Raw genomic sequence first — 72089 nt, forward strand, 5'->3', positions numbered from 1 at the left:
TATCATGGAGCCTCATTTGGAAACGAACGGTGCTTATTTGAGCGTTCCAATCTGAATGAGCAATATAATGCACAGATAATAATAATAATAAGTTTATTTGTATAGCACTTTTCAAGCATAGAGCACAGGGAATAAAATACAGAACCACAAAGGTAAAAACAGACATATAAAATGCAAAACACAATGATAACAGAAAACTGGACACAGCACTAAAAGAGCACCACTATCAATCATTAGGGAAAGCAATTTTGTAAAAATGGGTTTTGAGGCGAGATTTAAAGGTCCCATAAAGTGCAAAACCGTATTTCCCTTGTCTCTTTGATTATAAAGGAGTTGGATGTGCTATCTAAACATCATGGAAGTATCAAAACACATGGTCCCCAGTTAAATCCACACCATCCATGTAAGGAAAATATGCCCTTAAACGAGCCGTTTTGGACTTCCGTAAATTTGTGACGTCACAAATGTACACTCATTTCATATGCCCGCCTACAGCACTGTCCGCCATTGCCCGGCAACTGAATGCGGAAGACCAAACCCTGTTGTCTGTAGCGTAGCACGGAAAAATGTCCAGAAAACAATCAACTGCACCTGAGAGATGGATCTATCCTAACTGGACGTGACCCAACAGCAAACGTGCAATCGGTAAGTGTCGCCACTTTGTGATTATATTTATAGTTTATTCCAAGTACAGTCAGCTGGGCTTGAGAACATGTTGAGGTTTGCTAACGTGTGTAAAGTTATGTTCCATTTGCTTGTTTGCGACATTGTGTTCTTGTTTATTTTACACTCTATGATGCTTTGTTGTTAAATCAGTTGCCTTGTGTGGAGAGATGTGTCCGCTAACGTAACTTGAGAATGAGAAATGGATACGGTAGTTTATGATATTTCAGTCCGATTAGCATCGGGTAGTGATTTAGCTCCAGTCCCGATGAGAGACAGAGTTTGATGCGGGCCTGTGAATACGAGGAAGCCTGTTGGCCACAACGACAACAGTTAGCAATAGGGGCAAAAACATGCGCAGCCAGAGTCGGTTGTAGGCTACCTCAGCCGGCCAAAACGAGCACCTCGTCTCGTTAACCCGGTGCCGTTAGGACACACTTCAGGGGCTAGTGCCACTTGCAGCAAGCTAATCTAGCGTTAGCGTTAGCGCGTTAGTGCTAGCTAAGGTTAGCTCCTGTGGCTCATTTTGCGGACACATCTCCTTACACGAGACAACCGCAACTGTAACGTGGCAAAAACTACTTTGTCGATCAGGGACTCTTGTCACAATGAATATTTCACTTCTAACACCAAATGAATGGAAGGGAGTTACTGGCTGATGATATGTAACATTTCACATTTTGTCTTTGCACCTAGTCTGGTAAGTCTAGTCTTGTTATCAGCTGGGGTTGTGGCCAGGGGTTAAAGTGGCCACAACAATAAAGCACCATGTGATGTGTAAATCCGTGCGAACGGATTTGTAAACTGTGCGAACGGATTTCAAAACCGTGCCCTCGGATTCACAATCCGTGCGAACGGATTTGTAAACCGTTTCCGTTCACACAGTTTACAAATCCGTTCGCACGGATTTACACATCGAGTTTTTTTTCCTACCATGTGACACCAGAGGGGCTCCGTACTGTCGCCCTCTAGTGGTCAGAAAAAATCCCTTAGTGTAGCTTTAAGGTAGGCTACAATTGTAGACAGGACAAAAGCAAGCAACAAACACAGAACAGTGTAGTACTGTTTATATTTTGAAGTTTTGTTAACTTTGACACTGATATCGAGTAGTGTAGACTTATAACACATTCGATTCAGTTTCAATGTAGACTTACAAATTAAATTCCGACTGTATAAGAATCACTAGGCTTGGGCCGGAGTGAGAATTTCAAAATCGGTCCAGTATCCATCAAATTTGCCAAAACCGGTAATATCGACTGTTAACCACAAGAGGGCGTACTACAATATGTTAATGCAATATGTGCAGAGCAGGTTAAACGCATGCAACATAGTCATTACATCATGGCGCTCGGTCATATGGTCTCAGACGCCAGACATAAGCCCCTTCCACACAAATGAAAAAAGCCATGAAGCCAGCTTACTGTTGGCTGTGAATTTTGAGTGAAAGGGTGTAGCGATTACTCACTCCTGACCATATCACGTCAGCACAGACCAGAGTTCATTCATGTTTTCACAAGCCACACCTTCAATGATTGATCATCCAATCACCATGGCCTTGTTACCCACGTTGCTTGACCCCAGCCCTCCCCCTCCCGCTCCCCTACACATGACAGTGGATTCCCTACAGGAGGGACTTGAGGAAAAGCCTCAAAGGAATTTGGAAGAGGTATTTGGAGATTCTATTTTCCTAGACGTCTTACCCCAGGACCTCAATTCCCACACAGTGGAGCAGGAATGTAAACAGCCCCCCACCGCTTATGGAAAACAAACTAAGTATTCCTTGTTGGATATGGACTTGTGTGTGGAGACTGAATTATGTGAGCCACTCATTCCTTCAAACATTCCACCACAGGGTGGTGCTATTGTTCTTAATGGCCATGTTGGGAAGTCACAAGGGCAAGTTACATTTATGGAGGATCCTGTGTATTCAACTGAGGAGGACAAGTTACAAGCACTTGCTGAGGCACAGATAATGCACACGGAGGAACTCAAAAGTACAATAGCAGTTTCATTAAAGGAGGTCACCAAACATTATGAACAACAATTCCAACAGTTGAAGCAAACACTGGAAAACCAGGTCACTTACTTGAGAAATCAGTTCACAGCAAATCTAAACTGGCGATTATCTCATCATCATACTGAAATATTAACAACACAATGACTCAGGAAATGGTGACAATAAAACAACAAACACTGAACATGACAGCCCTGCCTCGTGTTCCTATCCAAGCAGTTCCAGACAGGGACCAAACGGTGGAGACCCAGAGACAGCGCCTTCAATCAACCATGAAGGCCGGTATGGTGGACAGAGTTCTCGTGTCGCCTGTGAGTTCTCCTGTCACAATGGACATCAGGGGACGGACCATGGGTAAATGTCCTGTTAAGTTACAGTTTCCACCATTTGGAAGGTTAGAGGATGACCCAGATCTACTACAATATCTTGAGAAATGCAATGATTTTATGGCTTAAATCCCTTAACTTAGAGTTAATGGCCTTGTTACCCACGTTGCTCGAACCCTATTTTTCCTTTTGCCTGAATTGAACTGAGAGGAATTGCTGGAATGATTCCAGCAGGCGGAGCCCCGCCTCCAGTAACCTACACTGACCGAGTCAATGTGTTCCAGCTGGTTAATGCTTCCATCACTTCGCCAGTGGCCAACAGCGCTCAACTCCAGCCACTCCCTGCTCTACCTGCTCCTGTTGAGAACCATCGGTAAGTACAAGTTCAAGTTTGTTTATTTCTATAGCCCTTCATCACGTGCATGTCTCAAAGGACTTTACAGAGAATGAGCCTAACTAGATCTAACTGATCACCAATCAACCATAGAACAGAATGATATAGGACAAACATCAGGAATAGCACTAGACACACAAAAGCAGATTTTAGCAAGAAATAACAGCCTACCTATTCAACATAACCTAACCTACCAAGCACCACCAGCCTTAGACCCTTAATGCATACAAGGCAGTATAGTGTTGTGTAGCTGTCTACTAAGATATAATACATATATAATAGCTAGCTTTGGTTTTTTTGACAGTAAATTCTGCTGTCGACTTTAAAGGATAAGGCCGGTGTTTTTTAATGCATTGCTTACCGTCAACAAATCCTATGAAAATAACAAAATCAACAATGCGTTTGCTCTACTCCCGTTACTTTCTGCCTACCCACGTATCGTTTTTAGCCGTCAACCCGGAAGTCATTGCTCCAATTGTAAGCTAAAAACCTTGAAATACGGCTCACAAAGACATAGTTTCAATTTTAAAAATCGCTAACTGTTACCATGAAAAGTCAGGCTGTTGTAGTTATTACCAAATCAAATTCAAATGAGAACAAATTCTTCATTACGCCGGGGACTATTTTCGGTGCTATGGAACTACTTTCCTGAGATCGCAAAGTGTTTACAGCCGGCTAATTAAGTTGTTTGAGGAAAAAGTCGGCTGGCCCGGTGCATCGTGATGATGAAAAATTCTGTACTGCACTTTGAGTTCATGTGGCCAAATTTTGCCAGTCTGAGAAGCTTTTTGACGTCCTTGAATGCTTTTCTGTTACACAAGTAAAACATATTGTTTGAAAGTATTTGCAATAAAGTATAAAAATAAAATAAAAAAAATAAAAATGTGTGGCTTATCCTAGTTGTTTTCATATGGATGTTGATCTTAAAAATGGCTGCCACTCTTCTTCTACGCCTCTTCCCTGTGCGGCGAGCCCCCAACGGAGCTAACATTTTACAGCTCACAGGGAAGTAGAAGAGTGGCAGCCATTTTTAAGACATCCATATGAGAACAACTAGGAAAAGCCACACAAAGGTGAGATTTTATACTTTATTGCAAATACTTTCAAACAATATGTTTTACTTGTGTAACAGAAAAGCGTTCAAGGACATCAGAACGTTTGTCAGATTGGCAAAATTCGGTCTGGAAACCTTGCCCTCATGAAGTCAAAGTGCAGTACAGAATGTTTTCAGAACAGTTTTGAATGGAACGACTCGGGACTGGCACCACGCGGCGTACTGCCAGTCCCAACGGGGCCAAGCTGATACTAAGTGACTGTTTCAACGAGTTTGCGCTGGTCCGCAGTCACTTGAACAAATGATTTTCCTCAGTAACATCTCAGGATATTGTAGACTAGACTCTTAAATGAAATGTAAGCAACTTTCACATCGTTGATTCATTGTAGATGTTTTTTTGGGTCTTCCCTTTACACGCACGTGACCAGCAGACGTCGCCAGTGAGCGGTGTTTGGAGCGTTTCCACACAGTGAATCATTTTCTGAAGCAATTGGTTCAAAGCTTCAGAAAGCCTTGTTTCTCCCATCACTAGTCTACAGTGGCGTACAGTGCTTAAGATGCCACACCTTAGACGTATGTATAGTCTGTTTCACACAAAATGAACTCTTCTCCATTTCAAATTCAGTTGAAGAAATACAAAGACAGAATGAAACAGTTAGCGACTGATGGAGGAGAAGAAAGACTGGAACCAACAGAAGACTCCAATCAGGCAGGAGAAGACGGCATGGCTGAAAGTCGGAAGGACAGGATTCAGCATCAGGAGGAGAGAGGAAGAGAGGAGAGGATGAGGCAGGAGAAAGAAAGAGAGGAAAAAGAGGAGGAAGAGGGAGGAGAGAGAAAGAGAGGAGAAAGAAAGAGAGGAGAGAAAGGAAGGAGAGAGAAAGAGAGGAGAGGATGAGGGAGGAGAAAGAAAGAGAGGAAACAGAAAGGGAGGCAAGGGAGGAGAGAGAACGAGAGGAGAGAGAAAAAGAGGAGAGGAAAAGGGAGAAGAGAGAAAGAAAGGAGAGAGAAAGGGAGGCAAGAGAAAGGGAGGCAAGGGAGGAGAGAACGAGAGAGAGAAAATGAGAGGAAGAAGAGAGAAAGAGAGGAAAAAGAAAGGGAGGCAAGGGAGGAGAGAGAACGAGAGGAGAGAGAACGAGAGGAGAGGAAGAGGAAGAAGAGAGAAAGAAAGGAGAGAGAAAGGGAGGCAAGAGAAAGGGAGGCAAGGGAGGAGAGAGAATGAGAGAGCAAAAGAGGAGAGGAAGAGGGAGGCCAGGGAGGAGAGAGAAAAAGAGAGGGAGGAGGAGCAGAGAGAACAAGAGGAGAGACGCAACACAGGACCAATGGAAAGCTGCAAGAGAGAGGAGGAGGAGGAGGAGGAGGAGGAGGAGGAGAAGAAGATCAGCAGCAGCCAGTCAGAGCCGGAGTACCGGGGAGATGTTCAGGAAGCCGGTCAACAGCAGGAGACTGAGGAAGAGGAGAAGGCCCTGAACCCCGAGCCCGAGAGGAAGGTGTTGATGCTGCAACAGGAAAAAAGAATAAAAGGCAGGTTAGAGAGGCAGAGGAAGATGGGGATAGAGCCTCCTCCTCATATTAAGAAGGCGGTGGAGGAGAGGATGAAGGAGCAGCAACGGAAGGAAGAAGAGGAGAGGCTGGAGCGTGAGAGGAAGCTGAAGGAAGAGGAGACGCAAAGAGACCTGGAGCAGCGGCGACAGATGCAGGAGCGGCGAAACAGAATGTTCGCCGAGGAAGAGGCACAGGCGAGAAAGGCCTTGCTGGCGGCGAGGGAGGCGGAGAGGAAGGAGACGGAGGCGAGAGAAAGAGAGGAGGAGAGGGAGAGGAAGGAGATGGAGAGACAGGAGAGGGAAAAAGAGGAGAGGGAGAGGCGGGAGAGAGAGAGACAGGAGAGGGAAAAAGAGGAGAGGGAGAGGAAGGAGAGAGAGACAGGAGAGGGAAAAAGAGGAGAGAGAGAGACAGGAGAAGCAGGAGAGAGAGAGACAGGAGAGAGAGAGGGAAGCGGAGGAGCGGGAACACATTGCAAAAACTTGAAAGGAAAGGTTTCATGAACAAAATCAAGATGTGGAACTTCAGAAGGAAGAAAAAGTCTATTGCAGACGATATTGCAAAGAGTTTTAAAAAGGAGTACACCTCGTGTCAATGTGAAGGTAAGGAAGTCAGTTTACTTACTTTTATAATTTCATAGAAGTACACTATGTCAGAACTGTCTGCTGTAGATACATGCTTTCTTTTTTTGACTTGTACTTAAAGCCTCATAGGTATGTTTTATTAGTTACTACAAGGGTAGTGGAGGTGTGCCCATCCAACCTACATGGGGGCCAGATGCTGGATAAAATAGTCATGAAAAAGGGTTCAACAAAGGTTTAACCGCACACTGGATTAGAGCTCCATTCTTGATGCTTTATTTAACGCAGCAATGCAACGTTTCAACGCTAAGGTCTTCCCAAGATCCAAATGAAGCATTATGAATGGAGCTCTACAACATGTATTCTATAACTAGCCTACAACATACATAACTTTCACTTGGGGACAAACATGTGACTTAACTCTTGTACTGCTTTTGTCTTTTTTTTAGACCCACGTTGCGAAGATCACAAGAAGAAAATCAGCGAGGTGCGGGACAAGAGGATGGAACTGCTGTTAAAAGAAGAGAAAAGGAGTAAGAAGGAGAATGAGTGGAGAGCAAAACAGAGGAAGAAGGCGCTGATTGAATATGAGGCGCAAACGGACGAAGAATCTGACTAATTCACCCCACCCTTTTATTCAGAACCCCTGTGTTTGGAACCGGATACGAATACTGCATACAACACTGAGGATTCAGTGTACAAGTACCAGCAACTGTGCCATTATGGAATGGCACAGTAGATTGTAGCGTCCTGGGCAGAGCAGTGACATTTGACATGGAGAGAAGATTACATGCTACTCAACATGTTAAGCAACAGTATAGTACAGATCTATGGCATCTGACATACAGTTGATGTATTATTAATTAGGGCTGCCCCCTAATAGTCAACCAAACGTTAGTCGATGAGAAGAGTCTTGGTCGACCAAGTTTTCATTGGTCAGTCGCAGAAAAAAAACCAAAAAAAAATAAAACCCTCAAACTCCATTTGGGAGCTGCGCCTTGTCGTTAAAAAGTTATTAGACCAGGGTTGCACTTGGCGGGTGTATTGCTGGGGACCCAAGGACGTGCAGTGTCGGATTTGGTGCAATTTGGACACATGACACGTTCAATATTAATAAACTTTGAATAAACAAGCGGACAGCGCTCTGTGCAGCAGCGGGGCTCAAAGCAAGCGACTAAAAGCCTACGCCTATTGTGTTTTTTTTGGGTGAACCACAGTGTATTTCACCGGTGTTTCTGACCGCGAGTAGCCGCGACTTGGGTGTGTTTTTTCAAAAAAAAAAAAACGACTACTAGTCGACTAGGAAAATCTTTGGTCGGGGGCAGCCCTATTATTAATACTACTGGGATGAGGAGCGTCAGTGTCCTGTGAACAGAGACTCATACTCTTCCCCAAGTTGGACGAACATGTTCATGATGCTTAGGCTATTCAAAAGCCTGAGATGAGGAGTGTCGGTGTCCTGTGAACAGAGACTCATGCTCTTCCCCAAGTTGGATAAATGTAAGCATTTGTTCTTCTGTCCCTGCACAGTAAACACTGCAAGATCTACAGTTCTGGCCATTCTTGCCACTGTAGTATACATACTAGTAGTACACAAAACATAGTATACATAGTATGCAGTGGAAACACACTATATACTAATTTAACATCACACTTAGTATATTAAGTATGCGGTTTCAAACACAAGGCAGGTTCCTGCCACAGCGCCAACCCTCAGATATTTGGAACCCTCGACCATTCTGCTCTGCCACAGTCCTCCATCCATTCCTGAGATGCCAGTCACCTGACAATATCATCTGAAACCTGTGGATGACAAACCATCTTCCCTGCTATGTCTTCAACACCAATCAACGGCGACATTCCTCTTCAGCCACATCAGGACTGGATTTCCTCAGCCAAATATCCAGTATAATCCATTCTGTTGCTATGATTGATTCATTAATAAAGACATTAAGTGGAGAATGTGGGTCTAATATTTCCATGTTTCTGTCCATTTGCACTACTCTGTAGGACGACAGTTTGCACAATTCTTATCTGTGTTCTTGCACATGAATATGCTGCTTATTATTAGTGTGAGGATGATCCAATAGCTTTGTGTAATCAAGTGTTTGAGAACTGTGAGCCTTTTTCACAGACGTTTCCATCAAAATGAATGATTGGAAAACCGAGTTCAAGGGTTTTGGAGCTCAATCAGACTGAAAGTGGAAGTGACCAAACATGAATCAGGAACAGCAGAGTTCAGTCAGTGCAGAAGGATAGTTATCGGTTTACTGGGCCTTTATACAGGACACTGACTCATGCTGAAGGTATTGAATTACAACAATCAGTATGTTTTGTATAGTGAGACACCAGTTACAGAGTGTGACAGGGGTGAGAGGGACTACAAGTGTATCTACTGATGTTCTTCCAATAGGATAACTTATGTTGTGACAGGTGTTGCTTCCTTCCTATACCTGACTGTATGTGTACAACTTGTGCATCTGTGAGGCATTTAGAATCGCTGCCACAGTATAATTCAACGCTGACTAAGGTCTGTGACTGTGAGAAAGCCTACAAATTTTGGTGGGAGCTATAGATAGCAATAGTAACAGCAAGAGTTGCAGTCAAGAAAAAGCGCCAGTCACACCCCTCACTCAAAACGCAACACGTCTTGTAGCTGCATTGCATTCTGGTCTATTGAGGCTACTGTCGGTGGAGAAATTGGTCTCTCTGCCTCTTCTACGATGGATTTCTCCCTGTATGATGAACATCGGTGCAAAATGATGAGTCTAGCAAGAAGCCCTTGCTGCTTGATTCAGAGGGACTGACACCAAAACCTGATGTTTACCAATGATGTTTTAGATTGTTAAAAATGTTCTCCTATCAAACCACCTTGTAACTGCGCTGGAAGTATCTCAATGTGACGTCACGTCGTCTGTGTTTGGCCACCTATCCATGGTAATAAGAAAAATACACCACCAAGCATAAAATGTGCTTTAGAGTGTATTTTTCCTTTAAAGCTGCAATATACAACTTTTTCACATTAAATAGCAATAAATAACATATACAGTATTATACAATATCAATCTGCATCTGTCTGTGACCCAGTGTTTAAATCCCTGTCTTTTCAATGATGTTGGGAACGTTTTGTGGTGTAAACCATCAGCCTTTCACTCTTTCCACCATCTGCCATTGCCAGAAATTGGGAGAACAGCACCCTCTTCCTGTTTTGTGCTGTACAACAATCTCCCTTTGTGCCACAAAGCAATGCAGCAGATTTCCCGCCACATCCAACCCAGTTGCACACAATGTAAAATGCAGTGTAGAGGCTGCCAGTCTTCTTGGCAATGGTCTCATTTTACTAATGTTTCAAATTGAATGTGGTAATGATTTATTGAGGTTAAAATGCTACATCTAGCACCTTTAAGTGAAGCACATTGAATTTGCCTTGTGTATGAAATGTGCTATATAAATAAAGTTTGCCTTGCCTTGCCTTTAATGACGATACTTGTTAAGTAAAAAGCCAGGAATTCTGTGCTTTACAGTGAATTCAGAACAGCTTAGAGGCATCATTGGCAAGGTTTGGTAATGCGGAAGTAAATACAATGAGCAGATCGACTCGAATTTCATGAAATAATGGGTCAATTTTTTTTTTTTTTCACTCATTCCACATGGTTAGGTATTTACGTAGCAGAAGCTCTTATCCAGAGTAACTTATTATAAGTGCACACAGTGGAAGACTGACCCAATTAGAACTATTTATTCTACTACCCAGAAACCCCTCAAAGATCTCTGGAGTTTTCTGGCCCACATGAAGATCCACCAGCTAGTCCTGACCCTGTTGCTGCCCAGCCAGAACCTACTGGCCTATTGTTTGTGTACGGCCGCGCCAACTGGCCGGACGTTTACCTCCATTACCTCGCTTTGTTTACCTCCACGACCGGCCCAGAATAACCTGTCACTCAGCAGCCGCTATTCACCCATTTCCTCCAATAGCGTGACTCCGCAGGACCGGGGGGGGCGGGCCCTCGATTAAAACAGGATAGAATGAGGAAAACAAGATGTGACAGAAAGGAGGGTTTCACAAAGGACAGGAAACGCAGAGACACGTCAAACAGAACAGGAGGGAGAGATGGAGGGAGAGATAGAGGGAGGTGGGTGGAGAGAGGGAGAGGAAGAAGTAAAGTGAGATGGGAAAAGGGGGTGAAGAGAGAAACGACCCACAGACAAAGGGAGAGAAAGGGCAGAGAGAGAGCGACAGTGAGAAACAGTGAGTGAGCAAGAAGGAAGTTGGAAGGAGAGAGAGATTGAGAAAGAAAGAAAGAAAGAAAGCTCAAGTAAACGAAAGGATTCTTACTTCAATTCTGTGAGCTTTGAAAGCAAAAGTCCACTTTTGGACAAAATGTGGTTTGTTATGATTATGATAATGATATGATTGGATAAAGAGTGGCGGCTTGCTGTGCGTGCACTAGCAGAGAAAGTGATGAAAATTCCCTAATAACAACAGTGACTCAAAGCTTTTGGTTTTTAGCAACGTTAGTCAGCCGACTGACAGACACAACTTTGAAGCTGCAACTTCAGCTCTCGCCACCCAGAGTTGAGGACGAACAGATTACATATAATGAGATTACAGTAGTCTGATTATCATAAAAATACGATTGTCATTGAGTACACTGGCTTCATTAAAGCACTGTCCATATTCCCTGAAAGGTTTCCGAGAACTGAACTATTTAATGACCCAATCAAGAGGAAAAAATATGGTTTTGAGTTCTAAAGCAACCTAGCAATGAAGTAACCAAGAGGTTGATTTAGTGGCCCAGCATTAATGTGACCCTGAATATGTAAATGTGTCAAGTTACCTGATAGTCCAACAATGTATTGTTAGCATTTCCACCTGTCATGGAAGAATTTGGACATGCCACATAAGAGAGATAAAAGTGAAAAGGAAAAATCATTCCAGCAGCAAAATCACAGCCAAGGATCAGAGAAATCGTGACAAGGACATATAGAGACAGCAAAAAACAGAGGATTGGCTGTAGATAGCAAGTACAATAAATAAAGGTATAGTATGAAGAATAAAGATAAAGGCGGATAAGCAGCTTCCTCGGATTGCTACCAAGAATTTTTCAGATGCAAGGGTGTTTGCAGGCATAGAGTCCAGGTCAAGGGCATATGTGCAGCCTGTGCAAATGCAAATGTGCACCGTTACCTATCCACATTTCAGACTCACAGATGGAGGCAGCATATGAGCAGAATGTGACCATTAAAAAGGAACTTGGAACTAAAGGAATACCATGAGTTTAGCTCCGATTTCCATTCATTCGGGGTCGTGCTTAAGTTATGCTTGGTTTTAATTCTCTAGATGCTTGAAAAGCCTCAATATCGTGCATATTAAAGTATATCAACCACTTCCTATGTCTTGTGTTTCTTTTATTATTTGAAGCATACAGTACTTAGCCAGCATGTTTAGTAACATAACAGTGGCAGAGGGTGAGAGTGGTAGAAAAAGTCTCGATGGGTATCGAACAAGTTGGCCAAGACACACAGACGTTTTAAAGCAATCAGTGGAGTTTTTGCCCCCAGCTCTCAGATTTGTACCAATGCCTGTGCGTGTGCTGGTAGAGACAGAGATGAAAGTGGCCTATCAACATCAACAACAGACTGTCAGTGAGTTTGGGGTTTGGTTTTTTAGCAGCATTAGGCAACCAGCTGACAGACAGAGCTTTGAAGCTGTGGTTTCAGCACTCAACACTTTAGTCAGGAAAGGAAATTTTATTTGGACAGAGATTTGGGAAAACCTCTGTGGCTTAGTCTGTAGTACTACATTACTTAGTCATGAAATATTTATTTTGTTACAGTTACAACCCGCAATTTATTTGGCTAGAAGTTTTACCTGGAAACTAAAGCTAACAATCTATCATAACTCAAAATTCAGGTCTTTTTTCTTTAATGTGTTGAAACATAAGTAACGGAACCAAACCTCATACAGCCTCAATATGTTTTTTTGGTCCAGACATCTCTCAGAAAAGATTATATAAGCCACCTGTTGAAAAATGTAAAGCTGACTTCCAGAGGATCGTGCATGAGGCAATAGGTACAACATCTGGTGTAAACCAAGTACTGGGGAGGGAGGCATTTTCTCTGAGTCTGAGTCCCGGTCATACTTGAGGTCAGGTGGTGAACAACATAATGGAAACATGTCAAGAAAAAGGACTTCATAAATAAATTTGGAAACGTGGTTTTCATGTCAAAAGTTTTCCATCCACACTAGCGCTTTCGGAAAGTCTCGTCCACACAAAAACGCATCATTTCGTCCATGGGCATGCTCAGGCCACATGGGCTGGTCGCCTTACGCCATTTCCGCCAGGCGCCAGCTTTCCGCCAGCGGCATTTTTAAAAGGTTGTTCTTTACAGAGCGATTGTTATGAACGAGGTCAGTTAGCAAGTTAAGTTTCTGAAAAAATGCTGAAATCAAAAAGTGAAAAAGTGGTCACGGTAGAGTTGTTCTTCTCTATTTCGAGTTACTACTCATGTGTAATCAATCAATAGGCTATTATGGCTCACACAATATGTAATGCTGCGTAATGGCTGTGTGTAATGATGCAGTGGCTGCTTTGGTTGTTGTCAATGCACTTTCTCTCGTAACTGTTAGTCTATGCGCATATCTTGCTCTCTCGCTCTCTCTCTCTCTCTATCTCTCTATCTCTCTCTCTCTCTCTCACACACACACACACACACGTCCTGTTCAGTAAGGATATGATCAAATGAACAGTGTGGAGTGTGTTGGTGGCGGAGTTATGCTCCATGAAGCTGAATGGCTGCATGGCTTGGAAACACACTATGCTACGACGTGTGTGTGTGTGTGTGTGTGTGTGTGTGTGTGTGGTGTTTGAATGTGCATGTTCATGTTTGTAGCAATGTTCTATGCATGCTGGTGATGGTGGTAATGCAGGTTATAGAGAGGGACAGAGAAGTACAAACAGAGAATAGGTAAGAAAGAAAGAAAGAAAGAAAGAAAGACTGGAAATAAAGAGACAGAGGAGGAGGAAAGTGGGAGAAGAGGAAGAGTGATACAGAAACAAGAGAAACAGAGAAAGGAGAGAGAAAGAGTGAGGACAGTGAAGGAAAAGAGAGATCATGAAATAGAGAAAAAAGAGAGAAAGGGAGCGAGAGAATGTTAATGCAGGAAGAGAGAGAGAAAGAAAACCCAAGAATAAGCACACCTGTGACCATGTAGCAGTTAAATTTTAATATTAATATCATATTGATATTACTGCACTAACCATGAATCACCATTCAAATCAGTACTTTGTTTAGCTACTCTACTCTTCATGAACTATATTGCTTGGCAGAAAAATTACATTTACTTGTTAGCGATTACTAAATGAGATGCCAAATCGAACTACCTCAGATCTGTTTTCAGTAAAATGGAGAAAAGACATTCAGCACTTTAGGTCATTAAGGCGATCTTTAAGAGCAGTCGTTATGTCAGCCTCACTTTGATTTCTAAATATGGATACAACTGAATATCTGCAACATAACAATGAAAAGATTCATGACTAAGAATGTAACTTCAGTGAGAGTAAATATAGACCAAATGTGGCATTAGAATAGCTGATTGAGGCACTCCAACTTCACTAATAAAGGCTTATAAAGACCCAGAATCAAAAGTGGACGTTCTTCTTTTGCCTCTTTTTCATCTTTTTGATGTGAAATCCATATGACCCTGTGGATGTTCCAACAGCCAAAAACTTGAGCTTGCAGGTCCAATTACTTATATTAGGCTATTGTAAAAACATTTCAGTCTTTTAACCTTCATCAGACAAATGACAGCTAGATCCATTATTCATGATTGAGCATTTGAGCGCCGGCATCAAAGAGACTGTAAAGACTGTCGGTGTTGCAATGAAACCACTGAAGTCCAGAGGCTCTGACTGACCATGTTGCTCTCTGTAGAGTGCTAGCACGCTAGTTAGCCTCTGAGGAGAAAGCGGTGTTTCCTTTGGAGCGGTGAGGCAGCTTTGAAAAAGCCACTGAAATAGAGATCCATTAATTTTTTTTAAATATCGTGGGATTTAGAGAAATGTATGGGCTGGCAAAGCAAATATCATGGAATGGTGATAAAATCTCAGCTGAATTTATGGGATACTACGGAATTTCACAAACGGGAAATTACAAAAATATACACGCGTGTAACAGAGTTGAAGACATGAGATAAACCCACTTTTTAAGGCAAAAGCTATATCGTTCATCATTTTATCAAATAGATGTTTGTGTGTGTGTGTGTGTGTGTGTGTGTGTGTTCGTTTGTCTATACTTATGAGGACACCAAAGTGAGGACATTTTGCCAGTCTCCAGTTTTTTCAGGTGCTATTTAAGAGTTAGGGCTTGTGTTTAGGGTTAAGGTTAGAATAAGAACTAGGTTTAGGTTAGGGTAAGGGTTAAGGTTAAGCATGTAATGGAGAGAGTTAGGTTAGGGTTGAAGGTTAGGGAATGAATGTAGTCAATGAAAGTCCTCAGAAGTATAGTAATGCAAACATAATGGGGGCAGGGGGGCAGCATGGGCAATATTTTTTTGTTTTGGATTAATCAATTAACTATTGAATCGAAAAAGTGCATTTTGCTTAAACCTTTTCTGATGTTAATGCTCTTTAAAGATAAATCGCCTGGGTTTACGACATTTGGTCTCATATATAGATGCATATGCACTGCTGGACTTTTCACTGAAAGGGGAATGTTGGTTCTAACAGTGGTGGTTTTTAATCTGTGTTGCATTTTGTTCATCATTGATCAATAAAATTATTTTCTGATGATACATTGTAAATCACATTATTTTATTAAGTGATAAATTCACCTGAGATCTATTGGAGTTGGCTGTTAATTTCAAATCTTATGACAAAGATCTTCTTAGAAGTACATGGTATGTCACCATATTGAGCCATGAAGCACCCATACTTTTAAACTATTTTGTCTACACATTATGACTGAACAAATCCGCCTTTGACCCTTGAACTCCTGATGTCATGTCCAGTCTCCTTCTTCTTCTGAAGATTGATTGGGGCAGAAGATGCTGATTGGCCCATAAACGGCCAACTGGCTGTTGATTGGTTGATTTCTACTACCCAGTTAATGACTTCCTGATGGCTTGAGAGGGCAGGGTTCAAAGAGCAACTGCCTCTCTTTTTCCCTCCCCTCTTTCCTAGACTAAAGGGACAGGCAGCATGAGCAGGGGAGAAGAGAGGATGAAGGGAAGAAGAGAGAGAGAGGGTGAAGAGGAGGAGGAGGCAAGGAGGAGAGGGAGAAGAGGATGAAGGGAGAGGAAACAAACACACACACACACACACACACTTCAACCCCAATGACCTCAGGAAGATTGTTTTGGACCTACTGTATCAGCTAATGGGGATCCTAATAAAACTAAACCAAACTAAATCCCTCCAGGTCCAGAAATGACTCCCAAGAAGCATTAGTTTCCCCCTGGTGATGTCATTTCCTCCTGTGTCACCGTAGACCGCCATCCAGCCTCGCGCCGTGTCGCCGGGCGGAATACAAGTCATCTGTCATTGGCCACCGATGCTAACGCAGCCCAGATGTGGCCCTCCTCTAGTTTCACGCTGTCCCGCCCCCTTTGGCTTTGTTGTCACGGCGATACAGTACCCAGAATCCTGCTGTTTGTTTTGGTTGTCCTGGTGATGGGGTACTGTAGCCGGGATGAAAGGGATGCTGAGACGAAGACAGACAGACACACACACACACACACACACACACAGATACACAGTCATAACTACCACTTTGTTACACATTCATTACACTTGAACTCAAGCTCCATACCAACTCCATGCACACATGAATTGATTCAGTCCTTATTTAAACTTTCATGAGATGTCATTTTTTTCAAGTGGCATGCTTTGTTGCCATGGAAGCCTGATTCACTGTATAATTGTTAAAGACGAGATGAAATGAAAAATGTCTTTTTAACCCTTTTAGATCACATCCCCGGTCATACTGTGCACCTATTTAACAATATATGCCAAAAAAAATACCAAAAATCAATTTCATTGTATTCTTATATCAAAATCCAATCATGTTTTCTTCCTGTAAAACAAAATATGCCGTGTGCTTACGTAAGCATGCCCGTAACTAATTTCAACCAATAATATCATGACATCCACCCATCAATCAATCTTCAACTTTTAGCGCACAGAGCTAAGAGGCTAAGATTCATTAGTTAGCTAGCTAGCAACAGCATGGTACTTCGGTGTGTCTTCGGGTGTTATGACACACCCACTTTTCAACGTTCAAATCAAATTCCTCCCAACGTTATGTCCCGCCTGTCTTTCCTGTTTCACTCGGAAATACGTCACGATACGGAAGTTAGATACTCTCGAAATGCCGTTTCATCTCGACTTTAATGGGAACATCAGTGAGAGTGACAGGTGTGAGAGGGGAAGGGAAGTGTCTTGTCTTGTGTGCCAACTTTGTCTTTGGTTGTTGTACAGTGATTTTTAGATGTGTATATATGTTTTCATATGCTTTTTATACATGTAAAGTTGAAATTCCTAATTTTCCATAAAAATTTAGCGTCACACGTACACAGACCACTGAGCGGGCAGTAACAGCAGGGCAGAATATTTTGGCCTTTTCTCAAAAATTTGAAGAATTATAAGATTTATAATGTCTAGAAAGGCCAATATCGTCAATTTCTCTAACTCGACACATTGAGTCTACAGCTAAGAGCTAGCGTTACAACCAATGCCACAATTGGGGGCAGTGGTGGCCTAAAGGTTAGAGAAGCGAGCTTGTGACCGGAAGGTTGTCGGTTCAATCACCCGGACCGGCAGGATAAATCTGGGTGGGGAAAGTGAAAAGCAGCGCTTGCCCCTCCCTCATTACCACCACTGAGGTGCCCTTGAGCAACCGCTCCAGTGGAGCTGCTCAGTGGCCAGCAGATTAGACTGTGGTTGTACTGATCAGCTTCCAGGTGTGAATGTGATCAGGGCGTTCCTGAAAAAGAGAGCATTGCTCTCAGTGAAACTCCCCTGAATAAATAAAGGTTAAAAAAAAAAAATACATTGGCTAACTAGCTATGCAAATATATTAATATGTAGCTAGCATTTGTTTGAATCCCTTACCTTTATCGGTAGTTAAAAGTAACCATCTGTTGAATCTGCAAGAATTATCCACAAGCTCGGATTTCGCTGCTGTAGCCTACCAGTGAATGAAAGGGAGATGCCTGGGGCTGGGCTGAACCACTTCGTGCACACAGGCGCATAAAATGCCTGTAAAATTAGAACTGAGGGGGCAAAAATGCCCCTGATAATTAGGAGTAGGCATTCCACCCTCTTCACATTTTTTTGTTGATTTGTCATACAGTCAAATGTGAAAGCCCCCACTGTTCCCATGGGCCACCATAAGTGATTTTTGGTAGCCTATGACCAGGCGTTTCAAAGACAATTGAAAACCAGCGGCACTGAATATTGACATCAAATATCCACAGTTGCACTGGTTTTCTTTTTTTTCTTCTTGTACAATTAGTGTACTGGTCAAATAAAGTGTTTGTGATTCTCTGATTGTGATTCAGGCGCCATGACAGTAAATGGGGATTTTATATAAAGTGTTACCTGGTGATACACAGACACTGAAAGAGACGCACTCATACATGCACACACACCAAACACACACACAACACAGCCCACTTATCCCTAATTGTAACCGTCTGTTGCTTAGTTTCCAGTGTACAGAGTGAAGGGACCACCGTCGTCCAATCACGTCCTCCCATCCATACCTGTCACAGCTAAACACTTCCTGTCAGGGTCAGGTGACCAATGGAAACCTGGGAGGTAGCAAGGAGGGTGGTCACACACACACACACACACACACACACACACACTGCACATACACTCACATACAATCTTTCACCAATGACTCACCCTGACATCAAGCTAAGTAATCTCAGACACACACACACACACACACACACACACACACACATGCGTGCAGGGTGACACACCCGTACCGTGACCCTTCTAAGCAGAGAGATAAGCTGTGGCATGTCATGACCAAACCAAAAACAACTGTATGTTTTTAGGATGCTGGGATGTTATTGGCAAAGGAGGGAAACCAAGCCCAGTGACAAACACTGGCACCGCTCAGGAACCCTCACATCATGATGTCACACACACTTCCCAACAGTCCATACAGGAGGTGACCCTCCTCTCTTTATGCTCTTAGATATCATTTTATCATAACAATGCACTTGGTCTGTAAATTATCTTGCATACAGTACATACGGTTTTTGTATAGATGAGAAAGACACACACACACACACACACACACACACACACACACACACTCACAAACACACACGAAGACTTACCCAGTAGCACCAAGTAGCAGTAATATTCTGCTTTGTTCTACCTAATCAAACTAAGTATATTGCACAAGGTTACATGCGATAGATTATACAAATAATTTCTGTTCCACTTCAAACCCAAAGTTCTCACTATGGATGATCTGTCATGTCTTCTCATGGCAATAGAGAATTTTTTTCATTAGTATTTTAGTGCTGCCTTCATCTTTTTCCTGCTGTACATCTATAAAAACTAAGGCAGTGTTATTGTTATGATATGTTTAGGCAGATGCAGGTTAAAGAAAAAAAAAAATAATCCTACTTATGAGTAATAATGGCTGCTTGACCAGTACAATAGCAGGTTTGGCAGCTAAATGATCTGCCAGCTAAAGGAGCAGGTGTCTGCAGGCTCTCAGACCTTCTTAGCTCACGGACGTTTCAGAACAATTGGTCATTTGGTTTGCCATGTAATTTGTTGAGTCTTGTGTGTCACGGCTCTTGCCGTGACTCTAGTTTTCCTTGTGTTTCTCCTGTGTGTCTCCGCCTCCCTGGTTTGTCTCTCTGTGTTTGTCTGTGTCTGTTATGTGTGGTGTGGGCGTGGCTCCCTCTCCCTCCCAGCTCCTGGGCTCCAGAATTACCTACACACCTGAACCTCATCACTCATCACCTCCAGTATATCTACCCCGGCGTACCTTCCATTCTTCGCCAGATTGTTCCACCAACTCCGTGGTAGACACACTCTCGGTCGCGCTGCATTTTCATGTCTGGACTATTCTTGTGTACCTAGTTCTGTACGTGTTGATCGTATCTCTCCTGTGTCCAGGATTTCCTTATGAGTCTCTCCACCTGCCCACGCCACACCTGCCAGTCTCTCAGCTTTCCTGCCTGTCCGCCTGCTCGCCACACATTTACCCGAGCTCCAGCCAGCCTGTTCGCTTGCCTGCTAACCCGCCAGCTCGTCTGCTCGTCAGCCAGCCCAGTCCGGATCATCTCCTCAACTCCGACCGGCTGCCTTCATCCCACTACACCCAATTCCAACCTCCAATAAACCTTTTTCCTTTTTCTCTTACCTATTGTCTGTGTCTGCATTTGGGTCCAAGAAAACAACCCCCTTAACATTGTGTGATTGTGTCAACACAGTGGCCACAGCGACAAGTGGATTCGGCCATTTTAATTTCTCAGCTGCCAAAATAGTTTTTGAAATGAATAAGACTCGAAGTTATCTGGTCATGGAAAAATAACCAACCAAAAGTCTCAAAATGTCTAAGTATCCCTTTAATTTTAAAGCCTTGGTGCCTTGAGGTTAAAAATGTTTGATAATTAATGATCTACTCTGTTGGCTGCTTTGGTTTCTCTAACCAGCAGCACCAACACCATCCCCCCCCCCCCCCTATTAATTTTAATGAATCAGCAGATGTTGTCTGCAGTGAGTGTTGTCCTAAGTGCTCAGACCCTCTGAAGTGGTCTGGATTAAGGAGAGGAGAGGTCTGCCACAGGTGAGAGTCCTAACCCTAACCTTCTAATCTGAGCTGGAAAGTGGACAGTTGGCTGTCTGGCAGTAAAGAGGAAAACCATTCAGTTTAATAATTCAGATGTGTTATTACTCTTAGAACAAGTGCATGGAAGAATCTCTAGGACAACAACCATCAAACCATTAAAGTAATAATTCACAGCATTTTCATTTAAATAAATGTGTGTTTTGTTTCTATCGCCAAATGATACACTGTAACACAACAGTGATTCAACCTATATCCAGTCCATGAAAGCTTTTATTTTTGCTGTTCTAAACATCCGGTGTCTGGTAGCTCTTTCCTGGGAAAAATCCTGTGTGTTTGATATGTTTTACGCTTCCGGTTTGTTTGGAATAAACAGAAGAACTGGGTAGTTAGCATGAGCAGTGATAGCCACCATGGCTGAACAGACAAAGAAAAGAGAAACTCAGACTTCATCAACAGAAAATCCAAGGAAAAAGACGTCACAGTACTGGACACACTGTCTGATTGACAGGTGATCTCTGGGAAGAGCAGTGCAGAAACACCACAGCAATGAGCACTGAGCAACAAAGATGGAGACAAAAAATAATAATAATAATAATGAGGAACTCGAGGATTACCACTTTAAACCAAGATGCACCTGAACCTGAAGCTTCTCCAATAATAAAGAACTGACTACCTTTATTTTGTTTTACATGTCAGGGTTTGGGTCAAAGCAGATTGGGATGCACATGTTCATGCCAATATCAGTTTGAATCCAGCTCACAGTCTACGTTGCATGTCATTCTCTCATTCTTTTTCTATATCATCATTACTTGCACTGTCCACTGTAATCCATGGCCCAAGAATGACATAAAATGAACGATAATGTAAAGGGTATAAAAGCAAGTTCCACAGAGTTTTATCATACAGAATTGACGGCAAATTGCCCTTGATATAAAGAATGAATTGAAACATGCATTTGGGATTCTGAATGAGTTAGTATTATCTCATATTACAAAACTGGCTGCAATGCCATCAAGATAAAAAATAAATAATATCTAAATTCCTGATTTCTTTGTCAAGCTTATAAATAGGAAAAGTAGTTTTACACATTTTTGTCAAAATTTTGTCAAAGGATTGAATCAAAAGTTACAGTAGGCAGAGGCATGTCCAGTCACCGTTTATATGCTCTTAAAATATTGAATGAAAGGCACATTTTGCATCCTGACACCAGCTTAACAGAAAAATGTTGGTGAGATATCAATATAATTAGCAGAGAGAAAAAGTTGCATTTTTTTTTATGATTTTGTGAGCTTGGAATTATAAGGTTATTTACTCTCTATCTTCTATCTTCTATCTTTTCGAATATATAACACTTAAGAGTTGTTTTATTTTAATTAACACCACACAAGCATAAAGAAACATTACACCCAATAATACAACCCAATAATATAGACCCCTTTTGAGGTGTGCATTCTTTCATTTTTAAGATTCATTTCATAAGCATGTTTCACCTTTTTCTACCAGAGCCTATCCTAACCATCCATGCCATTACATTTACTCCTGAAAACCCAGTTGTTGTTATTCATTGTGAGGCAGGCTGGGGGACTGAGGCATCAGGTTGCAGACTTGTACCCAGACAGGGTCCAAAGGGGAAGTCCTGCTCCTGACCCTATGCCTTGCCGTTCACAAAGTGTCCTCTGAGACCGTTTTCATTCATGCCTTGTTTTTGTCTTTAGTTTACCATCATCTTCACTTAAACTGTGGCAAGGTAATCATGAAAGGAGAGGTATACTCTGCATAAACAAGGGCGCTCAGTCTCTTTATAGGAGGGGGAGAGGCCTTTTTGCCCCCTGACCCTCTGTGCACGGCTGTCAGAGCGGCTGCTAGTTTGTGAAACAATTTCCCAAAGCGAAAGTCTTTATAGTGTAAAAGCAGACAAATTAGATATGAATGTGAGTTGTATAATAGATTGAAATCCTGGGGAAAAAATGGGAAATTTTGAAAATAAATAAATAAATGTGACCCTGGGTGTCACTGTTGTCTGTTGCTGAGCGTGTTACCCTTCAACACCGTTCCAAAAATGTCTCGAGTATCACCACCCCTAACTGAAAAAAACTGAATTCCACTCCGACTCAGGAAATCAAACCCAGAAAACGGTGTTGTTCTAATTTACTCTGACTGGGTTTGAGGCATTAAGGCAACAAGTTTGGCTGTGTGTAGGTGGACTAAATTCCCCGGTGAGTGCTGCCAGTCAGACGGTGTGGATGTCTGGATAAATAGAATTCAGTCCCCTAACACGACCTGCGCTGCGTTTCCCAGCTCCCCTGTGGGAAGAGAGGAAAAGATGAGGAATACTGATAATGTCAATCTGGCCTAACTGAATCCAAAATGCCTCTTATAGAAAGGATTTGTAAAAACTGTGGATTTTTTATGTATATAGATGTCCAAATATTTGAAGCACTGGCAGTTTAAGAGAGCGGTGGAGAATGTGATGTAACTCTGTACTCTGAAAACTTCATTCAAAATGTGCCATAAAAGAAAGGACTTCCTTTTAAAATCATGATTTTTATAATTATTTTCCACCTTCATGAATTTGAAATGCTGCATGAGTGGATTTCCACAGGAACCGAAAATCTGATTTGATGTGACCCCAATCTGATGTTTTTTTTCCATCCATGTTGAACTGACAATTAAAAGATTAGTTTTGGGTCAAAATAAAAATCTTCATCCCATGACAGCTCATAGGATTCAATGTTTCCTCGTTGGCTTCATTTACACAAGAACAAAAAGAAAATTCTGACTTTTTATTCTTTCAGATCTTGGGCCACATTTATAAAACTGATATCATAAGGTCATTTCAAAGAGTATGATTGGAAAAAAATGAAAATCATATCATTCGTACCTCGGATGGTTTGTGTGTGTGTGTGTGTGCGCCCCAGATTAGTCTGTATAATTGTGGATAATTGGGATTTCCTGATCTTACTGTGTAATGTCCACAATAATATTTGACTAGGTAATGTTGCCCTGTGTGTGTGTGTGTGTGTGTGTGTGTGTGTTGAATTGTGAGAATGAGGGCCCTACTATATCAAACCCCCTAATATTTTGGCCATTCATGCAGAGAAAAAAAGGGAAAAGAAGCAGAACGGGCCATGCTTCCTTTTATCCTAACAATAACATTTCATCCCCCCGCTGACATGATGCTGCGGCGGGCGGGTCCAGTCCATCTGAGTGGGAGGTGCAGCCAGGAAGCATATAGGCAGCTTTAAACGACACGAAAAAAAAGTTGTGTCTTATTTTGTCAGACGTGAAGAAAGCCTTCAGTAGAGCAGAGGGCAGAGCTGAGGCGAGTAGGTTGACACTGGACTAAAAACAAGTTCAAATCCCCAGTCTGCTGCTTGTGGAATAAACCGACCAGAGCCAACATCTGGCTTTGGGATGCGTCGGAGGAGCGGGCAGATGCTCGGTGACAATGTTTAACTCCGTCTGCCTCAGCACGGTGAGTAACAAGGTCACGAAATAGTAACGGATAGGCTAATATAGGTGAATGAGAACTTATGGTGTAGGCTATTTAGTGTTTCATGAGGGCTGGTTTGCGTCGAAGTTTTATTTCTTTTTCTCGGAGCTGCAACTCTGCTGTCATTTTAGAGATTTAAACCGTTTCTGTGGTATCTCCCATTAGGCTACAGTGAGTTTACAAAGGCTCGAGGCTAGGCTATAGCACGCAAGATAAACAACACCGAGTCCTACTTTACAACGTCTAAACTTGAAAAGCATTTTAGGCTACTAAAAAAAAAACAAAAAAAAAAACTTTAGCCTATAGGCTATTTGTAACGGCTGTTGGCTTCAACGTTACTTGCGTATTGCTGTCACACACCATGGTGTTTGTTAAATGGAAGCTGTGTAGCCCCAGGAGAGACGGCTTCTTTTTCATTTGTTGCCCAAAACACAACGATGCTACACTTTAAAGCCAAACAGACCTTTCTGTCCACACGCCACAGGGGATGTGGAATTGCACAATTACCACAGACAGCAACTTTACCGGCCTATTAGGCTAGGCCTATGTACCTATTTTGAAAATAAGCTCCATCCACATGATGGTTGGCCCTCGTAAGGGAACACCCCTACCCGTCTCCCCATCTGATATAGTATTATCTTTTTTTGTTTTCGTTTTTAGATATTATTTAATTTAGAAATGAATAACTAGTGATGTTGGTAAATAGCCTACAACGGTTCGTCCATTAATATTCCCTCCTAAGTCGATGAATATCATGTGGCAAACATCCACCATCTATTTTATTTTCATAAAATCATTATTTTATGAATTTAGCCTACCCCATAAATATTTCTGTCCGCCAAAAAAGGTGGGTAAACTCTATTCCGCTAATAAAAAGGTGGGTTAACCTGAGTTTAAATGGGTTAACCCTCCACTACATCTCTGTGCATAAGTGACACTAATACACAGATAACAGAGTGAAACCTTTGATCAGATTCGTCAGTCTCATACATTTTCTTAACTTCTAATGAAGTATATAATAGACTTATAGGCCTAATATAATAATAATAGCCATTCCGTTCTCTGATATGGACAGGTCTCCCCAAACTCCATTCAACAACCTTGTAATGTAATGTGGCCTTATAGTCAAACGCACACACTTTAACATGACTGAAGAAGACCTTTTGTAAATAGTTAGGGTCTATTCTTCAATTCGGCATGCATCCGATACAGGTGAAACTCACCTGTATCTGGCTCACGGCTCGTGATCATGTGCGCGTAGCTACATGGCTCGAGACAATTAGACAGAATCACTTGCAGCTGTGAGCGCGTGAGGGGGGGGGGGTCCGTCTGTCAGAAAGTAGGATTACTGTTTGCTAATTACAGAAATGCAGAAAATTGAATTTGTGAATGGCAAAATCGGTGAATTAGCCTACAGGATTCCATAATTATTTAATATATCTGTCGGATATGTCAGAATAGGCCGAGGCAGGCAAAAATATAGGCCCTGATAAAAGCACAAACATAGGCATATAAGAAAAGTTTCCGCGAATATTTCGTTTTGGCAAGAGAACCTTCGTTAGGGAGTAGCCTATAGGTCAGTCTCCGTGGTTGTTATGGAAATATGAAGTGGACGTTGGCCTACTGAAGACCTTCGTGGTCATTTTGGCTCCCTCGTCACTCTGGACCCCTCACTGACTGCCTCACCATGTCGGAGGGAGGACGGAGGCCGGCCGAGGCTGTCCTGTTTGAACCTCTAGAGGAAATTATTTCAGACGACACAGTAGGTATTTTTAACATTGCATTAAGGTTATTTTCTTAAGAGGTTCATAGCCTATAACGCGTCAAAGCAGAGGGCAGAATAGCCGAAGCTGAAATAGCTACGTGTAGGCTAGACATTGCGCACTCAAAAAATAAGAATCCAAACATGAAAACATTTGCCTTAGTTTGCTCCTATAGACAGTCTTCCCCCGAACAAATAAACAACATGCTACTACAATTAGCTTATAACCGTTTTACACTGCGGACATTTTGACACATATTTCGGAGTCTCTGAATATATTTTTTTATCCCAAATAGTTTCGTTAACAGCCACCTCAAAACGGGCCAACTATCTTTACGATGGAGACGTTGTAGGCCTATGCCATGGATATTTTTAAAGTCAAAACAACTTCTTTCTACATTTTCTGTCACATTGGAGTTTTGTATGGTTAGACATTGTTAGACTAATATGCCTCTTGACAGGGTTCCTCTGGGCCTGATGATCTTTTCGAGGAGGACTCGTGTTCTCCGTCCTCCCCCCTCTCCTCGTCCTCCTCCGTCCCGGCTGTGGCCTCCCTGCAGGGGAAAACCCTGTGCACCTCCTGCGGCCTGGAGATAGTGGACAGATACCTCCTCAAGGTCAGAATCACGCTAAAATATTATGGACTACACTGCAAAAATATCAAGCTTAACAAGTCATTTCGTCTTTCAGCACGCAGTCTTAAAATATTCGATTAATATTATATTTTCTTCAAAGAAGTGAAAACAATCAGCCAAATGGATGAGATAATTTCACTTGTTTTCAATGTGTAACGGCTCGCTTGTTTGAAGCTGGTTTTATTTTCTTTAGTCGAGTGTCATTTTCTTGGCACTAGTTAAGTGATCTTTTTAAAAAAAAATTTTTTTTTTTTTTTTTTTTTAAGATAGCCTACTGACACTTTCTTGTAAATTCCCAAAACAAACAAGTGGAATTATCTCACCATTTTGGCGGATTGTTTTTCACTTGTTTTAAGGTAACTATCATTTTAAGAATGAATTAGAAGACATTACTGAAGGCGGACATCTTTTGCAGTGGCTAGAATGCTCCACAAATTAACTGTATGTGAATTTGATATGTTCAGGTTGAACTATTTTATTTCATAAATTATTTCATTAGTTCAGGGCATGAAACTAACTAGGCTACTTCATCAATTGCTCACAGTGATTAGTGGTTTCAGAATTTCACAGACTAGGTTCATTTAATTTCTTGGTTGCATAACAGAAGTAGTTTTTAGAACAGATTAAGACTGCCAAAGCAGCTAATAAGATTTACAGATTTTCCATGCCAACATTTACTAGAATTTGTAGGCTAATTTCAAACTCAAATTACTTTACATCCAAATACAATTAATTTCATTTGAAAGAATTATAGCCTATAGGACAACAATTTGAATAGTCTCTTAATCACCTACCATTATCAACCAATATTTGATTTGAAAGACTTGTAAAATGATAACACACACAGAATATTTTTTTCATCTCTACTTTGTTCCTCAGGTGAACAACTTGTGCTGGCACGTTCGTTGCCTCTCGTGCAGTGTGTGTCAGACGTCACTGGGGCGGCACGTGAGCTGCTACATCAAAGACAAACAGGTTTTCTGCAAACTCGACTACTTCAGGTAAAACTAACGCCATTTCATAGCTACTAATTAATTCTACATTTAAAATGTCACTGGATTGTGTTAAATTTTAAAATGAAAACGAAAATTCACAGAATAAGTGCAACTTAAACAAGACAGAATAGACTAAATATGTCAAGCTCAGTGGTTACACCAAGTCTCACGGCAGCACTATTAAATACTACAAATACTACAACACAAACAAAAAGAAAATGTTAAATGCCTTGTTTTTTTCTTATTTTTTGCTGAAGAGTTTTGTGGCATTTTGATCTGTAAGCCTGTGTTAGGCTACAAATTTGATTCTTCTGTCTTCAAATTCTTTTGAAAAAGAGTGAAATGATTTGATTCACTTTTGGCAAGTGAAAGATATGAAATTATGACCATATATTAAATGCTAAAATTGAATATGATAGTTAAAAAAAAATATGGTTTAAAAAAGTAAATCTGAAGACTTAGGTATGTGGTGAAACAGTCATTTATTGAATCCATAAATATATTGCCTGTTCCTTTGACAATTATGATTGAAGAGTTAGATTCCAAAAATGCAACAGTGTGCATGTATTTGCAAGAAAAGAAGTTAGATGACTTGATTCATGATTTTAAGAATATAATTATCCTAATGTCAAAAAAGGCAAAGGTCTTAAAGGATAAGGCTGGTGTTTTTTAATGCATTGCTTACCGTCAACAAATCCTATGAAAATAACAAAATCAGCAATGATTTTGTTTTGTAGCCGGTGCCCAATAAAGCCATGTCCCAGCAGCCATAGAACTCCATTGTATTAAAAAACAATTAAAAACACGTCAAAGAGCCATGCCGTTGCTCTGGCAGCATATTTCATCATCACGATGCATCGGCCAGCCGACTTTTTCCTCAAACAACTTAATAAGCCGGCTGTAAACACTTTGCGATCTCAGGAAAGTAGTTCCATAGCACCGAAAATAGTCCCCAGCGTAATGAAGAATTTGTTCCCATTTGATTTGGTAATAACTACAATAGCTTGACTTTTGGTGGTAACAGTTAGCGATTTAAAACATGTGAAACTATGTCTTTGTGAGCTGTATTTCAAGGTTTTTAGCTTACAATTGGAGCCAATTACTTCCGGGTTGAGGCTAAAAACGGTCCGTGGGAAGTCAGAAAGTAACGGGAGTAGAGCAAACGCATTGTTGATTTTGATATTTTCATAGGTTTTGTTGACGGTAAGCAATGTATTAAAAAACACCGGACTTATCCTTAAGATTATAAAACAAGACACTCATTTTATAAATACATTTGTCATTTTTTGACACTTTTTATTTATTTATTTATTTATTTTGTTTACATTTTACACATTTAGCTGACACTCATACCCAGAAGAACTTGTGCACTGTAGCTGTGAAGGTCTTGATACACAGTATATGTATGTATGTATATATATGTCTGACCTCACCAAGAGTAAACTGGGTGTCTCACCTTGGGACCCAGATTCATCAAAGCATATTATTGCAGTGATATTCCTGAGATAGGCATTGTGGGTGGCTGACTGCTCAGGAACTCAAATGATAAAAACTGAAAACAATAAATGTTATTAGAGTCAAGCATTACCTTTTAAACCAGATTTTAATTGTTAACCAAATTAATCAAAAATCCTAACCCTCAATTTATAGACACCAACAACCTTAGTCACACAATTTGTCATGTACAATTATGCTGTTTATACCACAGGCACGCTTCTTCCATCCCATTGGCATTTTTTGTCATCTAAAATGTGTCAGTGCTTAGTCTTTAAATCATTCAGCCCTCCATCTCTATCTCTAAATATATCAAACCTGACAATGTTTTCAGGTGGAGATGGGCAATAATACTTGCCTGAAAGACAGATGCAGTGTGACAAATGGGTAAAAATCAATAATAGATTACACAGTGAAACAAAATTATCATGAAAATGTTAGTTTGTCATAATGGTTGGCAAATCTGTCCCAGAGGACCTTCTTCTCCCTTCTCTTTTTCAGTAGGTACAGGACCTGTTTTACCCACAGTGGTCACAGCATCTCAATTTTTGATTTATTGCTTGACTAAATATCACTGAAATAAAACCTAACTAAACATAACTTTATATACTTCCCCTCGCTCCTCCTTTCCTCCCCTCTTCCTCTCTCCTTCAGGAGGTATGGGACCCGCTGTGCCCGCTGTGGCCGTAATATCCATTCCAGTGACTGGGTGCGTCGGGCGCGAGGCAGCACCTTCCACCTGGCTTGTTTCTCCTGCACCTCTTGCAAGCGGCAGCTGGCCACTGGGGAGGAATGTGGACTGCTGGAAGGCAGGGTCTTCTGCCGGCCACACTACGACATTATGATGGAGAATATCAAACGTGCCCAGGAAAACGGTGAGTGGAGGGATGGGATGAATCACAGGATAAATGGATTAGTAGATGGGTAGATAGCTGGTAAGGGGTAGGTTGGATAATTAGAATCAATAAATTAAATGTAAAAAGTAAAAACAAGAAGACGGCACAAGATAAAAATAAGAATGGGGTAAAACATAAGTAAAAATAAGATAAGACATCTCATAAAAGCAAGTCTCCATGTTTGGCCTTTGAAATTTAGAAATGATGTTAGATGATGTCAGTGTTGATTCTCATGATCTGTGATATGGAAACAAATGCATACACCGGACTGAACAAAATTTCAATGTCAGTGCATTATACATGCCACTACTATGTGAAAATGATATGATTACAACATATAAGCTTGCATTGCATACGGAAACACAATAGATTATTAAAAAAAAATAAAGCTGTGATACAGCCAATGATGGATCGCTCTGCAGGGCAAACAACAGTATCATGAGGGGTGTCATCAAATGCACCCAGAATCTTGAGTGGGTGGATGCCTATATTGATGGGGTGAATGAATGGATAGACAGTAAGTAAACGCACCTTTCAAAACCCGGGTTGCAAAGTGCTTCACAGAATATACAGAACATACTGACATTACAGACAATAACGTCAGTGAAAAGCTAACATGAAAAAAAATAGTTTTGAAATGTTTTAAAACAAACAACTATTTGCTGAAGAATCTTAAAAGCAATTCAGAAATGACTTGTCATCCAGTGCAGTGAAGCCAGTATTGGAGTAATGTGAACCCTGCGTGAGGTCTTTGTAAGAAACCTCACAGCTGCATTTTGGACTAATTCTAATCTGCCTCTGGTGGCTTTACTGGGGCATGTGAACAAGGAAAAGCATGAACTAATATTTACAAATCTTCGAAAGATGGTATGTAATATACTTAAGCAATATTTCACATTTGGAAAAAGCAGGACTGCATCAATGTTTTAACACAATTATCAAATATAAAATTAGAATCAATGATGATTCCCAAACTTGTAGATACTGACTTCATGTTGGGGATCAGGGAGCCAAGGCACTCTTTCATTATGTTTTAGGATTGAGGCCAATAACAAGTGCGTGAAGTTGGACAATGTTTAGGGCCATCCAATCCTTAATTGCAGCCAGGCATTGATGCAGGGTAGCAACTTTAGTGAAATCATTGGGTTTTACAGAGAGATAAAGTTGCATATCATCAGTAATTCAAATGGTCTGAGAGAACATCCGGCCTCTGTGATAGCCCCTGCCTCTGTATTCCGGCTCATAAAAATCTCAACGCTCCCGTCAGGCCTCAACCAATCAGGCGAGCTCTCTGCGAGTTGGTGTCCCTACTGCCTGTCAATCCGTTTTTCTAATATGTGATTTTATTTTGCATCACAGGGTTACTACTCTTCTCATTAGATATTGCATCCCATAGCAAATGTTATGGAATTTGTGCCATGCATTGACACCCAATTTAGAAAGAGACCAACTACAGTTTTCTCCTTGCTGGTATTTCTGGCAACCTGCACATTTCAGGGAGAGATTGGAGATGTATTCGGCATTTCACAACCCTCCATGAGTCATGTTACGCCCACAGTCTAGGATGCCATCGTTTCTGTCTTCCCAAATTACATTGTTTCCATACAATAAAGATCAAAAGGGACTTTTATGCTGTTGGCAGATTTCCGAATATCATTGGAGCAATCGATTGTGCACATGCACTGAACATACAGGTAATTTGCGATGCGCATTTGGCACTGCTGAATATTGTTGCAAGGTGACTGGGAGAACTCGTGACATGCATTGTGCAGAATTGCTCCATGGGTCGTCGCCTCTGTGGTGGAGGATGGTTGGCTTATTGGTAAGTGCCGCTTGGTTGGAGTACTGCTACTGAAGAACACTGAATAGGACTTAAAGTGTTTATGTTCTCCGCATGAGACGGGGGTAATCCACTGCAGCCATGGTTAATGACACCTCTAACCACTCCCAGGACAACGCAAGAAATTACAACCAGGCTCATGCGCACCCAAGGTCTACTGTTGAGCATACAAAAGGCCTGCTGAAATATCAATATTGTGCTTGTGTAGTACAGGTAGCACACTGCAGTATCGGCCAGGAAAGGTCTGCTGCATTGTGCTAGCCTAGCACTAATGTGCTTCATAACGTTGCCATCAAGCACGGTGTCCCACTGCAGCATCCCATTGGACCCAAGGGCCCCATGACTAATTCACCGGAACATCCACCTGAAAATGATGTCATTAGGACAAGAGCTGCTATCATAGAACACTTAGAGGTTTGGCCCAAGAAAGTCATTGGCATACATGTCAAAGCAGAGGTGCAATTTAGTTTTCTATTTGAGGTAACTGAATGACTGTCAAAGTGCCACAATGGTGAGCAGTCAACTTTTATTGTGCGCAAATGAGATGCTGAAGAAATAAATGTTTGTTTAAGAGATTCACTAATTAAGGTATTACACATATGGCTCAATTTCTCTTATTTCAGTTACTACACTGAACAAAAATATAAACGCAACACTTTTATTTATGCTCCCATTTTTCATGAGTTGAAATAAAAGATCTAAGACTTTTTCTATGCACACAAAAGGCTTATTTCTCTCAAATTTTGATCACAAATTTGTTTAAATCCGTGTTAGTGAGCACTTCTCCTTTGCCAAGATAATCCATCCACCTGACAGGTGTGGCATATCAAGATGCTAAAAGGCCACTCTAAAATGTGCAGTTTTATCTTGAAAAAAGACATTTATTAGGCACTGAACTATGGATCTCACATGACTAGGGCTACAGATACGCATTTTTTGAAAACCAGTCAGTATCTGGTGTGACCACCATTTGCCTCATGCAGTGCGACACATCTCCTTCGCATAGAGTTGATCAGGTTGTTGATTGTGGCCTGTGGAGTGTCGGTCCACTCCTCTTCAATGGCTGTGCGAAGTTGCTGGATATTGGCAGGAATCGGAACACGCTGTCGTACACGCCGATCCAGAGCATCCCAAACATGCTCAATGGGTGACATGTCTGGTGAGTATGCAGGCCGTGCAAGAACTGGGATGTTTTCAGCTTCCAGGAATTGTGTACAGATCCTTGCAACACGGGGCCGTTATCATGCTGCAACATGAGCTCTGGTGGACATTCCTGCAGTCAGCATGCCAATTGCACGCTCCCTCAAAACTTGTGACATCTGTGGCATTGTGTTGTGTGATAAAAACTGCACATTTTAGAGTGGCCTTTTATTGTGACCAGCCCAAGGCACACCTGTGCAATAATCATGCTGTTTAATCAGCATCTTGATATGCCACACCTGTCAGGTGGATGGATTATCTTGGCAAAGGAGAAGTGCTCACTAACACGGATTTAAACAAATTTGTGAACAAAATTTGAGAGAAATAAGCCTTTTGTGTGCATAGAAAAAGTCTTCGATCTTTTATTTCAACTCATGAAAAATGGGAGCATAAACAAAAGTGTTGCGTTTATATTTTTGTTCAGTGTACTTCATTAAGATCTTGTTTTTTTTCAGGACCAAGTCAGTCAGCACCCTCGTTTGCCAGTGTCTTACAGATGTTGACACCCCTTGGTGCTGGATGGCCATGGGAGTCAACAAATTCACGGTGTTGTCTGCGGAGTAAAGTGTAGAGAAATTGTCGTCTTTTTTGTCATTTCTATTTGTGAAAGTGTGGAACTAGAAAACACTAATCTGTAAATATTTTTTTCATCTAAATAAAATGATTTGCTTGAGAAATGCGCTTTGGTTCTTTACCATAAGGTTGTTTTTCTGAAGCGTCAATTTCTGATGAGGGAGGGAGGATGTTGTCAGGGTAACCATCAGGGATGATAACAGATAGTGCCATGTCTCCAATGATATTGCAAATCAGTCCCATTTTGTGCCCCACCAGTTGCACTGTCTTACCTGTGAGCGACAATTTTCTTAAACAGGTGAGGGCAGAGGGTTGCCCTATGACACTGTGGTGGACAATATCAAACACAGACGGGGAAAATGCTGAGAATGGACGTATGTGATTAGCAGCAGACTCAGACTAAGCTAGGATGAGTGAGTGAATGAGTAACAGGCTAGAGGACAGGTAAACTAAAACCTCTTTATGGATAATGGAGTGGATTTGTAAAGTGTGTGGGTGGGTGGGAGGGAAAGGGGGGCAAAGGGAGGTGTTCACTTGCTGTGGTGAACAAGGCTTCCTGAAGCTTTGGCACCAAATGAAGGAAACGTGGCTTCTGGTTTACCTGGTAGGCTTAAATATGAACACAAACTGTCCATCTGCTGCCATAGATAAATCATGTTTCAATTGCCCTGCTGCTAAATGCATAGGCTGAGAAGATTGCAAGCTTCCCTCATATCCCACTTCTGTTTCTTAAAATCTGTATATCTTTAAAGCCTGAGGATGGCAGACCTATCAAGACACTGCAGTATTTAGACAGTGCAACTGACACTGCACTGTCTAAACATTGGAAAAACCATCCTGTAAATCCTGTGTGTATTCATCTGTTTGGATTCAAATAGTGTGTGTGTTGAGGGGAACACTTTATTAACCAAAAACTAATTTGTACTGCTAGTTGCAAAGTAGCTTGTCAGCTTGTAGCAAGTGTTACCCATTGGTTTCAATGGGGAGTACTAATGACGGCAGCTGTATGACGTGTGAAATGTTAACCCCATAATAGGCCAAATGGTGAAAAAAGTAAAATACTAAACTGCAAAATGTCAAGGTATCCCTGAAACATATCCTGTGTGTGTTGTCTTCCAGAGAAAGCGAAAGCTGAAGAAGCGGTGACATCAGACAAAGACAGTTCCAGCACCATGCCCAGACCTGCCAAGAGGGCCAGGACCAGCTTCACTGTTGACCAGTTACAGGTACTACCACTGTGTGTGTGCGTGTGTGTGTGCGTGTGTGTGTGCGTGCGCGCGTCGCAACAAGAGTAAATGTGTATGTGAGCAAATGATTATGCTGACCAATACGAGGGGGAAAAAAACATCTCTTATACTGGAGAATATGTTTAGAGATGTTTCAGAATAATCTTGTTTTTTTAATTGTTATTGAATTGTCCCAACAGATGTATTTGTACATGTAGATGATATCCATTCAAAATAAATTTGGCAGAAATTTATTTTGGACATAATTGCAGTAATAAACATGTGAAAAATGGTCCGCAACTCCCAACAAAATGGCCCACCACATGTAGACCACCATAGGCTCCCTCAGGCTCTGAGGAATACACAGTCGAAACGCGTATGCATTGCTCTGCAAAATAAATAGATATTGAAATTCTACAAGTGGTGGACCATTTTGTTGGGAGTTGCAGACCATTTTTCACATGTTTATGACTCTACCCTGGGACCAGCACCCCAACCTAACAATCTAAGAAAGGCTGCTAGTAGCACCAGCAGTTTATTTCTAAATAATTGCAGTAATGTTGTTAACAATGCATAGAAGTGTTGGTGTGGTGACATACAGCTAAGAATTTTGAGTTGTTGAGAAGCAGCAATAATAACCCTGCCCATAGTACAACCTGGACAACTCTTATCAATACACAATGGGTCGCACTCAACAAAAAAAGTCTTTCAATAGAGGATCACTTCATTCCCATTGCAGACAAAATGTTTTCAGCCCTCTGGCTTTCATCAGTATCTGGATGATGTTGCTCCTCCCTCTTTAATAGAAAGGATCCCAGGTAACACAAGAGTGAATACATCTGTGTTACCTGGGGTCCTCTATTAAAGACTATTAAAGTGCAACCCCATTTTTTCAATACTATATTCTGTAGTCAGGATATCACACTGGCCAGTCTAAGTGCAGTTGTCTCCTTAAGATATGAATTGTTATAATAGGTCATAACGTGAAGCTTGCTTAACACCTCAATAACCATATAAACTTCCACCTCAACATTTCCAGGTGATGCAGACCCAGTTTGCTAAGGACAACAACCCAGACGCCCAGACTCTCCAGAAACTGGCAGAGAGGACTGGCCTCAGCCGCAGAGTTATTCAGGTAGGCCGGCTGCTGCTACACCGCTCCTCCTGATAGTAGGGTTTTTTTTGTTCCATGCACAAATAATTCTTATTTTGTGATATCTGAAAGGGAGAAGACAGGTATCATGGAACCAGCAGGTGCCACGCACGAGTGGTGAAGTGGGAAATGTCACTTTCAAGACCAATTCAACTAACCATCCCTTCCCTTCTCTGCTCTCCCGCCTTTTCAGGTTTGGTTTCAGAACTGCCGAGCACGTCAAAAGAAGCACATCAGCCCACATCTTGTTTCCTCTACAATGATGACATCGCTTCCTCCTGGCCAGCTGACGCCACCTCTGATGGAGGATCTGCAATACACAAACTACGTTTCCCCAGACACACCCCTTCTCACTACATTGACCTATATGGATGGTAAGAGAAACACACACCTCATTACCCTGAGCATGGTTATGGCCAGTATGCTCAAACTTATAAATGTTCTTTTTTCCTCCCACAGTCCAAACTTCAAACCCACTGTTGCTCCAGCCCCTCATATCCCACTCGATGACACAACTGCCAGTCAGCCACACCTGAGCCACAGCCCTCCTCTGGAGAACCGAGGCTGACGATTGGCTGAGAGTTCGAGGGGCAGATGAAGAGCAAATCATCTTGATGTAAAAACATCCCTACGAGGACTGGATGAGTTTGATTCATAAACTGTCCGGCATAAAACGGCACTGAATTTGTTTAGTTTACAGAACGGGGCAATTGAATGAATTGATCGGCTTTTCACTGCCTCTGGTGTGTGAGCAAAAACCCCAGAATCAACCTGTCAAGTCACTGAATTGATCTCATTCAGTCCTACAAGGATTTACAGATGACTACGTTTTGACAGTTGTAAATGTTAAGTAAAATATAGATGTATATGAAGTGAAACTGTTTTGTTAATATTATAGTATCTATATTGGTTATGAATTTCTAGACATTTAATTTATTTGGAGACTATGATGTGATGAGGCACTTTGTTGGAAGATAACAATGTACTGATTGAGTATAGCTTTGGTTTCGTGAATGAGATGTTTTGTTTTTGCATCTAGATGTCTTTGAGAATGATAGAGATGTGTAAACTTCGAGGTTCACTGTTAGGGTTTTCACAGGCTCAATTTATTTGATTGACACAGATCAAATGTTGAAAATCCAGCCTTTGTGTCACAGATCTGACCACCTTGTGTCTGTCTAAACATGGAGAAACCAGAATGTTTTTTTTCCCCCTCATGTTTAGACAACTATGAAAAGATCAGATGTGTGTCACTGTATCCGATAAAGTTCAGGTTTTTTTGTTTCTCTTCCTGTGGAAAAACTAGATAGAAAATGCAGGATGGGGCAATACTGCTAATTAAAATTGGGGATATGGTACATGCACAGTGGGATCCTCTATGACTTTTGTTTCTTGCTGTCTTGTGAACAAGATATCATAAACTACAATGCATGTATAGTAATCACTACCTTCCTGAATTCTCCTTCCTGCAGTCTCAAAGGCTGTCATTTTCAACACATCCATGTGTCTAATTTGGGACAACACATCTTGAGATACTATTCAACAGTGCATGTGTTAAACATTCCGAGTAATACATGCGGACAAAAAGCAATACAGTGTGTAATTAATTTGTGCCTTAGCTGACACTACAAGCCATGTATGAACTGCACACTGGGAGTAGAGCGGCTTTCATTGGATGTTGAGATATTGGAAAATAAACACAGGTGGTGGTTGCACCTCAAAACTTGGTTTTATTTCTTGTCAAAGTTCACTATCCCAATCCTTAATGGCTTTTCTCCTAACTTCCATTGTCCTCTCCAAAGATAGTGGAAAACAAGATCATGCAAATCCAAAACCCCTCGTAGATAACACAGGCCCCATTGATTTCACCAGATGGTTCAGAGCACAGGGTGACCTTAAGTGAAAACCTCAGGGACACTTCAGAGTTCAGTGCCTTGCTCGAGGGTAGTTTGGCTATGATTATGCGCTGACTGAACGGTGGAGGGCAGCAATACGGCTGCAGGCGTCTAGTCTGCCGGAAATGTTGAAGAAGAAGAAGAAGAAGGAGGAGGTGGCGTATGGTAGTTTTGCACAGGCGCAGATCAGCGAGGAGGAAAAGCTAAACCAGCGTTTAACCAGCGGAATAAAATTGTAAACATTAGCAACCTGGGCGATTCCTTTCTAACGTTGGGATGGAAATATAAGGTAAATCTCGTCTTAAACATGCAGTTATTGTTAAACCCACTGCCATGTTTGTTTTACCGGGTACTTGCCACTGATAACAGTGGTTTCAATTGTCATTTCAGGTTTTGAGACACGATGATGGTATATGACTTCACGCTTAGACAGTCTCTCCGGGCGGACACATTTACCCGGAACATGTCGGTTATAAATGCTCCAGTGTCTGCTTTTTACTCTCATAATCTCGTTTTTATGCTCTTGGGTCGTGTCTATTTACATTAACGTTACTCGTTTGCATTGTGACTGGAATCGCCAACGCCAATGCTAGCATAATGTTATTTTTCAGAACTCTTCGGGAATCATCCGGCTCATTAAGTTTTAACGTTAAACTGGAATAAAATCCGACTTGGGAGCGTCCAGACCTTCAATTTAATGGGTTTCTCGCAAAACCGCACTGAAATCCAAGTCTTACTGTAGCACGAGCCAACTGCGGTTAGTGGTAACTGGCTGAGTAGTGCGTCCGGATCCGTCTATCTACTGGAACTCTAGCTAACTGTTAGTTAGCTAACACAAGCTAACGACACCCTCAGCCTAGCTTATCTGTAAATCATGCGAGAACTGTGACTGTAATAGTGGTTGAGTGACAGGTGTATTAGGTTATATGATGTGTCTAAACTTGGAGATATTTTTGTAACGTGAAAAGATAACCATATTAATGTTCGGGGGAACACCTGTGTCGCTGCTTTGCTACATTAGCGATCCAATATTCCCTCTGCGTTCCTGTTTTATCTTGTCTACTAATTAACTCTAACCCGAGATAAGGTTAATACGTTTGTGTAACTGAAAATTGTGCTTTAGCAAACTGCTGCATTTCAAATACTGATAAAATGCTGTGCCATATTGGTTGTCAGTGCATTAAAACTGGGACGGAGTTAGGTGGTCATGGGTCAGTTGTCATTGAGTTAAACCGAGGTCATGGCCAGTCATCTGGTGTTAAATACCAAGGCGGACATGATCTCCAGTGGGTGATTCATAAGCAAAAATAATTCCCTTAAAATACTCTAATAACCTAATAACCTTCATATAACTTAAATCAATTTGATAGGACATGCTGTGATGTATACTATGAATTTATGTAAAACTAAAAAGTGGATAAACTGAGTTGAGGTGGGCTCACCCTCCACTACCTCCCTGGTCATGAAAGATTGACTATGAATTAACTCTGACTCTAGACTTGTTTCTCTGTCTGTGAAGGTTAACCTCAAGGTGTGGGACCAGATATTGTTCTTCAGTGCATGGACGCAAAACCAATGCGCAGGTAGGTGTGACATTAGTGTGAAGACTGTAGATCAGTTTTTTTCCCAAGGTTTTTATCAAAGCTTGGATTTAGTGGGTGCTGCATGGGAATGGAAGACTGGAGATTGAGTGACAACCTTTAGTAACCTTTTGGTTATTTACTAAATTGCAGTTTCTCTCTCTACCAAAACTAAAAATCCCAACATTTAGGCCTGTCAGTGTGGAGGAATCTATCAACCCTAATGCTTATGTTTGTCTCAGGCCAAAGATCAAAATCTGACAAGATTACCAACTGAGTCCTTTGTTGTCATTAAACCTTGATTTGAAAGTCAGCTGTGGTCCTTCATGCATGAACTGCCGTCTGTCTGTCAGGAATTCTGATGTGAACTGACAGATTGAGGGTAGATGCCTGTGCAGGGCTGATTCCTACAACACAAAGAGGAGGTTTGCCTCTGTTTCCTTTCTTGAACTAAGACTCCTTCTCCTCTGATTAGTCATTACTTAATTCACACATACTGTAGACCACTTGGAGAGTCACCCCATAAAGAAATTTGGTCAGCTGATGCAAAGGACCAAGGGAAAACTAGTCTATAGCTGAGTTTCCTGCCTATTAAACTCTTAGATGGCCGAGAGAATAGATTTTTCTGACCAAATGAAAACATGGAACTATCCAATACCCAATAATATCATGAAAATGACTATGTCCTTTCCTTTTTATAAGGCTTCAGAATGAGTCCTATTAAAGGATCTTGTTTTAAACACCCGTTACTAAGTGACACCCATTCTGTTGGTTACATCACCACCTAAGCCTCTCTACAAGGCAGGAAGATCCCTGCCATATAGAGTTTCCCCTACATCAAAGTGGGGCTTTGGGGGGGTTCTACCAAGAAGATCCCCCACCCCACCACCCCACCTCCATTGCTGACATGGAGTTGACCCTAGCCCTTTTGCCTTGTTAAGCCCGCGGTCACTATCACCTCTGCCACTGCTCCAGCAGTTTAATGGTCTGGCAGATAATTGGTTGGTGGGATGTTTTTGAACAGGACTTCCAAACCTTTATTTTTAAAGCCTGAGACGAAAGATAAGAAACTTAATATCGCCCTGGAACCCACGCTCATTAAAACAAACTAGCATTTTCATCTTGAAGGCATCCACCCAAAGCATGTCCACAACCCATAGTTGTGCCTCTGTTGATGCACTCAGTTACACGTTCCATTGAGAGTGGACAATGATTAATGAGGGAATGAGAGAGGTTGTGATTTGTTGGATATACTGAAGCTATGCTAAATTGAGCAAGTGGCCCGTGTTTTATGACCCTTATATTTTCTCATAAATTAACCGTTATGTTCCTTGGATCCCCTTTAACTTGTATATTTATGACAGTGTTTCCTCTACATGTGTACAGCCTTATTGTCTAACACAAAATAAACAGTAAGGATAACTACATATGATTAGTCTATATGTTGTGCTAGATGTAGGGCTGCCCCCTAATAGTCGACCAAACGTTAGTCGATGAGAAGAGTCTTAGTCGACCAAGTTTTCATTGGTCAGTTAGTCGCAGGGTAAAAAAAACCCAAAAAAACCCCCTCAAACTCCATTCGGGAGCTGCACCTTGTCATTAAAAAGTTATTAGACCAGGGTTGCACTTGGCGGGTGTATTGCTGGGGACCCAAGGACGTGCAGTGTCGGATTTGGTGCAATTTGGACACGTGACACAATATTAATAAACTTTGAATAAACAAGCGGACAGCGCTCTGTGCAGCAGCGGGGCTCAAAGCAAGCGACTGATAGCCTACGCCTATTGTGTTTTTTTTTTTTTGGGTGAACCACAGTGTATTTCACCGGTGTTTCTGACCGCTAGAAGCCGTGATTTGGGTGTGTTTTTTCCCATGAACCAGAGTGTATTTCACTGGTGTTTCTGACCACGAGTAGCCGCGACTTGGGTGTGTTTTTAAAAAAAAAAAAAAACTTAAATAATTAAATTAATATCATAAACGTGCGACGACTAGTCGACTAATGGCTTGAACTAACGACTACTAGTCGACTAGGAAAATCTTTGGCGGGGGCAGCCCTAGCTAGATGTATCCAAATAAGATGGTTGATTATGGGAATAGGATCTGAAGTGAACCAATGTCCCAGTACCAAAATTACCCCCAATGCCCACTGCTATAAAAAATCTAGGGGAGCACTGAGTCAGAGTGGACCTACCAGTGTAGATAAGGTTTCACTGGCTATCTAGTGGCCAGTGACCCGACCAAGGCTATATTTGGCACAACTGATAGCCATGGGAATGACTGAGACCATGGGTCAGGTCTGTGTGTGTGTGATGATGAATGGGCGGTTGATTTGACAGGCCCATTGCATATATCTGTATATAGATAATATACATTCATATGTATAAGTAGACACACATACAATGCAAATATATATTATATTTATATAATTGGAAAAAAACTAAATGCAGAACAATACTAGAAAAAGTATAAAATACGAGCGATTTGATGGCATTTGCTACACTTACAAAATCAAGTTATTTTGATACTGAGCCAAATGCATTTTCCAGCTCTATAAATACAACACAGTGAACGCTGTTCTGTTGTTTGGCTGAATTTGAAGCCAGATCATGGTGGTTTATACAGAACACGCCGAAAGGCCTAGCACATCGTTCCTTCTACATTGAGGAGAGACATGGGTCAAAACCAGCTGGTTTCTAAAGACTCTTGCTCTTTTGGAATTCAGAATCGCATGCTTTTTCCCATCTTACTGCACTTTGTCTCATTCTTAGTCCACAACATCACACCCAGTAATTTCCAACCTCAGCAACATTAAACTAATCGGGTGGTTGACCCTGCTGGCTTCAACACAGAGAGCAGCGTGATGCCAAGTAAAAACCAAGGATATATTTACTCACTTACTGACTCCTCTGGTTCCCATGAAGGGCCACCAGCGCACGCCAAGACGCCACTGGAATGGACATCACCAGCCGCTGCACCCTGGGGGACCCCAACAAGCTCCCTGAAGGGGTCCCCCAGCCCGCACGCATGCCCTACGTCTCGGACAAACACCCGCGGCAGACCCTGGAGGTGATCAACCTGCTGCGGAAACACCGCGAGCTCTGCGACGTGGTGCTGGTGGTGGGCGCCAAGAAGATCTACGCCCACCGCGTCATCCTGTCCGCCTGCAGCCCCTACTTCAGGTACAAAGAGGCAACCTGTGCGTTCAGACCACATTTGTTAAAGGAATATGACAAGTTTTGGGGTCAACTTACCTGTTACGTGATGGGAACATGGGCATAATCTCTCAAAACCTTTTTTGTATTCCTGTAAGCAGAATAATAGAACATTTGTATGGAAAGTGTTTGACATGCAGTGATAACACATTGCTTCAAATCTGACTTTACTGAGTCCCTAAAGTAGTTTGGAATGCATGTAACTGATATTTAAGTGGTTTGAATTCACACTTGATGAATTTTTCAAATGTACTATTTCTTGTATCAGAGGAATTGGCTAGTAGTAAGAGCTGTGTGGTGGTGCAATAATCAAACAAAAGAAAGCAAAAGATGCAGTTCTTTGCTAATCAGTGGACAGGGGTGTTTATTGTGGAAAAGGAAAATGGAACAACAACTTGGCAAGAAGTGAAAAAACCTGGCTCCTTTTGAGACTTTACTTATTCAGTCCCCCTTTGTAGTTTGGGGCTCACTTGAGTGTCAGTCCAGTCCAAAAGCCAGCAACTCCAATATCCATGAGAGTTCCCCCATATTCTGTGCTTTCTATTTGAAAACCAAAACCAAAACCAATTGCCCTCCAGGGACAGATAAAGTTGAAAGTTGAAGTTATTTGGTACCTTGGGTCATGCGTTCTTTTAAGTCTGACATCTTGTACCATTTTTACTGCCAAACTAATGTTGAATACTAATCATTGCACATCTTACAAAAGTGTAAGATGGAAATGTATCCAGTAATCCACATTGGAGTGCAGTAGTTTTTCCAGTGTGAGCAAGAATAAAAAAATAAGTTTGTCAACTTACCTGTTCTTGTTTCAGGGCGATGTTTACCGGAGAGCTGGCAGAGAGCAGGCAGACGGAGGTGGTTATCCGTGACATAGACGAGAGGGCCATGGAGCTGCTCATCGACTTTGCCTACACCTCGCAGGTAACTAGTCATAGCTCTGACTTTCCGGGGGTGTGGGGTGGGGGGTGGGGGGGGGGTGGTTGGGGGGTGGGGGTGGGGGTGTTATATTTCACTTCCTGCAACTGGTTTTTATGAGCCTAGGTCCCAGGATGACAGATTAAACTCTTCACTTGCGTCTATTTGTGGCCAATATATCACAATATTTTTGTTATTTTTGATAGTATAACAATATTCAATGGTATTTGATATCTCCAATGCAAACTGAACAGCAACAGGCTGATTCAATCACATTATCTAAACTCAAGGCCTTAGAAGGTCTTGAATATAGTTAAAATACAGCATCTTGAATTCTCTTTTAGAAGTCTTGAAAATGCTGTGGTTTCTTGATTTTTCCAGTGAGAAATCAGCCCAGTCACACACTCACATTTTGAGTGTTTTTTTAGGTTGGAAAATTGGTCTCTGGCATTAAAAAATCTTAATAAATCATAAATGTAACTTGCTGGAACTTGTAGACACCCTGCACAGGTGTCTCTTCCATTCATATTAACTACAGTTTAGTAAATATGCATATCTATGTGGCTTTGTATACTTTGAATACCTTAAAAACACATGATGTTGCCCAGCCCTATTTGGTTTCCTTGAAAACATCTAAAGAGCCCCTGATGTTGTGACCCCGCTGCTCCTAGGTGACAGTAGAGGAGGGGAACGTCCAGACGCTGCTGCCTGCCGCCTGCCTCCTCCAGCTGGCTGAGATCCAGGAGGCCTGCTGCGAGTTCCTCAAGAGGCAGCTGGATCCCTCCAACTGCCTCGGCATCAGGGCCTTCGCCGACACACACTCCTGCCGCGAACTGCTCCGCATCGCCGACAAGTTCACCCAGCACAATTTTCAGGAGGTAAAGGAACAGGCTGTCTACAGGTCCTGAAAACAGATCAGAATTTAAGGCCTTAAAAGTAGGTTTATTTGCACTGCATGTTGCATCGTAATTAAACAGATTAATCCAGAACAGGGTTAGCAGTACAGTATGCATTAGGGATGCCCCGATAACGTTTTTTGCCGGCGATCGTCTATGAGCCATATCTGCCAATACCGATCGGCCATACCGATAGTTTTTTTGTTTTGTTATAGTAGCTGGTATAGCAGTATTATAGGTTTAACAGTTTCCATTTTACATACATTTCATCCATCAAATTGAGTCCTGGTTAAAAAGTATCCACATTTTCTTTTTTTCTACCTCAATATTTACTTGATCATTATGTAAACAAAACCATGTGTGTTCTAGGTAGTGCAACATGATTTAGTGAGATAACCGAAGCACAAGACTCAGACTGTTGCCACTTGCCTGTGTTGTTGAGTCGAGTTAAATAAATGGAGACACCCTCCGAAGATATACACTCACCGGCCACTTCATTAGGTACATCTGTTCAACTGCTTGTTAACACAAATATCTAATCAGCCAATCACGTGGCAGCAACTCAATGCATTTAGGCATGTAGACATGGTCAAGACGATCTGCTGAAGTTCAAACCAAGCATCAGAATGGGGAAGAAAGGTGATTTAAGTGACTTTGAACGTGGCATGGTTGTTGGTGCCAGACGGGCTGGTTTGAGTAATTCTGAAACTGCTGATCTACTGGGATTTTCACGCACAACCATCTCTAGAGAATGGTCCGAAAAAGAGAAAATATCCAGTGAGCGGCAGTTCTCTGGGCGAAAATGCCTTGTTGATGGCAGAGGTCAGAGGAGAATGGCCAGACTGGTTCGAGCTGATAGAAAGGCTACAGTAACTCAGATAACCTCTTTACAGCTGTGGTGAGCAGAAAAGCATCTCAGAATGCAACACGTCGAACCTTGAGGCAGATGTCACTTTGGTAGCCAGTTGACACTGAGCTGAAAGCTGATACCTACCCAGTATTAGTAAGATGTACCTAATGAAGTGGCCGGTGAGTGTATATCCATTTCAGTATTTGTTTTTGTATAGCTATGTGAATGTTCTTAAGAGAGAGAGAAATGAGACTTTTCAGTTGCCTCTCCGCTGTTAGGGTCTCGACCAGACCTTAGATCGGGCCCAAAAAAACAAGCCCGACCCTACCTGAGCCCGTGCACGTTCTGTCTGAGCCCGGCACGGCCCGTCCCATTGGCTGCATTTATGGGCTCGAGCCCGGTTTAAAACCGAAATTTTCTTAGTAAGTTGGCTGTTTATAAGTAAACTAATTCCGAGTTGTTTGAATGACACAAAAAAATGTTCAGAATTACGTGCGGGATCTTACTGAATAGCCTACTTCCTCTCGCAAAGGACTCGCAAAGCGAGTGTGGTGCCGTAGGCAGCGAAAACCCGACACTTACATTTCAAATCGTAACCTTTGATTGACTGGTGATAAAAACATAATTGACACAAGGAATTAACAATCAGACTTTGCGGATTACAGAGAAATTTGGATGACAGAAATCTGTTCAGAATTACGCACGGGATCCATGGTTATCAACCTGCCTGCGTGCGCACGGCGCCAGAGGAGAGGAGGAGACGCTGTGCCGCTGCTGACTGACATGTGAATATGTATCGATCACAGTGATTGATACATAAGGGTTAAGGTTACAATGTTATAATACATATAACATTCTGATTATCACACCAAATAGCTTACTCCCCACCCCAATTATAAAAAAAAAAAAAAAAAACGACGTTGGGCTATATCTCTGACCACGAGAGCGGCCCGGCCCGAGGAATGGAGGGGAAATTCCTACCCGACCGGCTCGGGTTCGGGCAGAGAATCAAACCTCTGGTCTCGACTGTCATCCAGTTCTGCACGCAGACCATTATGTAAACAAACGCACATGGCTCACGTGTTTTGCGTCATCGATCGGTTTTTGCAATCGCTGACTATAAAGCATTATCGGAATTCTCCAATCTCATATTTATACTGAATATCGGCCGATTCCGATTGCTGGCCGATCGATCGCGGCATCCCTAGTATGCATCCTATCTGCTTAACTAAACACAATTCATGTCCCTTAAATTCTTCTTAAATTCAATTCCAGGTAGCATTATCTTAAAGTCTCAAATTTGGCTTTCTGAAACTTGCAGTAACTGGTACTTTTGTTATCACAGTTATCCAAAATCTATGATTATCCCATGCACAGATTAGTTTTTGTCAGAAGTTTCAGTTGATGCAGACCCACCCTGAACATATAATACATGACGAAAAATTAATTAATTAAATGTTTTGGGTAATGAGCCAGACGCTGCATGCAGCATGACTACAAAGAGATTAGCAGAGGTTTATCACTTTTATCTCTGTCTATGTCTCTCTCTGTTTCTCTCATCTCTTTCTTCTTCACTCTTTCTCCTTCTCTTTCTCTCAGTGAGGAAGGCGGACATGTTGTGGACTCATGCACACCTTTGTGTTGAGTAACTGTCACGCATTCAGCAGGAAATCATGTCACATGCTCACAGAGCAGTCGCCCAGTTGTTTTCTTCCTCTTTCTGCAGCACTATTGACGTTCAGTTTTTCCAAGCCTAGGGATGTATGCACATGGTAACTAGCACAGTTGTCTGCCTGATTGTGTTTGACAAAATAGTTTCACAGGGGATGGTAAACTTAGTAAAGAGTCCAGGAAGTCTGAGAACAGCCATATTGACAGAAGTGATTAGAAACATTGGTCTGAGATGTGTTGACGTTTGAGACTGGACATATAGGCCCATTGTCATAAAACTCACCTGCAGGGTTAACGACGCTGTAGTGGGTAAGGCCGTGGCATTTTCCCTATTCATAAACGGGGTCTACCGCCTCAGTTTAACTGTGGTCTCATTTCCATGTCCCATAAGAGATTCATAACAGTAATAAGTTGGCTATGACAACCAACATGCTAAAAGTTGTTCCTCTCGTCAGACATTGGGTACGGTGGTATTTTTATGTAAAAACCATGCTTAGTGCAGCCTTAAGTAATAAGCATAAGGGTATTTGAAGACCTCCAGAATCCTTGACCAACACTGTTGGAATTCATCCAGAACCTTTGATGTAGGCGGCCAGAAAAAAAGTGTTGGTGGGCTGACTATGAGTCAATAGAAAGGGGAAACCCTGCTTCGGGCTGTTCTGGTGTGTGGGCTGTAATCAGCTGACAAACAGCCCGACTCCTGTCTTTGCTGCCTCAGGTGATAAGAGATGAGTGTGTGTGATGTTGATAGACTGAGAGATGGACAGAGAGGCAGACTGACTGACAGACTGATAGACAGACAGGCATACAGACTGACTGTTCCTCTACTGTTGTGTCCTCAGGTGACAGAGTCTGGATTTCTTGCTGTTGTCCCACTGACAGTCAATTCATTATTCACCAATAGATATTGAACAAGTACAAATTCTGTCCACATAAAGCATTCGGGGTGATGATGTATCGTTCTTTCAGTATACGCAAAGAGCATTGCGGGACCTGGGGGGAAAATTTGCAGCGAGGGTGTGAAGATTGATGGTAAAAGATAATTCACAGTAATAGAACTTTTACTTCCCTTTTATTAAAGAACAGACATGATTTGTAGAAAATGATTTCCGAGCGCTGCACTCCGCGATGAAGTTTGATGGCCCACAGATACAGAGGAATGAAGCGCTTCATCCCGACCGACTATTATGGCGCTGTAGCGATAGCGCGGTGGTAAAAATAGGGAAACACTGCTTGCACCGGTGATAGCTCATAACAAATTTTTGCACACTCACCCAGACAGCTTCTCTCTCTCTCTCTTTCTTTCTCTCTCTCTCTTTCTTTCTCTCTCTCTCTCTCTCTCTCTCTCTCTCTCTCTCTCTCTCTCTCTCTCTCTCTCTCTCTCTCTCTCTCTCTCTCTCTCTCTCTCTCTCTCTCTCTCTCCGGCAGAGCAACTCGCTGACTGTTCTGCGTTGTTGTCTTGCAGGTGATGGAAAGCGAGGAGTTTATGCTGCTGCCGGCCAACCAGTTGATTGACATCATCTCCAGCGACGAGCTCAACGTGCGCAGCGAGGAGCAGGTTTTCAACGCTGTGATGGCCTGGGTGAAATACAGCATCCAGGAACGCAGGCCTCAGCTACCACAGGTTTGATGCTGAAAAAATATACTACCACAGCTGCTACTGCTGCTATTAACAATATGGTTATAAATACTGCTATGGTTTGGTTCACAGGTCATGCATTAATCAAGATATTCTGCCTGGTGGCATAAAGATGATTGTACTCCAGATATTATTGCTTGCCTAACTTAAGGTCGTGAACCCTCAGCATTGCTTCCACCTTAGTCAGCTGTGACACAGAGAGAGCCTGGGAATGACATGGATTTCATGTGTACTGTAGGTCCTGCAGCATGTCCGTCTGCCGCTTCTCAGCCCCAAGTTCCTGGTGGGCACCGTGGGCTCAGACCCTCTCATCAAGAGTGATGAGGAATGCAGGTGGGTGTCAGTGTGTGTGTGTGTGTGTGTGTGTGTGTTTCTGCCTTCAAGTGCTCCTCATAAGCTCCTACCTCTGAGTTCAGAAGTTGTCAAAAATGAAAACTTTCAATCTAAAAAAATTCAATCTAGAACCCATGAAGTGAAGACTTAAAGTAATTAGTTGTAATGTACTGTAATGAGGATGATACAAGCCAAAATACTGATAAAAATCATGCCTACATGAAATTTGCACTCAAAACAACCCCAAATCTTTTTTCATTCTTCTTGTCAACACTGAAGAGTAACACACTCAGACTACATTCAGAAGTATAAGAGTTTGCTTGATATTCTTAGCAAGCTCAAGGTGTTTCCCTGGGGCTCATTTCCTAGGTAATGTGTAGTGACAGTATATAACCATGCATTATGACTTGTATATTGAAAGTGTCTTTTTGTGATGGTTTACAGAGACCTGGTGGATGAAGCTAAGAACTACCTGCTGCTGCCACAGGAGAGGCCCTTGATGCAGGGCCCCAGGACCCGGCCCAGGAAACCCATCCGCTGTGGAGAGGTGCTTTTCGCAGGTCGGTATCTCAAGCCACTAAAATGAAAATGATCCTATATAGCTCCAAATCTCCATGGCTTTAAATGAATGCCAACCACCAGCCACAATGCTGCCAGGTTTTGGTTGTGGGTGGCAGCTTGCTCTGTTCTGTGGGCCGCTTCGGCAGGTGGCCAGCCTGTCTTCAGTTGGTCTTTTCTATTGTACTATTTTGGCTGCTAAGAAATTCAGTTGGCTGGTGAAATTATGGATGCCTTTGCTACTGTGGAGAATTGAAGAAAAAGTCGATTGCATGCCTTATCTATAATTGGAGCCCATGAGCCTCAGACTGACGGAGGAGACGATTCACCCATAATTTCTCTTCTCTTTAGCGCTTCCTTTCCCTCTGTCCCACTCCCTCAACCGTTTTTACTGTTATGATACGGAATACTCTTTCTCATCCGTCATTCCTTCCCATGTTTCCCCCTCCGGTAGTTGGCGGCTGGTGCAGCGGCGATGCCATTTCCAGCGTGGAGCGCTACGACCCCCAGACCAACGAGTGGCGGATGGTGGCGTCCATGAGCAAGCGGCGATGCGGCGTCGGCGTCAGCGTTCTGGACGACTTGCTGTACGCGGTGGGAGGTCACGACGGCTCGTCCTACCTCAACTCTGTGGAGAGGTCCGATCGCTCAAGCTTTCTCTGGACAGACTTTTCCTCCTTCCTCCTAAAAATAAAGTAAAAATTCAACTGTTGTGTATGCCTTCTCCCCCGTCCAGATACGACCCTAAGACCAACCAGTGGAGCAGTGATGTGGCCCCCACCAGCACCTGTCGTACCAGCGTGGGCGTGGCCGTCCTGGGGGGTTATCTGTATGCTGTGGGGGGACAGGACGGGGTCTCCTGTCTCAACATCGTTGAAAGGTGACTGCCAACACTGTGTGTGTGTGTGTGTATCGTTTTGTCTTTGTCTTGGGGATCTGCCTGTACACCATTGAGGTGCTTGTATTTCCAAAATACCTTTTTGTTAGGGTCTTTTCTCTGGCACCAACTTAACCCCACATTTTTTTTTTTTTGTTCGTTTGTGTTTTTTGTAACTACGTATATGTTCAAATATAATGTATCCTCAGTGATTATAGCTGGCCTGAGTGCTGATTTGATACATGAAATGCATATGAAATAACTGATTTCATACAGTAAATGAAATCAAATACATTAACGGTGTGGTATATCCTGTACTTTAGAAGCAACTTAAGGAGGACAAAAGGAAATTTGTATCCTGAAAAACTATTAAATACCGTAAATGCATCTAATCAGGTTTATGATATACAATTTACTGTAACATTATACTGTGATGTCTCAATCTGATCAACTTTTTAAATACTTGGTGTCTTCCAAGCAAAAATATTCATTAAATCATCAGTACTTGCCAGTGCATTAACATCATGCTCAACAACCAATGTCTCATTAGAATTGTTTTTTATTTTGAGGATTTTCATCTTGGTCAAAATGGAAACCTATTGTTGTCACTCCACATCATAATTAGCTGTCCTAACTTGCTCCACCATGTAACCACAACAAGGAACTAGAAATATCACTCAGCTACATGGCCACTATTATATAATAGTAGTTGTGCTTGTGTGGTTCAGCCTTGCGTAATGTTTCTTTAAGCTATTAATGCAAACAAATTTAAAGCTAAAAACAGTTTGTGTTCATCGCATGAACACACAGGGTTATAGACACACTGATAATGAATAATATATATCTTATTCATTGTTATTTTAATGTGAAAATAGTTGCATATTGCAGCCACAAGACTCCCCAAAAAGTTCTTCACGTGTTATTCTGGCATGCCTCTTGTTTTTTTGCCTAACGGGACGCCAACCATGCTGTGTTCAAGGTACGACCCCAAGGAGAACAAGTGGACACGCGTGGCCTCCATGAGCACCAGGAGACTCGGGGTAGCTGTGGCCGTGCTGGGGGGGTTCCTGTACGCAGTGGGGGGGTCCGACGGGACGTCGCCACTAAATACCGGTACGCTACTGATTCATGCCACTAATGCACACAGAGCTATAACAACTATCTAAGTAGAAGTTAATTATATACCACAGATAGAATATACTCAGAAATGGATAAGGCTGATTATGGCCAAAAAGAATCATTTACACCATATTGTGGTTTCTGCAGTACTGATTTGGTTGCATATGTTTAGCAATCATGTTGGCAATTAGGCCAGAGATTCTCACAGTTTGGTTTCCGTCACACTTCAGAGGAGTTCACACAAACATTGTCATGCTGCATCGTCTTCTCTTGTAGAAATAGCTGGATGGGTTTTGAAATGATTCAGCATTGTTGTTGTGGAGTCGCGGCACAACAACTCTGTTCCACTTCATACTCGGCAAGAGCGTGCTGTCTTGAAGTTGGCCCATGCTGGGTTTTTGTGTAGCTTTGATAATGACAACATTGCTAGAGAAAGCAGCTACTGGAGGATGAGTACACAACCATGCCAGAGTATGTGGAGGGTTTCTTAAATGAGACCAGAAGCCCTCTAGTGGCAGGTCTGCGCCATAGCTGTTAGCTGTTTGAACTCTACATATCTCATTACTTTAATGATGCATGTTTTAAAAACTGTTAACAGGCCAAAGGTCAACATTTTTCCCTGTGAATGCATACTTAAGTCTTCGGTTTTTATGTTTTTATTTCCCTACTTGATTGTTTGGCTGATTGAACAACTAAATCACTCATTCATACTCTCTCTCTCTCTTTCCATTTTGATCCCTCCTTTACCAACAGAGCCTTAAAACCCCTTCAAGAATCATTAGCACATGGTATCCCCCTATGCACATTTGAAATGGATTCATGTAATCACTCATTCATGTTCTCTCTTCTTTCTTTCTGTCTTTCTCAGTGGAGCGCTACAACCCTCAGGAGAACCGCTGGCACACAGTGTCTCCCATGGGCACCAGGAGGAAGCACCTAGGCTGCGCCGTCTACCAGGACATGATCTACTCTGTCGGAGGAAGAGACGACACCACAGAGCTGAGCAGCGCAGAGAGATACAACCCCAGGACCAACCAGTGGTCTCCTGTAGTGGCCATGACGTCCAGACGGAGCGGGGTGGGTGGTGTTTGTGTGTGTGTGTGTGTGTGTAGAGATTTCATGACGTTCAAACAATTTTTGTTTCATTTTAGCTAAAGATGTACAGTAGTATTTCAGTGACTGTACCTGTTTAGATTGCACTGGTTTGTTTTACATAGATACTGACAAAAAGTTTTAAATCAACAAATATCAGGTAATTTCAATTGGCAAAAAAATCAGCAAGGGAATTTCCTCCATTGCCAGTCCCTGATGTACGTGTTCAGTCACCTAACCTAATGCACTTTAAGCAATTTTGTACACAAGGCTTTGGAATTGGGAATTGGGAATTGCCATCTGTGAATGTTTGCTCACTGCTTACCAAGTTGAATGTTTAACACACATTTGTTGAAATGTCGCAGTGTGTTTTAATTCCATATTTAATAAAACAAGCGCCCCAAATTAAATTGATCTCTGAGACAAGATGGGAATTGTTTTCTTTGCATGTGGTGACAGAAGTTTATGACAACCATTCACTTCACAAGCCTTGACAGATTTGTAAAACATTTCCAAAACCAAGTCCTAGGTGGATGAAAATAAATCATTTTCACAAAAATGTGGATTTGATGATTTTTAAGGTACCGAAAAGATTCTTCAAAGTGCAGCTGCGTACAAAGCCACAGTGTAATGCCATGTATTCTGTCCCCATCTCTCTCTGTAGGTGGGCCTGGCTGTGGTGAATGGTCAGCTAATGGCAGTGGGAGGCTTTGACGGGACGACGTATCTCAAAACCATAGAAGTCTACGACCCTGATGCCAACACATGGAGGTAACTGACACTGTCCAAAAGGACAAGGCTGCAAAATACAGCTACTAAGCACAAAGAAACTAACAAACCAAATCCAGTGCAAGAATAATGGTAGCTACTCGTTACACATATTTACAGCATATAGGATAACCGGATATTAGCAGGGCCATTACAAAACTAAATGAGAATCTAATGAAGCAACTATTCAGATGTAAGCATCATTGTAGAAGTGAATGTGTTCAACTGTGACCTGAAAGATGCTTCTGCTCAGATGCCACTGAGTGATGATGCCCTCATTATAATATCTTATCTGTTGTGACACTACCAGACACCTTTACTTGGCGCAGTCCAGTCCACTTACAGTCTACTGTCTCGGTCTAGTGACACTTAGTAGGATTCATCGTGATACCTTATCATCCTTGTGCAAATGATTCACAAGCGAGCTGCATTTTGATAAATTCATTTGGGCAGTGGGGAATTGAATTTGGCACCAGTCCCTGGATATTAACGTCCATTAGTCCATTCCAGTAAAGTAAATTACTACTGTAGACAATTTAATGGATAGTATTTTTCCACTAAAATACTGAGAGAGAAGAGAACCCCACACCAAAATTAATCTTTTAGTTTTTATAACATTGATTGATATTGCACACAGTCAAGAATAGGCCTACAGAACAGATAATTTATTATGCCTATATTCATGAACTGCCTTATTAGTGTCACAATAGCCCCAAGAAGGTAACCTGCACCAATCTGGTTGCAGTTTATCACAAATTATGTGCTTGTTTTTGTTGTTCTTCTTCAAGTGTCACAATCACATAACTTCTACCACATGAAAAAGCGCTTGAACCTTTTCTTTCCTCACCCTCTGACTGCGTCTCCTCTTTCCAGGTTGTACGGAGGAATGAACTACCGCCGGCTAGGAGGAGGTGTGGGCGTCATTAAAATGACTCACTGTGAATCACACATATGGTAACCCCCCTCCCCACCCCCCCTTTCCTCCGCCACCTCTTCGCTCCACCGCCGAAACGGATGCCTCTTTTCACCGACTCTCGTGCCTCCAAAAGAGACGCTGTCTTATCACGCAAGGATGAGAGGAGAAAACAAGTGGGAGGAGGGAAGATGGAAAGACGAGAAAGAGACTATTGACTCTATAGCTCATCCCCACCCGCACCCCCAAGCCATTGACTTGGAAAACCCACCCACGGTCGACTTTTATCCATGAAGTGCACTGAGAGCAGAAGGCTACCAAGTACCATTGCGCTTCCAGTTTGGAGGCTGTTTAAAGTCCCTCTGCCGTCACCTCACCAAAAGTTTCCTCCAAGATACTCTAAAGGTCAGAACGGGACGTTTGAATCAGACGTGTGCGTGCGTGTCACACAGGTGAACCTCAGTTTGATCGGGATTGGGGCTTGGGGAGATTATCCTATATCATTTTTGGGGGCGAAGAATTGATTAGAGGAGCTTAGAAGTTCAAAAAGTGTGATGAGGTCACCGGAAGGGGGCTTCTCAGCCTTTCCAACTGTGATAGCCTCTCTCACTCTCCCTTGAACTAAGACCCCAGTTCTCAAATTCTGGCTAGTAAGGATTGCCCAGACTGGAAAATACTATCCAACAGCCAGTGGACCAGTAAAGTTTCTATTCATTGCGACAGATCGAGTAAGACTGCATCCTTTTGATTATTTCCTGGAGACACAACACTGCATAATGACCGTCGGAGGTCAATGCCGCTCTCTCTCATTCTCTCTCTATCATTGTGTTACATTTAGGCCTATGGCTTCATGCTGCATCGGAGCATACATCTCACCCGTGGCTGTTCATTCTCTAGGCCTCATGTGTAGCATTTAAACACTAGGAAAGCCATCAAGCACTGCTCTTTTGAAGGCATCTGTACTTTAGAAGGCGTCTGTAATTTTAGGCCGTCGCTTGACTGCCCAGAGAGAAAAGGAGTCCTTCCACCAACCCATCCCATCAGGAGGACGGTGAAGAGGAGCAAGAGGAAGTCACTGTTACAGAACACTCAACGTTTATTTTTCCCCGGTTACATTGAATGGGACTCTGCTGCTGCACTTTAGGATAACAGGGGACTGGTGTAGCTATTTTTATCACACTAACCTTGGCGTTAAAGAGTTCAATTCAGATGCTGTGAGTGAGGTTAAAGGAATACATACAATTTTTGGGGAGATTGGCCCTTTGGTCAACTTACCTGTTAGGTGTTGAGAACATAGACACCAACATCTTCCATGTGTCCACGGTAGATAATTTGCTCCGATGCTCCACGCTAACACTTTAGCATATACTATGTTGAGTGATGGTCTCAATACTAACATTTTAACACTTCTTACTGTGGATAATGCTAGTATCCTACTATCACTCAACATAGTGTATGCTAAAGTGTTAGCATGTCACACAGGAGCCATTGATCTACTTGGGACACATGGATGATTCTGCTGTCAATCTTCTCAGTACTTAATGGGTAAGTTGACCAATGGGCTGATCTCCCAAAACCTTGCTGTATTCCTTGAACAAAGTAAAGCTTGAAAAGAGAGGTTTTTTTTGTATTTTTTTTTTTTTTCCCTAAATGCAACTGTCACAGTGTCATGGGCTGGTAGGAAAGACGGGGCCACGCTAAGGTCCACCTCTGGTTGAACTGGCTCATGTTCAGGATGATGCAAAAAATAAGCAAACTTTGCATGTGAAAACTTTCTGAACACCTAGATGTTTTAATTCTCTGGCCAAAGGATCTTTTCAAGGTTTCATTTTTTTGGAATATACTAAATGTGTTAATTTCTATTTTTAAGCGTCATCATACCCCTGATATCTGACATTTGAAGGAAATCTACTTCCTGATTGAATTGAAAGAGAATTGAACCCAGTTTCTGTAATTACTGTGTACTGGACAGACCGTCTTGCCAGCCATACACTCAACAAACTGGCTCCTGTCTTAAAACACACTCATAGAGAAAGTAGGAGAGGACATTTTCATGACAGCAGCCTATGAACTGGGAGTATGACATATGCACTGTGGCATGTTTCACCCAGTTTGGGTTTGAAAGGATGGACAACATTATTAATATCTTACTGTTGTATTTGTAATTGTGGCTGTCTGAGTGACACTGTCCTCTCCTAGGTTGTCCCTCTGATAACCACATAAAGTAATGACGACTTCTGCAGTATTTCATGATGTGATTATTTTTTCCCTTTTTTTTTTAGTTTACACATTTTTTTATCTTTATTTTTTTTTTTAGACACAAATCCCATTTGTTTTTTCTATTCACCACAATTCCCCACATTTTTGGGTTCTGGTCATACACCACTTATCTGTTAGAAGGCAATTGTAAAGTACAACATTGATAACGTTGGCTCTCCAGTTCTCTTAGCAGTCCTCCGATGTGTTATTGAGGTCTTTGGTGAAATTGGTGGTCAAGTTGGTTTGGGTGCATCTCCTCAGAATTTATTGCACTGTGATTGGTATTGTATTTTAGATTTTATCTTTTGTTTTTTATTATGTTTTTTTTATCTGGGTGTTCACCTTTCCAAAAATGGGGGGAAATGTATCTAAAATAATCATCAGTCAACTTGGGGGTTTTGAACGAGGGTGTTTCCACAGTGCAGAAGGGATGACAAGAAACATTTCACGCCGTACACTAGAGGATGATGGCCTTGATGCTGTGCAGGAGTGGAACTTACTGCTTTCTACATGCAACACTCCAGATAATGTTTTGACTTTTTGACTTTGTATGACACACACATCTCGCCCGTTTATCAGATGATTCTGCACTTTAATTCGATAACGGATTCAGTTTGGAACAAACGCTTTGCGGCAGTTTACGAGGCAAGGCACAGCAAGAAAATACAACCAGGCTGATGCGTTATTATGCATTATATTAAACGCCTTTTCATCAGTGAGCCGGTCCTAACATGAATGTTGGTGTTGATGTTCAGTGGTATGCCGACTTTAGATGTCGTTGGGTTTAGTTTTCTGCTTGATGATACCTAGGAGAATCTCTGAGGGGGAGGCTTTCGAGTCGCAGGATCACCGTCGGCCCGATAACTTTAAAGAGTTATGCAATTCTTGATGTTGATGATTTATTAAACTGAATGTTAGTGCTTTTGGATGTGTCGCAGTCACGCATGCAGATGCTCGCGTCAATGTCAAAGAATTCAATTTAACCATTTCATGCAAAATTCGTAATATTTTGATACGAGGGAAAGTCTCTGTAACTGATCTTGCATATTGGTTCTCGTGAATGCCGAGTGGCAATAGATGATATAATAATGCTGTCACACGTTATGAGCAAAAATTCATGGTATGGTATCTGGCCAACTGTGTGCGCCTGCTTCTTAAAAACTCCCCCCCCGAGAACATGTTGCTATTTCTCACTGCCACAGAATTAAAGGGGAATACCACTCAATTTAAGAATCTATACCCGTTATTCCTATAGTCTAGGACAGTCCAATCAATATTGAATGGGAGAATGATCTTGTGGCCCACAGAAAATTTTTAGACTGCCCTTATCTGTTGTTACCAAGTGTCCTTTTACATCATTCATGCCTTTTCTTTCTCTTTGGTTCTTTTGTAAACAGTATGTTTTAAAAAGTCGCTATATGAATAAAGTTTTACTTAATTACTTATCTCCAGAATATCTTTCTGGTCTTAGTTCTCTGGTTTTTGAAAACGAATTCTCTGGACCTTTTGTTTTTTTTTAAGTTCACAATTATCAAGTGATCTGTCGAAGCAATAGCATTCAGTTCTTAAATTGAGTGGGATTTCCTTTAATGTGTAAAATGACAATGATGCATTGTGATTGTGATCAGCAGAACTCGAATAGCCTTCAGCTGGTAGCCAATAGAAACAACTCCTTTTTGAATCGCTTATGTATGTACAATACATCACCCACACATGTCTGTGATTTCTGATGTTGGTTTTATGTGTCGAACAGCCATTTTTCAGCTGTGATCACTACAGCGGCCCTGAACTGATCACCATGTTCACTATGAAAAGGATAAAACTTTTCTCCCTGGAAATGAATGTGTCTGTCTTTCTTTGCATGGTCTATAATGGGAATACTATAGAGGATAGAGACGTAACAGTAGCCTCAATAGGCCAGAATGCAATGTAGCTACAAGACTGCATTGCAAGGCCTGACTCCTGCTTTTTCTCCACTAGAAAAACTTTCATTCTGTTGTTGCTACTACACTTGCTCTCTGAGTGTTGTCAAAAGGCATTCTGGGAAATGTAGGAAATCAGTCACTGAAGTAGGAGTAGACGAGCGAGGCAGGTCGAGGAATAGTGGGTACACCAAAAAAGTAAATTGCAACACTTCACATTGCAAAATAACTCCTGGAATGCATTGAACACCACAGATTGATCATATGTGAGTACACCTACAGTTTGTTTTCTTTGGTTCTGGATCATAGCGGAAAAATGTACTTTGCATTTTTGCATTGGGTCTGTTAAGGTTCACGCTGCCCAATTACAAGAATTAGTCAAAGTGCTTTCACACCTTTTTAAAATTCAGCTCTAACCTTGATAGCCAAAGAGCATCGACTCAGAGAAGCGGTCCTTGAACATTCGCTTATGTAAAAACTTTATTGTGGGTTACGGTTAAGGTTACAGTTAATAACCTTACCTTTTCAAAAAATAATATTCTGGTAAAAGTTCATGCTGTAAATTTCCCAGGAGAAATGATTTCCTATTTGTCAATGGCAAAATGAATGGGGGTTTCTCAGGATCGAACACTATAAGGACAGTAGTTGTCATTTTAGAATTTGTCACTTTCTTTCCCCATACATCACTGATCTGTGAACAGAAAGGTTAGCTGTGTTTACGGTTGTTTTAGATACTACTTCAAATGTCTGCACAAGATTTCATACACTACACCATTTTAACCCTTGAACTGTCATGCTCTGTAAAGTTAAGAATTTACTCCTGTTTTGTTGTTCTTGTTGTATAGATGTTGTTGCTCACACACAAATGATTCAGAGTTTTGTTGACCAGAAAAGACAGACAAGAGAGCACTTTGATTTTGACACAGATCAATAGCGGGGCTTTTTGTCTCCAAGCTATTGAAAGCATTGTAGTCCAAATGTCAAGAGAGGAGAAGAAAGATGGATGCTTGTTGGAATAATTGTACATAGAAGTTATCCTACATTTGCTTATACTGTTTGAGAGCTATATATGTGTGTGTGTGTGTCTGTGCGAGAGGATGTGTTAACTGTTTTTCAGAGGTATCACGAAGCCTCATGGGCAGGCTCAGGGTCGAGGTGACCGCATTGAGGAGGCAGATAAGAAACACTCCTACAAGAAGGCGGAGGCCGCAACTATGCCTTTGATCTGAATGAAGACACCTGCTACAAACGAGAACTTCTTTGTAACCATGTTTAGAAAAAGATACGTAGAGAATTTCAGCCCGTGTGTCCCCCACCCTTTAGGGGCTGTAATCCTTTTGTAACTAGGAACCACCTTAAGGAAATAAAAAGAGAGGAGACGGCGGGACGGGTTCAGAGCGGGGTGGAAAGTGTAACTGAGCACGTTTCCGTCCGTTCTCCCTTGCAAGGAAGAAAACTCTAACTCTGTGTCTTCTCTCTTTGTGTGTGTGTTTTAATAATGTTCAGGTTGCTTGAACCCGACATTAACTTGGTCCTTCGAGCCGGATACCAATAGATCTGAGGATTTCAGTGGGCGAGGCGGACACCAGGAAAATCCGTGCACGGTGAGTCCTTTTCCAGGACTGATCCGCCCCGCCGACTGAGATCCGACGGTTGACGGTAGTCTGACAGGGAGACAACACAAATCGGTGAGTTACAGTTTTCTTAAAAAGGAAAAGAATGACTGAGGGTCATTGCGAAAACCCTGAATATTCTAGACACTGGCAGGTGAATAAGGGCAAAGAAGTCCTGGGGCGCAGTTAAATTCCGTAGAGGACGGCGGAGTCCCCTGTGTTACAGTTAAATTCCGTAGGACGGCGGAGTCCTCTGTAAGCCTGAAAAAGCGCAGCGTAAAGTACGAAAGAGTGAGTGAGTGAGTGAGTGGAGGGGAAAATACCACTAGGTATTTAACCTCATACCAAAAGGCAGGAGTTAAACAGTGGACTTTTGTGGATGCAAAGGCAAGAAGTCTCCACTCGAAAGAGTTGAAGTGAGACTTACCACAAAAGGAAATTTGAATCACTGTCCTGCTTGAATTTCCCAGTGTTTAGAACACCCTAGGTGTTATTACACTGGACTAAAAGACACATAAAATGGGTAAAGGAAATAGTAAATGTCAATTTAGAGAAGCATTGCAATGCAAAGATTGGAAATATATCGAAAAAAAAAAAAAAAAGTAAAATACCTTGAAAAATGGGTGAAAAAGTACAACTATAATGGTAAATTAAGTACTCAGAAATTAACTGAATTACAGGGAGCAATAGAAAGGAAGAATAAAAGCAGAAACAAGAAAGTGCGCAAAGATGGTTATGAGGATGTGAAATACTGGCTAGAAGTAGCACAGAAAAGAGAAGAAGGCGACAGGAAGGTTAAAGAGGCTAAGGAAAAGGAATGTGCAGATAAATGTGTTGAGGCAGACAGAAACAAAGTTAATGTTTCACAGAAAAGAGGATGATGAAACAACCTCTAGTAGACGTCGTAGGCAGGAAGAGGAAGAAAGTCAGTAAGGAGAGAGCAGTAAGGGGGGGGCTAGGAGTAGAAGAGGAAGAGAGTGAGGAGGAGGGTGCAGCAGCAGCAGAAGCTGTATCCAACGCTGCCTACACCCAAACCACCATGCAACACGGGGACAGAGCTCTTGAGTGAGGGAAGACAGGCCATCTTAACTCCACAAGATATAATGTCTCCTGATGATTTGCATGTCACAATGTGGTACAAAGATAAACCCGGTCCAGACCCAGACTACAAGAGAAAGCTAAAACAATTAACCCCAACACGAGTAACTGTGAACTATATGTACTCAGATGCAAAAAATACCTCTGTGGTAGGGGTCACATTGAGTCCCGAAATAAGAAAGCTTTTCAGGATGTGGACTCCCCCTCACATATCCCTGTACAAGAAAAAGGAACTCCAGTGGAAAGATTTGGGGCGCGTAGTACAGGAGGGAGAAAAAGCAACCGATTGGGTACCCACATCTGTAAATACATGGACTAGTGCAGCTACTGGATTGACTAGAAAATCCTTGTTCTGGACAATCCAAGTGCATGAAGAAGCACACATGCACGATAGTGAGGGATGAGATATATTTCTTTCTGAGGAAGAAGAGAATCTGTTGAAAGGGGTGCCAGAAAATTTATGGTCCAAAGGTCCATCAGACGTTGGACTAGTAAAGGGAGCATTACCAGTTCAGATCAGACCAAAAAATGATTACAGGCCTAGTGTCAGGCAATATCCCCTTAAAGCTGATGCACAGGAAGGCATCAAGCCAGTGATAGAGGATTTGATAAAAGCTGGCGTTATTATCAAATGTGAAGATTCACCCTGTAACACCCCCATCTTCCCAGTAAAGAAACAAGCACCATCTATAGGGTGGCGTATGGTCCAAGATTTGCAAGCAGTCAACAGTGCAGTAATACAACGAGCACCATGTGTCCCAGACCCATATACGTTGCTGAACTCATTATGACCAGAAGCTAAGGTGTTTACCGTAGTAGATATAAGCAATGCATTCTTCTCTGTCCCTGTATACACGGACAGCCAATACGCTTATGCTACAGTGCACACATTCGCACAATATTGGCAAAACTGGGGAATGGTGACCTCAACAAGGAAACCTGTGACACATGCTCAGCTTCTAACTGAGCTACTAAAAGCAGTAAAACTCCCTGAAGAATTAGCAGTATGCAAATGTGCTGCACACACCGGAAATAAAGACAAGGTCTCGCTAGGAAATGCATTTGCTGATAAAACAGCCAAAGAGGCAGCAGAAGGCGGAATTCAAGTGTTAACTTTAGAGCAGAGTGGACTCTTAACTACTGACGTGTTAAAAGATATGCAAATCCAAAGCTTACAAACAGAAAAAGATCAGTGGAAAAAGAATGGTGCCCACCTGAAAGATGACATCTATGTATGACCAGAGAGCAAACCTATCCTACCAAAAAAACCTATATAAATGGGCGGCAATATTGAGCCATGGTTCTACACATGTCTCAACAGGAGGGATGGTAGGACAGATACATCAATATTATAAAACCTATGGATTTAACTCTTATTCAAAGAGAGCATGTCTGATATGTGCAAAACATAATCCACAGGGCAATATGAGACCAAAGAGGGGAAAGTTTCCAACACCCCAATACCCATTCCAAATAATCCATATGGACTTTATTGAACTGAATCAGAGTGAAGGAAAGAAGTTTTGCTTGGTCATAATAGACGCATTTTCAAAATGGATAGAGCTGTTTCCAACAAAGCATCCAGATGCTCTAACAGTTGCAAAGGCGCTATGTAAAGATATCATACCGCGATATGGCATCCCAGAAAGAATTTACAGTGATAATGGAAGCCATTTTGTAAATCAAATAATAAAAAGGATAGAAGTTATGTTCCACATAGACTTAAAAAATCACTGTGCCTATCACCCACAAAGCGCAGGCCTAGTAGAAAGAATGAACGGAACAATAAAAAATAGATTGAAAAAGTGTATTGAGGAAACTGGCAGACCATGGACAGGTTGTTTGGATTTGGTAAAACTATACATAAACATTACCAGTACTACTGGTCTGACCCCATACGAAACCCTGTTTGGACGACCCTACAGATTGCCTCAGTTTAAGAATCAATGGGAAACTGATGATGAAACAAATCTGGCAGATTATATGAGAAAGATACTGGAGAGACAGAGGAAAGACAATACTGATGACGTTCCTCCTGTCTCTCAGCAGGACACTCCATTAGTGGAACCAGGAGACTGGGTTCTAATAAGGAGCATCAAGAAGAAACACTGGTACTCCCCTAAATGGGAAGGGCCTTACCAGGTATTGTTGACGACTCCTACTGTAGTTAAAATAGCGGAGAGAGGTACCTGGATACATTTGACACACTGTAAAAGAGTCATCTCAGCTGAAGGTTCCAATAGGGGCGGTGAGCGAGAATCTGATAATAGGGTGGTGCCAGACGTGTAGAGACTGGTAAGACCTGAAAGTCAGTGAAGATTTTCCAAGACACCAAACCAAGTAGAGGATAACCCTTTAGCTGAAATGGCCCCAAGATGGCTGAAACAGTCCATCTGTTGTTGGATGATAACCGTGTTTTTTATCCTGACCTTTTTACTGGTATGGTATCTCTGGGAGCCTCCCAAACAAATTAATACTAGCAATGACACCAATCGTGTTAAGAGAAGTAGTACTCCTGAGACTCACATTCCATGGCTAATATCCTGGACGTATAATAACTCGGTTACTGTTATAGTGCCTCCCAATACAACCACTTCTGTAGATATTCCTATAAAAGCGTTAAAAGGGTTTCAGAACACTGTACCAACCGCAGGCAAAGATTGGTTAGGTTCCTGGTGGTATCTGATTGGACACGTTCTGCGACTTGATTGGAGTGCCTTTATTACAACTCAGGCAGGACAATATTGGCCACCAGGCCATAGTGAAGAGGCTAAATTCTTTAAAGATAGAGTAACTCTCAGTCACCCAGGAGAACAACTTAGGTTGACTTTTTCTCTTCCCGACGGCGAAATACGTCCTCCAAATGCAACACTGTTTAACACTTCCTGTTGGGGACTGCTGCTGTGGGCTTGGTCGTCAGGTGCTGACCCTTATTTTCCGATTGTTGTATGTGTCAATAGTACTATGGAAACCACAGAGCAGCCTAGGATGAGCAATTATACACGACGAGCTGGTGTGAGAGCTGTCAGTGTGCCGTTTGATAGTGTTGATGGATGGTTTCGCGTCACAACTGGAGTGTCTGGTAATAACAACAATTGGTTACTGATGGTAGAACAAGCGGTGAATGTAACGAAAACAGACTGTGTGATCTGTATGGGTCCAAAGCCCATACTTCAGAGAGTACCAGCAGTTATTTCTGAAGAGTGTATCTTTGATGTGATGAATAATACTAATCCTAATGTCACATGCCAGTCTTGGGATGAAGTTTTCCCCAATACTGGACCTGAAAAGAAAAAAAACAATATTTTCAAAGACTGTGGCACCAGGTAATTTTTTGTGTCAACAGAACTGGTAAAGGGGAGCAATTAGGAAATTTGTCAAGCTCATGGTGTAACGTAACACTAGCAGTACCTAGTTTGTTCACCCCAGTGTCTCGTAGTGACATCTGGTGGTGGTGTGGAGATGACAGGATCTTCGACCGTTTGCCCATAAATACAACAGGATACTGTGCTTTAGTGTCGTTGATCCTTCCAGTGTCTGTCTATCCAATGTCCACTACTCAGTTAATTGATACCATGTCAAGTGTAATGCCTGAACGATGGCGCAGACACAAACGTTCTGCGACCTGGCTACCTGATAATGACCCAACTTACATAGACGCGATAGGCGTTCCACGTGGAGTACCCGATGAGTACAAATTAGTTGATCAAGTTGTAGCAGGGTTCGAATCTTCTATCTGTTGGTGGTGTACGCTTAACAAAAACGTTGACAGGATCAATTACATCCACTACAATGTTCAAAGATTAGGTAATTGGACTCAGAGCGGTTTTGAGGCCGTTCATGGACAACTGTCGGCAACTTCACTTATGGCTTTCCAAAATAGAATTGCTCTAGATATGCTGCTTGCTGAAAAGGGAGGCGTCTGTGCAATGTTTGGTGAACAATGTTGTTCATTCATACCAAATAACACCGCTGCTGATGGCAACCTGACCAAGGCAATTGAAGGTCTACGCACTCTCAACAGCAAAATGAAAGAGCATTCTGGGGTTGATACCACGATGTGGGATTCATGGATGGATGCCTTCGGAAAATACCGACTATTGGTGTCCTCAGTATTAATGTCTCTAGCTGTGTTTGCAGCAGTACTGACCTTGTGTGGATGTTGTTGTATTCCTTGTCTGCGTGCTTTGCTTAACCGTCTCATTACCACAGCCATATCACCAATGGAACAGCATATGGAACAACTGTATCCCCTACTAAAGAGAAACAATGACACTGACGATGACAATGATGATGACCTGTCCTCAAACTCAGGTGATTATGAGTAAAAGATGTGAGTAATCATAAATTGGCCTCTGAGTGTAAATGTACTTGTTCTTATAAAAATGACCTTACAGCTGAAAATCTAAGTGAAGTGGCTGAAAATAAGTGATATGAGAATTTAAGCAAATACATGATAAACAGGAGGGAAATGTTGGAATAATTGTACATAGAAGTTATCCTACATTTGCTTATACTGTTTGAGAGCTATATATGTGTGTGTGTGTGTCTGTGCGAGAGGATGTGTTAACTGTTTTTCAGAGGTATCACGAAGCCTCATGGGCAGGCTCAGGGTCGAGGTGACCGCATTGAGGAGGCAGATAAGAAACACTCCTACAAGAAGGCGGAGGCCGCAACTATGCCTTTGATCTGAATGAAGACACCTGCTACAAACGAGAACTTCTTTGTAACCATGTTTAGAAAAAGATACGTAGAGAATTTCAGCCCGTGTGTCCCCCACCCTTTAGGGGCTGTAATCCTTTTGTAACTAGGAACCACCTTAAGGAAATAAAAAGAGAGGAGACGGCGGGACGGGTTCAGAGCGGGGTGGAAAGTGTAACTGAGCACGTTTCCGTCCGTTCTCCCTTGCAAGGAAGAAAACTCTAACTCTGTGTCTTCTCTCTTTGTGTGTGTGTTTTAATAATGTTCAGGTTGCTTGAACCCGACAATGCTCGCTCCCAGTCAGTCGCAGCTAATCAGCGAAGAACATAAAAAGTTCTCTGGAACCTGAAGTTCAAAAGAGTGATGCTTTGGAAAAAAAACATAGCGTTTCTGTTTGGGGTTTAATTATTCTTTTTTGGTTGGGGAATGAGAGTAATATAATATGATTTAATAAAAAAAAGTAATATAAACTCATGTCATAACGTGCCCATAATGTAGTACAATGCTAGACACATAATGAAATGCGCTTTTCTGCACACAATGCAGTAAGTTATTATGTTTTATGCTGCTTATTATATTACGAGTTGCAATTTTTTGGTGGGTATTGTGGTATGTTCAGCATATAATCCACAGTTATTACATTAGGAGTTGCTACAGTGGTTCTTTTGAGGAAAAAGAAGGCTTGCATTTTTATTTTTTTCCAGTTCACTGTGTCGTTTTCATGGTGTGCTGCACAAAAGCATTGAGGTTCCTTGTTTGCCTTCTTCCAGCAAAACACAATGGCTATTTTTTTCTGCCATGTCCTCACAAGTCTGTGTCAATTCAGGTAAAGTGTCATTGCATTCTCAAACTATACATATTTATCTAGAGATTGGACAGATGTGTGATTGCCAAATAAATCTGGCTTGAATTTCCTTAGTAACTTCTTTTCATCTATCTTTACCTCCCTCTCCTTCCTCATCTCTTCCCATCTCTCCTGGTCCGTCCTTTTCATTCATCACTCCCGTCATCTCCTGTAACTCTGTTTCTTTTCCTCCCTTTGTTTTTCCATCTTCCCCTGCACTTGCCCTATCTTTCCTTCCTCTTCTGAGTGAGGCACTGAACCCCCCAACTGTCTCCAGTGGAGCTGCTCATTGGCCAGTAGTAGAAGAACTGCGGTTATACTGGGAAGCTCCCAGTGTGAATGTGTGGAACTGTATGAAATGTGAACCAGGGAATTGCCGGAAAGGAGCATGTGTGTTCAGTCAACTTTCCCTGGATAAATGAAGGTTTAAAAAAACTCCTCTGTCTACAGAGTTCTTGAATTCTCACGCCGTTATGATCCAGGACCCATCAGAGGACAGGTGCAGGTGAAGCTGGAACATCTGAAATTGACTCGTCATCCATCTTAACTGCTCCAGTGATCCAGGATGTGGAATTACTCCAGTGAAGACCACACAAGGTGAGTCATACAGAGTACAGAGGTCCCAACGCCATTCATGTTTTTTCACAGAGATTTCAAGGCAATGGGAAAAAGTTAAATGAAGCTGGAGGTGGAACTAAACTAAATTCTTGTCACGTTTGGTTTTTTGTCTGTTTTATATTAGAAAAGATGTAAGAAATTCCCAAAGAAGAGATCAACAAACTACTACTACTGCTACTTCCTAGTAGCAGCAACACAAACTGGCCGCTGGAAGACAGCGACAGAATGATGCTACAACATATAGCAAGAGTTAAGATGGGAAGAAATGGAGAGCTTTGTGTTTTCTGAGGAAGGGAATAGTGTTGCTGTGCTGATGCTCCATATAACCACCATGCTGTGCTTTTACAGTAATAAGCCACCATGCACCCCCACTGCACCGTTCCCTGAATACTCCACATTATGCAACATGTATATTAAAGCTGCATTATGCAAGATTTGCATGTAAAAATGCACCCGTTTTACCAGCTTAAATAACAGAGTGTGCCATCCTTCCTAATTGACATGCTGTAGATTCACCCTATTTTCCCAGATGGAATTCTGGTGTTGGTATGGTTTCTGGTGGGAAATCTTCTCCACACACATCAAGCGACAAATCATTACACAACATTAGATCTTTTCCCCCTCTCGTCCCTTTGGTATCCTTTGGTATAAAGCATCACAGACTAATGGAGGTCCTCAAAATTCAAAGTCACCTCTTTGTCCACTCTTTTACCTCCACTCTTTGTCAAAAACATTACAGCCTTTGGCATAAAACAAACACAGATACATTGATATCATGTTACGAGATTTCTGGGTAGTGAAGTCCTCAAAATTCAAACAGTTGCCTATCACTGCCACTTGGGGCCGCTAATTGGGCGAAAATGGCATAGTGCAGCTTTGAGCCAAGGAGTCTTACTAGGCAATGGCATGTTCCAACTGTGCCGATAATTCCCATAAACCTGCTTTTGTTATCTTATGTGTATACACTGCTTTGCAGAAAACTTCAGACGGGACACGTGCATTGGTACACCCTCTTGGGGATTGTCGCTATATACTGAAACATATAAAGTGAGGTACACCGACTTATACACACACACGGAGAGGTGGCCGCCTGGAATTGCAGAGATAAGATGGGCTGGGGTGTTGTATAGAAACTTTTCTGTTTTTTGTTGCGCAGCGGCCCCAGAGGCGATGCTCGACTGGAGTGGAAGCAGTGAACAGTGAATTGCCAATGGGCTACGCTACGCTTTATACCGATCCTGAATCTATTTACACAGCAGCACTCCCTCAAGGCGCACATGCTGTAGCCTATAAATCCACATAAGGTTAGACAGACACACCCCCATTCAAACACACACACATGCACACACAGAGAGAGAGAGAGAGAGAGAGAGAGGGAGAGAGAGAGAGAGAGAGAGAGACATTTACTCGACACTGAACCATATAAGCTACACATGGATTGCAAATCTGTTATGGGAGGGAGAACTATAAAAGTTGCTTGTATTTGCTCTGCTTCTGCCTCTCTCTCTACTGCTCTTTCTTTCCCTCTCCCCATCTCTCGCTTTGTTTAGCCAATGGCTGCAGGCTCTTCCATACTGAACCTTCTCCTCACTGCGTCTCCTACCTCAAAAAAAAAAAAAAAAGATAAGTTTGCTCTGGGCAAGAGTCCAAACACTTTAAAATGCATTTATTTTGATTGGTGACTTGTGCTGGAGCTGGCTTCTGTTCCACTGTGTGCGTGCGTGCGTGCGTGTGTGTGTGTGTGTGTGTGTGTGTGTGTGTGTGTGTCGCAGGGAATTATATAGCATCCGGTTGGCAGTTGTAACCCAAACACTTTCTCAGACAAGTGCACCGAGCCAGAGAGGCACCGCCCCCATCGCCCACTCTGTCCTGTTGTGGAAAGCTCTTCTATACAGAATAAGTTTGAACACAAGACTTGCAGTTAGAGGGAGGCGGTCAGGTTTATCTGTCTGGCTGTGTGTATCTTTCATCAGTTTTCTTTTTTTTTTGTGACCAAGTTTTTTTTTATTTTTGCCAATGTGAGGGAAGCAGACCAAAAAAACCAAAAACAAAATAATAATAATAATAATAATAAAAAAATAAATTATTATAACAATAATAACAGTAATAATAATAATATAAATATACATATATGCACACACATACATGCATACACACATGCATATATAAAAAACATACATATATATAATAATAGTAGTAATAATATAAAATGAAATACTTTCATATATATACATATACACACACATACACATATATACACATATACACACATACATCCACACACACACACACCTACATCCTTAACTCCCCTCCTTGTGAGTCAACTTCCCTTTCTCCTTTCCCCCCCGTTTCCTGCATCAATCTTTATCGTAGTCTAAATGTACTTGAATAAAGAATGTGTGTAAATGGTTTTGCATGGATCAAGGCTGTTTGAAGGGGAGAGAACAAAAAAAATAAATAAATAACAATTTTTCTCTTCTCCCTTCCTCTTCCCTTTAAGTTGATATATATTTAACTAAACTCAATGCTTCCGTCCAGGCCTCAAGATTCTTCTGACTAGCATGGTTCATCCTCGCTATGGACAGTTCCATGAATACATAGTCTGTCAGAGAGTGGTACCACTGATGAACTGATAATGAATTAGAAGGTAGTCATCTTACAGCAACCATCTTTTTAGCAGCCATGATCCCCAAAAACATCAGCCGCCTCTGAGTTAAGTTAAGCGTCAGATATGAATCATCATTCGATAACATTAGAAGTGACGAACAGTCCAATTTCACTCGTATCATAATAGACAATTTTTGAGAGACCCTTTCCCAGAATGCTTTGACCTCTGGACACTCCCAGACCATATGCATACATGTACCTATCAAATTTAGATTACATAAGGTGCAATTCGGGGATGGGGATATTTTCATCAAATGTCTTTTCTTTGGTGTCAGATAAACTCTATGTACAAAGTTAAAGCTTATAATTTGATTATCCAAGTTCTGTGATGAAAGAGTAATATTCTTAAATACTCTATCCCAATTTATTGAAGAGCCACCACAATCAATGTCTTTGTTCCATACTCTTATAATAGCAAGGGGGAATGTAATAATGAGGATCTACGAAGAGAATCATAAATAAACGAAATACTACCTTTTATGGTTGTCAGAACCTTTTTTATCAATTCCATGAGTGGATGACTAGTAGGTTGTATATTGATGGGTATTCCCACTGCCCGCATAGCTGACCGTAGCTGTAAATACATGAAAAAGGATGTAGGTGAAATGTTATACTTTCCACAAAGGTCTTGAAAGGTACATAGGCCTTTTTCATCCATTACATCACCTAAGGTTTGTATACCAGCATTGTACCATTGCAATGATGTGAACAGTCGCCCTCCAGACTGTAATGCATTGTTATAAAATGATGGAGTGCTTGCGTGCCATTTGTATCTAAACTTATAGACTTTCTCCACCTTTTGCCATATAAGGATAGCATGACTTATAATTGGTCCGTATTTAGATCTGCACTGCCGATTAGAGAGTCTAGTGAATACCAATTGGTCCAGTGGAACAGGAGCCACAATACTTCTTTCAATATCAATCCAAGGGTTAGAGGTGCAAGAAGAAAACCAATTTGCCAATGACCGGAAATTAAAAGCCAAAAAATATGATCTAAAGTCAGGGACTGACTTTAGATCATATTTAATAAGTTTTACCTTACTTAATAAGTTTTACCCTGGGGCGTTTGCCTTTCCAAATAAAGCGTGTAGTGATACTATTTAATCTGTCCCAATACTTTGGAGGTGGGGAAAGGGGCAGCATAGAAACAGTGAAGTTTACTCTTGGTAAAATATTCATTTTTACAATTGAAATTCTACCTGACAAGGAGAGAGGTATTTTGAACCATCTGTCTAAATCAGATTCAATAGTTTTGAGAGTTAATCTATAGTTTTTCAAGACAGTTTTTTCAACTGATGTATAGATATTTATACCCAAATATTTAAAATGAGTTACTACTGGGATGTTGAAATTTTCACATTCCTCCTTAGATATTTGATTCAGTGGTAACAAGGAAGATTTTGCCCAATTTATTTTATAACTGGAAATATAGCTAAATTGGTCAAATATACTGTACTAAGGACACTTGGAAGAGATTGCTTGATATTTGAGAAAAACAACAAAACATCATATGCAAATAAGGATAAATAATGCTTAGTGAACTTGATTGTAATTGGGTCAATGTTGGTTGATTGTCTTATAGCCTGCGCCAGAGGTTCTAAAGATAAAATAAATAATAATGGTGAAAGCGGATGTCCTTGTCTGGTAGATCTTGATATCTTAAAAGAGTTGGAGCATATGTTACCTGTCATCACCCTTGCTGAGGGATTTGAGTACATAGTTTTAATCATGCCAATAAAATTGGATCCCAAACCCATATGTTGCAGTACTTCCCATAAAAAGGGCCATTCAAGGCGATCAAAGGCTTTTTCTGCATCCACAGAAAGAACAGCAGAAGAGGCATTGTTATTGGAAGATGCGTTCAGTATATGTAATAAACAATGTATATTATCTGATGCCAATCTCTTTCCAACAAATCCACTTTGATCTATAGTATATGAACTAACCTTGGTACATATTTCACTAATCTACATGCAAGAGTTTTTGAGAATAATTTAATGTCAGCATTCAGTAAAGATAGAGGGCGATAGTGGGCACATTTAGTAGGATCCTTATCTTTTTTTAACAGTAATGATATAAGAGCCGTATTAACATCTCTACCAAAGGAGCCTTTTTGAATAGCATACAAATACATATTTAATAGGTGAGGACCTAATAAACTTTTAAATAGACTTCAGGTGGAATGCCATCCATTCCAGGTGATTTACCTTTATTCATTCTTTGGAGAGCATAATGTAGCTCCTCAAGGGTAATGGAGGCTCCCGGAGTGGTTGCTTCCTCTATTGGAAGGGGATTTAAATTTAGTTTACATAAAAATGTGTCAATAGCTTCTGTTGATGCTTTACTGTCTGTAGTATATAAATCTTTATAGTATTTACAAA

The 72089-nt window shown here is 41.7% G+C and overlaps 2 protein-coding genes across 2 annotated transcripts; both read left to right on the plus strand.

Annotated features, from left to right (window-relative positions):
• Nucleotides 1-23687: 23687 nt before the first annotated feature.
• Nucleotides 23688-37376, plus strand: LOC139917815 (LIM/homeobox protein Lhx8-like). The gene is made up of 8 exons (XM_071907013.2): nucleotides 23688-23876; nucleotides 26118-26273; nucleotides 27171-27292; nucleotides 29435-29655; nucleotides 34409-34515; nucleotides 35555-35650; nucleotides 35862-36042; nucleotides 36128-37376. Exons 1-8 carry the CDS (start codon nucleotides 23850-23852, stop codon nucleotides 36202-36204), a joined length of 987 nt encoding a protein of 328 aa, XP_071763114.2. The 5' UTR covers nucleotides 23688-23849; the 3' UTR covers nucleotides 36205-37376.
• A 383-nt stretch (nucleotides 37377-37759) lies between these two features.
• klhl20 (kelch-like family member 20) lies at nucleotides 37760-58081 on the plus strand. The gene is made up of 14 exons (XM_071907012.2): nucleotides 37760-37852; nucleotides 39083-39146; nucleotides 42063-42320; nucleotides 43166-43274; nucleotides 43940-44146; nucleotides 48151-48309; nucleotides 48563-48657; nucleotides 49102-49217; nucleotides 49670-49853; nucleotides 49952-50095; nucleotides 51072-51205; nucleotides 52080-52288; nucleotides 52968-53074; nucleotides 53945-58081. The coding sequence occupies exons 2-14, from the start codon at nucleotides 39124-39126 to the stop codon at nucleotides 54027-54029; spliced, it is 1830 nt and encodes a 609-aa protein (XP_071763113.1). The 5' UTR covers nucleotides 37760-37852; nucleotides 39083-39123; the 3' UTR covers nucleotides 54030-58081.
• The last annotated feature ends 14008 nt before the right edge of the window (nucleotides 58082-72089 follow it).

Source organism: Centroberyx gerrardi, chromosome 13 (genome assembly GCF_048128805.1).
Source record: "Centroberyx gerrardi isolate f3 chromosome 13, fCenGer3.hap1.cur.20231027, whole genome shotgun sequence".
Classification (NCBI taxonomy): domain Eukaryota; kingdom Metazoa; phylum Chordata; class Actinopteri; order Beryciformes; family Berycidae; genus Centroberyx; species Centroberyx gerrardi.

Coding starts and splice junctions, on each gene's coding strand:
- LOC139917815 (XM_071907013.2), top strand. CDS start 23,850: ATGTTTAACTCCGTCTGCCTCAGCACG. Junction 35,651..35,861: donor TCAGCCGCAGAGTTATTCAG/GTAGGCCGGCTG, acceptor CCGCCTTTTCAG/GTTTGGTTTCAGAACTGCCG. Junction 36,043..36,127: donor TACATTGACCTATATGGATG/GTAAGAGAAACA, acceptor TTCCTCCCACAG/TCCAAACTTCAAACCCACTG.
- klhl20 (XM_071907012.2), top strand. CDS start 39,124: ATGGACGCAAAACCAATGCGCAG. Junction 49,854..49,951: donor TACCTCAACTCTGTGGAGAG/GTCCGATCGCTC, acceptor TCCCCCGTCCAG/ATACGACCCTAAGACCAACC. Junction 52,289..52,967: donor TGACGTCCAGACGGAGCGGG/GTGGGTGGTGTT, acceptor CTCTCTCTGTAG/GTGGGCCTGGCTGTGGTGAA.